Genomic DNA, 72,089 nt, shown 5'->3' on the forward strand with positions numbered 1-72,089 from the left:
TATTAAGTTTTGAGGGCTGATTATTATGTTTATTGCTCATTTCTAGTCCTATCAAAATAATTTATACAGAACTCTTTCACTTAATGTAACTATTGATATGGTTATATTTAGGTTTGCTCTTTGCTATTTATTATTTATTTCTCTCATTTTTGACTCCTCTTTTCCTCCTTCCTTGCATTCTTTTATGCTAAACAAATTTTTTTAGTGTACTATTTTAATTACACTTTTGGCTGTGTTGCTATATGTTTGCGTTATTTGTTGTTGGTTTCTCCAACTCATGGCAATCTTCCAAAATTTGAAACAGTAGGCTGTGGTCTATGTAAAATGGAATAAACACATGACAATCTTCCTCTCACTCTGAATGCAACTATAAAAACTTGAGAGAAAACATGGGCAGCTTTCCCTAAAAGGAACTTTGAAAAATAAATACTAGCATGTAGATTGGGAAGAAATACCAGATTCTAAAGTACCGCCAAACAGGCAGAGAGTTTCGTAATTTTTGTCCCCTTCCGTATTCTCCAGCCTGAACTTAATAGACACCTGAAACCCTGAGGTGAGCACTGTGGGACATAGAGTGGGATCCAGGAAAAATCCTCTAGTTCTGGCTTAAGGAGTAGAAAAAAGAAATTTTGAAGGTAAGAGAAAGTGGGGAAAATACCTTAGTGTCTTAATCCATTTGTCTGCTATAACAAAAATACCATGGGCTGAATAGCTTATAAACAACAGAAATCTACTTTTCATAGTTCTGATCCTGAGAACTCCAAGATCAAGCTGCCAGCATAGTCAGGTTCTGGTGAAGGCCCTCTTCCAGGTTGCAGACTGCTGACTTCTTAGTGTGTCCTCACCTGGTGAACTGGGTAAGGGGTCTCTCTGGGGTCTCTTGTAAAAGGGCACCAGTCACATTTGTGATGGCTTCTCTGCCCTCATGGCCAGATTACTTCTCCAAGCCTTCACATCCTAATGATATCACCTTGAGAGTTAAGATTTCAACACACAAAATTGGGGGAAACACAAACATTTACACTATAACATCTAGTTTTTTTCTTCTCCTCTTACTGTTCTCTCATCCCCAGGGCCAGGCTCTAGTGCAGGGGGGACAGTGGCCTGCTGAGGAAGAGCAACTTCTCTCTTCTTTTGGGTGAACAGGTGCTCCATGAGGGTCCTGCCAAAGCCTGACCGTGCATTTTTCTCTCTTTGTGGCTTCCCTCCACATGGGTCAGGATGTCGTGTAATTATAGTAGGGGACAATTTCTGACCAGAGATTAGAAAAAAGAAACTACAGGGAATCAAAAACTACTAGAAAAATAGAAGAAAGGGGAAAGTTTGAGAAAGTGTACTCCTGGGTTCATCCTTGATTTGCACTTATGAGAGTCTGACTTTTATTAAGAAACCAGTGGATGTGAGAACTAAATGAAGGTATAGACCACTAGTAAGTAGCTAATGTGTATGACAAATTTCAATAATATTGCAAATAGGGTTGCCAGATTTAACAAGTAAAAATGAACAATGTGAATTTAATTTGAATTTCAGATTAACGGTGAGTGCATATATTTTAGTATATGTATATCTCATGCAGTATTTGGAATCCTGCATTTTAATTGAACTAACTTTGGAACGAGAGGCCACAGAAGATGGATTAGAAGCTGTGGGATGAAACTGAACAAGCTAAGTGCCTGCTAAAACAAAAGTATCAATGTCATTCATAGGGTTTAAATATGATACAGGTTGTCATAAGGTAATATTTAAAATATGAAGAATACACTAAATAATTATTCTGCAAAAAAAAATAGAAGAAAGTCTCAACTCTCATGGGAAAAGATGATTAATAGATACCAATGGCAAGATAGGAATTATCTGACAAAGACTTTAAAGCAACTAGCATAAAATTTTAAAGAGTAATTGCAAATACTCTTAAAATAAAAGTTAAAATTGAAAGGATAGAAAAGAAATAATGTTTAAAAAACCAAATGGAAATTTTGAACTGAAAAAAAATAACTTGGAACATCAGGAATGAAGAAAAAGAAACTGCATCAGTAACTATAGTAAAAGACACTTTTCTTGAATTTTAAAAACTGTATGTGGCAGCTGAAAGCAAATGGATAACGTTATCTGATGGAATTTTCAATGTACATATATGCAATATATATGACAACTATACCCTAAAGAATTAAGAATAATGGCACTATATAATGACAAGATTTCAGCAATATAATTGAAATGGAAAATATTATTTTAATTAAAGTATTAAAATTTAAATATGTATTTTATAATTACTAGAACAACCACTAAAATACACAAACAGATATAGTCAAAATCACAATAGACAAATTATGACAGAATATTAAAAGTTAGTATTGAATTACTTGGACTAAAATATAAAAAAAATTCTAACAGAATAGTTTTAGCTACCTCACATCATTTTAGCTGTTGTAAATATGTATACATATGTGTATATAACATTGATATAGTTTTATAACAATAATACAGAATTATAATTTTTGCTTCAAACTATAATGACTTTTAAAGAGGAAAAGAACATATATACATACACACATGTGTGTATACACATACACACACACATACACATAGTCTTTTTTATTTAATTATGGAAGAAGATAAAATTGCATGGTGTGCACCAAGCCAGTAGAGAGAAATTAAGGAACTTCCCAGAGGAGGTGACAATATCACAGAAACATGTTCACATGTTTGGTGAAACTTCAATTAGTTTAGTACCATTAGGACAAATATGGTGCGTCAGAAGCGATGGGAGTTTAGAGAAAAGGGGTGAACAAGAGCCATCTAGTTTCCCTGAAGAATAATGACTGTGTCAGTTCTGTTCAGTGTTATAACCCTATCAGCACTTAACATAGTGCCTAGCAAATGAACATATACTGACTGAAAGAATAAATTAACTCAGTGTTCTGAGTGAGGATACCTCTTCTGACCTTATATCTACTTCCTCACTGTGAGTTCACACCACTTTTTCCTTTCCTCACACTCCCTTCTTCCCCATATCCTTGGCCAACAACTAAATGCATCTGGAGGTCTACAGTCTTATTGCTCCTACTGGGGGTAAGGGGTGGAAGGTCTCTCTATATGAAGCAGCCTGATCTTAGGAAAAATGTGTGTGGCTTCCATTTTTAGAGATTCTGTTAGGATTTGATAACTTCTCTTTTGGATAGAGTTAATGATGATTGATACTCCCATTTTCCTGTAAAGTGACTAAGCTTAAATGCTTCCCCCCAACCACACACACACACACACACACACACACACACACACACACACTTTATTAATGACCAACTTTAAAAACGAAAAACTTTAGAACAGCTGATCCAGAAGAAAAAGTCAGGAAAAAAAGAGAGTCAGAGAAAAAAGAATCAGAGATAATGATTTTTAAACACAGTTATAAAACAATGCTTTTCAAAAGCTGTCTCCTAGCATGATTGAAAGTGACATAAAGTTCTGGAAAGTTTAAAACCTGTGCTGTGCTTGCTCAGGCCGCAGCAGTTTTAGGCACGCTAACTGGGTGGAACAGAAGGCCTTATACTCTGCCAGCGCCTACCTAACCAATTATTAGTGCTGACATTAAAAATATTAGATTAGATTTGAGAGATTTTAGGTTAGTTTGGGATATGATTACCTCCAAACTTGAGAATATCTTGTTTAAATAGTTCTTGAATTTTTAAAATAATTGATTGATTTATTACTTTATTTATTTTTACTAAGACCAGTTTATTTCCTAAGGTGAGATCTTAAGTTTAGGTATTCCACTTGTCTTTAGTCTCATGGACCCTGTATAAGTAAGTTCTGTACAACGAGGAATCCTGATTTGAAGAACGTTATAAAGAGTGGTTATATAGTAATGTGGTCCTACCTAGGTCATTTAGAAATCACATATCCTCAGTTGGGAATTCACAGCTCATGTTACTATTTTACTTCCATCACCTCACATACAGTAGGGAAACCAAAGAAAGAGGGAAAAATTAAGGCAATTTCCTTTGAACTGTAGGGTTAAAAAATGAGGAAATGTAGGAACGACAAAAAATCAGTTCCTTTTAATGCATTTTATTGCAATTTTAATATTTTATGGTTACATTTTAACCTTTACCTCATAAATTAAAGATAAACAGTCAAGCCTAAACTGGAATATATTTTATCCACTTACAAAAACGCATTGACTAACACTAATTAAATTTGCTTAATCAAGCTTAACAATGCTGCATGCTGTTACTCATCAGAAAGCAAGTACTATACACATTTCCCAAAGTGTTCAAGCTAGAACACCACAAATTTTTTCTATTGGGGTATCCAAGGGTTCAACCATCTGTTATTTACTCTAATTTTTAATAAAAAGTATTATTCATCTTTATTGCTAATCATTTGCCTTGCAAACAAAACACATTTTGTGATTATTACTATCATTTTAACTCCACTACAGCCAAGGAGACACAAAAGAAAATGGTTTGCATTCAGTTGTATCACATTAATGTTTGAAAATGGTTTAGCTTCAGTGGCAGGAAGACATAGATATTACTCAGGTAATACTTACTATCAAATTATATAAGTAGCATTTAATCACATTGCTCTAATGCTTTCAGCACAATGAGCTCTTCCCTAATGAAACAGGAAAATGTGATCACTCAACACCCTGAAGGACAAGACAGTGGCTGTGTCATTTTTTATCGTGTATTGCTTTTGTTCATAGCTAATCACATTTAGATTATTTTAACTCCTACCCCTGCAGATATACAATAAGTCATACCTGATAGAACAAGAATAAAACCTATTTATAGAATTGCCTTCAAGCTGCACTGAGCATAGAAAAAATATGGATTGAGACAGGTGGGGTCAACTTCAGAATGGAGAGAGGTGAATGAACAAAGTTCTGCATAAAAAGAAATTGTACGTTAAAGACACTTAGTAGGAAATTGCAGGGCAGTGTCTCCAATGATGATCTTCTATATCTTAGTGTGAAGCAAAGCAAAATACAAGACTTTTCAGGTGGTTTTCAGGAAGGTTCACAATACTGGCAAAGAAGGCTCTGATAACTGAAACTCAAGTATTTAGGAGTTAGAAGAAAAAGATAATAAAAATGCCTAACACTTAATGACTGTAAACCATATACCAGACATTGTGTTAGATGTATGACACATGTTGTCTTATGTTCACTTTGACTCTCAAAGGTAGTCAGTTTCATAAAGGTTTTTAGGTAAGGCCACAAGCTAAGACGAATTAAAAAACTTCTCCACAGTCACACAGTATTGAGATTTATAGCCTACAAGTCAGAGGCTGGGTTCTTATTCACTTTGATTATATTCAAGTGACCTAATAAAGGAAAGCACGTCATCATTCAACATTTTCTCAGCTTATTGGAGGGAAACAGCACATTTTGTAGAGGACACTTCATAACTGTACTTCTACAAAGTGTAAAAGTTAAGATTAAGCTTAGTAATAAGAATTGTCTAACAAGTGTAACACAGAGACCATGGCAAAGATGGTATAACATGGACTTCTAAAAATAAATGTTGCAATACCTTTATCTCGCTGAGGATATGGAGCCAATGATTCCCTAGTTTTAGGAGCAGTATTTATTCTGAATGGAATGGGTGTCCCAAATTCTCATGGGAAGGAGCTAGCTTTGAACAGTAAATATCTGGTCTTGGTAACGCTAGAAGAATTCTCTAAATGTGCTGAATCATGAGACATAAAGCTATCCCCAAAAGCACACATGCCAGAGTGGTGAGCAGGAGACAAGCCAGCATGGGACTCAGTAGAGTAGTCCAAGCACCCCACAGTAAAAAATAGATAATATTAACCAGTAACATCACCTTAGTTTTTAAGTAAATCAGAACCTTCTGGATATTCCTCATAGTCATATTTGTAGAAAATTTGGAACACATGTCATAATGTGGGTTTAATCACACTCAACATCTCATCAGACTTGAATTAAAGATTTCTTTAAATCTTATTCCACATAGAAACTAAAACTGGAAACTTCTTAGACTGGTGGAATCATGTTGAATCTGGAAAGGTAAAAGCCATACAAGTTACTCTCATTTATAAATGCTTTCTTAATGAATCTTCCTTCTGTCAAATCTGTTGCAAACAAGTGAACACCATAATAGAAGGAAGAATGTGGAGAAGAAAGACTACTTCTGTGCTTTTTCTTGAATGTGTTGCCATTGTGTAAAAGATATGAAAATGCACAGTAGGTTCAGAAATCATAAAATAAAACAAGTGTATCATAAAGATGTCAATTGTCCCCAAACTTTACTCAGGTAACTTTCAGGTTTTGCTTTGCTTTTCAAAAAAAAATCACTATCTTGCTGTTTTTGCTGCTATTAGCAAGACTTAGAGCATTTTTCATTTCTTAAACGGTTCAATTTGAGCTCCTGATGCCAAGTAGTCCCTTTATTTTTATCTTTATTTTGGTCATTTTGGTCCAGGTTTCTCTCTCTCTCTCTCTCTCTCTTTTTTTTTTTCTTTCAGCTTTCTGGGAAACACAGAATGCAGAGTAGGCCATTTTTAGCACAGCAATGCCTATGTTTAGGACCATTAATTGGCATTGTTTCTCTTGTTCTGCACTGAATCCACAACTTAATCCTTAGGAAAGGAGAGTGTTCTGAAATCTGGGTTTCCCTTTCAAGTTGTTGAGCATTTATAGGGCTCTAGTGTGGGAGAGAGTTCAGCACTTTCTGCCTTTCTTTAGTGGGTCTGCTGGAAACCTCCTCTGCTATATCTAGTTGGAGTCCTGAGAAGGATTTTGGAAATCTCCCTTAGGATTAATACAGGATGATGGCAAAGAGTGGAGTTTTGAAGTCAGCTTGTCAGGATTTGAATTCAGTCTCTATCACTTCTTACTATATCATGCTGGGAAGTAATTTCTCTATGCTTCGATGTCTTAGACCACCAGAAAAAGACATTAATTTCTCCTCCTTGGTTTGCTGTAAACCTTAAATGACATATTGTATACAAACCAACTAACAAAAGCCACGTAAACATTTCATAAAGATAAAATGATCTGTATGTGTTTTTATTATTATTGTAAGATAATTGCTACATTGATATGAGGCCCAATAAGTCAAAATATATATAGGACTTAAGTTGCAATTCTAAGGATTTGATAGGATTCTTCTTGTTATCTACATAATACCCTATGGAACTAATTCCCCAATAAACTCAACATTAATTGATGTTACTTTGTAGGCAGGACAGATTAATTTTTTCTGTATTTATTTATAGTTCATAAGACATTAATAGTAAAGAAAAATCTTCTTGACTTTTCATGCATAGCAAATACAGACCAGATCCAGTTAAGATAGGGAAAAAAATCTTTGATAATTTCACTTTAAAAGAATGGCTGCTTGAATTAAAAAGGCTGGTTCTCATAAATGATGCACACTTAAAACCATAAGGACACATAAAAACACAAACTTTTTTTTCAAAATCCTCACTGTCAGTTAAAAAAAATGTTATTTGTGCTCAGAGAAGCAGTGTTAGCAGAAGGCAATATTTATAGAAGTGATAAGTCATCCTGCCCAGCTGTCATTAACACTTATCATATCTGCACATTATCTTTCCTTAGAGAACCTGGAAGTGAGGAGAATGATAATTACATAAATATAATTAACTATATTTTGAATTGTGGGTACTCGTATATGTATTTGAAACCTTTCATGTTGTTTAACACAAATTTTAATTCAAAACTCAGACTTCTGAGGCCCCATGTAACTGAAAGGAACTAAAATTTTGCCACCATAAAGCAGCTGTTGGGATATTGCTTTTAAGCTGTTTATTAAGAAACAAGACTCAGAAAGAATCTTTGATCTTCCCTGCTTCCTGCCTAAGAGATTCAGACAGAGAAACCTGCTTTAGGAAGGAAACCTTGACTTAATCACCTTAAGAATCTTCATGCTAGCTTTAAAGACTCTAGGACTATTAGCTAGATACACCTTGTGTCCCATTGTTTCTGTAAATTGCCTGTTCTCACTTCTGAAATTTAATAGCCCATCCCTTCCCATTTTCTTTTGCCTAAAAATGTCCTATATACTCAATGCTTCCTCACTCTCTTTGGCATTTTCATGCCTATGTGAGTTCCCCATGCACTTGTATTAAACAATTGACTTTGTCCTGTCACGGTGTTTCTGTTGATTTGATTAGTCCAGCCAGAAGAACTTAGAAAGTGGGAGGAAAAGTATTAATTGATTTCAGCCTCCACATAATTGAGGTTGATGTGGGTTGTGCCACTGAACGAGTGACAGTGCAAATAGCATTTAATCAGAATCCACTTTTTATCAGATGGTAGTTTTTGTACATGGTCACCATCCAGGTTACGGCAAATAGTAGGATGGAGGCCATTACAAACAGGGAGCTGTTGCCAAAATGAGGACTGCCCAGCTTTGCTTCTAGATTATTCTCGGGAGCCTTCCAATCCAGCTTTTTTTAATTTCTTTTTTAAAAAGTATATTTTATTGATTATGCTATTACAGTTGTCCCTTTTATTTCCTCTTTGCCCGCCTCTACCCGGTACCCCCATTCCCTCCAGCAATCCTCCCCCTTAGTTCCAATCCGGCTTTCTACCTGCTTCCTGGAGGCCACTGGGCCCATTCCCACACAATTTACATCCACATGGTAGCTTATTCCTTTGATCCTGCTTTTCCTGGACTGTGATTGGCACTATCTTTACCACTTTCACTGGTTTTGGAGGCCTTTCATGTTTGATTTATTGGCATTTGCTCTTTCTACAACCCTGGGCTTCTCCTAGCCACCTCACAGAAATGTGTAACATCTCTACTGACAGCAACTACCAATGCGGAAACTGAGGACTAGGACATTTTTTTTTTTGTTTCCTACTCATCCATTCCCATTCAGATTGGTTCTGGGCTATACATACTTTGTGGGGATATACATATCCTGTAGGGATATGAAACTGGAGCACCATAGAATAATTATTTGAATGAGATAAAATGAGATAATGCATATGAAACACAGAGCTAGACACATGGAAAGATTTCTGCAAAGAGGGTATAGTAGGTTTTAGAATAGTACATTTGGTTATTTTCTGCTGCAACAGCATGGTACTTTGTGAAATAATATGATAGTGAGTTAGGTTTGTCCTAACAGAAGAACTATTGCCTAATTCCTTTTGAAGGATAGTAAATCACACCACGAAGTTGGCTTTACACTCCATCTTCTTGTGAAGTCAGTTCTTATTTGTCCTTACAGACTTTCACATATTTGCTTTGGTCTCATTAAAGCCTGACCAAAAAAAGACAGTGATATTTACTTGTCTCTTAATATGGATTGAATGTGTCTCATTTCCTATTTCATATGTTGAAACCTTAATCCCCAATGTGATGGTATTAGGACATCGGCTTTTGGGAGGTAATGATGTCATGAGGGTAGAGCTCTTGTTAATGGGATTTAGTGACCTTGTAAACGAGGCCCTAGAGCTTGCCCTCTCTCTCTCTCTGCTCTCCTCCAGGTGCGATTACAACTGGAAGACATCTCTCTGCAAACCAGGAAGCACGCACTCTTCAGACACTGGATCTGCTGGCGCCTTCATCTTGGAATTCAAAGATTTCACAATTGTGAGAAATAAAGTTTGTTCTTTAAGCCATCCATTCTATAATATTCTTTTACAGCAGCCCTGAACTGATTAGGCACTTAATTTTTTTTTCCTAGGAAATGTTTCTCAAATATTACAGAATTCTTCCAAACTGTTGTGGCTTTCTAGACAATATTTTTATTTAATTGCTTGTGAATATACAAGTAAATTACATATCATGCCCCTTGAAAAAGAAAAACCCAGATTTTTATTAAACAGATCATTGGGGTTGGGGCCTGGGTTTCTGCATTTCTAACAAACTCCTCTCCCACATCCAGGAGATACTGCTGGTGTGTGGATTAGGCATTTAATAGCAAAGTTCTAGAAGATCCTAGATATAGTATCCAATCTAGCATATGGAAAATGGGGCAAAGGAGCTATAAAATATCTTTGCTATTTTGGGAAATTAAAATATAGTCAAATGTCCTTGAGCATCTAATATTTACTTCAGAAAGTAAAAGGAGTACTTAACTGTCATCACACCAAAAAAAAAAAAAAAAAAAAAAGAGTATTCCTTATCTTATTTCCTTAAAATACAGTTTAAATACTATTGATCAAGGGCTCTAAGGTATACTCTAAATTTAGATAAAGCCAGAAGTTGTTTCTTTAAGAATTATTTGAGGATGTAGATGATGACAAGGATTACTATTATTGTTCATATTGATTTCTGGAAGAAACAGAATGAGCCTATTGAAAGAGAGTCACTCCTAGTATCACAGGAATAAGTTACATATAAATTCCGGAAATTCTAATATTAACTGACATGGAGACTGATAAACAGTTTTTAACAGTTAGTTCTAAGAAAAAAAATAAACAGGTTGCTCATGGGCCTTGCAAAATAACTAAAGGTGATTTCTAGCATGCTTCACTATGATGCAATATGTTTTGCCTTGCATGTCCTCTGCTGACTCAAAACAAAGGAGTTTCCAAAAAATGCTTAATTCTGTGCTTCTGGTCCCTTTCTATTTATCTCATTGAGAACATCTGTTTAAAATAACAGTATCCTGGAATATTAAGGTTAGGACCAACATCCAGGTTTTGCCAAAATAAACAATTCAAACACACAATTGTTAGTGTTTTCCTCACATGAAAAAGTGAGGTGTTTGAAAGAGGTTAGACATTTCTCTAAGTATATTTGTTCTAGTCATCCTTGAAAATAGAAACTCTGTCAGACCCTCCAAGTGTTTGAAATTTTCTCTATACAATTGAAGGGATGGAGCAAAGAACCTACCCCTTCCTGAGCCCTGAGGTATTTATTCTTCTTTCCTCTTCTTCCCTCTTCTTTCACACTTCTGCCCCTCTTTATCCCTAGGTTTAGCAAATGGGCTGTCCAAAACTACAGATATTTGGAGATTTGGCAATACAGGAGGGGAAATCTTTGACAATCTCTTAGCATAAGGGCTGACTTTGTACTTCTGCTGACCACAGCAAATCTCTTTATGTGATTCTGATGCTAATGCACGTTCAGTACATATAGAAAGAGATGAGACAGGAGTGTGCAAGAAAATCTGCTGGTGATGCAGAAAAGTGGAGAGAGATTAAAAGACCAACCATATCATTTCTCTCCTTATCTCAAGGTGAAACAGGAATGCTTCTGTCAGATGGAGATCACAGGGAGGGGTGTATTTGTCTTTTGATCTCAAAAAACAAAACCAATGTTCCTGTTTTCTGCAGCTTCTGGCATGATAAGGAGAAGAATCTAACTGTGTGTTACGAGATAAGGTTAGGCCCTGAATAGCTGCTGTCCTTTTATTTTTTGCCTTCTAATTGGGAACAACAATTTCTTCTTGGTTTGTTCTTCTCTTAGTTTTGATTAAATTATCATGTCAGATAATGTTTGTAAAAAGTGGGCACTCAAAATAAGTTCATTGAAGTGGGATGCATTTTTTTCTTAATGATTAATTGAATTCCACATCTTATTTCCAAAGTGTGTCTTTACAATTGGGGAAAGTGAGTAAAAGGTTATGACTAGTACAGGTAGTCTTACTACTTTCCCCCAAAGATGACCATGATGGTCAGAGAAAATTATATAATATGATAATGCAAGAGGTTACCATATCTACTTTCTTGGCTATGTCTTCCCAGTCCCTGCACTGACAATGATTTTTGACTGCTTTTATACCTATGCGCTCAAAGGGTCCTCAGCTTTTAGATGAAAGGCTCTGTCACTCAGCAAGCTGGGAGAGCTGATGAATTGGGCCAATTTTAGGGAAGGAGAGGAAAATTATTGTCTTATCCTTTACAAAACAGGAGATAAGAACTTTCCATGTAGGGCGAGAATATAAGAGAGGTGGCATGAATGTGTGCACATTTGTTGGTCATGGCCTGGGTATTCTGTTTATTTATCCTAGTTTTCACTTCCAGCTCTATTTAATATCCTTTGGTTCCATATTTTTTTAATTTCTTTTTTAGCATTGTAATCCATATCATTTCGTATCCATTTCTCCAGGTGATTTGTTCCATTGGCTATTTCAGAGTGACAGAATCCACTTTCCCAAAACTCTGGATAACATTTGAAACACAGGACAAGGAGTCTTTCAACAAAATAATACTGAAAAGTTTAATTAACAGAATGCTTTAATATAATACTCTTTATTATATAAAGTACTTAATATTATATGTAATATATGTAAGTAATGTATATTATATGTATTACTTGGAATATACCAAATGCATACACACATTAGTAATACCTAGGGGTCTTCAGTATACAAAATCACTTCATATTCAATAACTCTTAATTTGCTTTCCTGAATAGCAAGGAGTTCTTTCCTTTACATCTTTCATCTCTTCAGGTTTCTCTGGACTCACAAGCATGGGCTGACTTTTAGAAGAATGATTTCTCAGCTTTGTTTGGGTCAAACCAGTCTCACTCTTTCCCACTGGATAACATGACATATGAGGCTGTGTTCTATGTGCCAGGGATTCAGCAGTGATGGCAGATGGCCATCACCCCTGCTTGAGGCTTATGGCTCCATCCTGCCTCCTTGAGCCAGATCTCTTGACATTTTGTCTTCTGGAAGCCATGGCAGTGAGTAGCCGTTCCACTGAACAGAGCATCATATGGCACATCCACTATCTCTAATGTCACTGTGTCAAGAAATCATCACATCTGACTTTTCTTGTCTCTCATTGTTCTTGCTAACTATTTTGATAGGGGGAAGAATTGGTTTCTGTATTCTCTTCAAACAACATTCTCTCTGTCTTTATGTTCATGTACTTAATGTGTTTGTATTAAGCTATTCCATTTTTCCTTATTGTGAGGCAGAATACAAATAATAAAAATTCTAATGAATATCAGGCACCATACAGGCATGCTTTTTTCTATTGACACATAAAACAGATCTATTAAATGCATGGAGCTCTGCCAGGCCCCTGGAAACTGATAATCTGATTAGCACAAACCTCTGAAGTTTAAATTTAACTCTTGTTGTTGCTTTCTTTTGTCTTCTTTCTGCGCTCCTTCCCTTTCCTTTCCTTCCCTTCCCTTCCCTTCCCTTCCCTCCCCTTCCCTTCCCTTCCTTTCCATTTCCTTTCCCACTTACTACTTTCTGACACTAAACAATGTTCACATCAATGGATTAGATTTACTTTCCTTATGATTAAGCCTGTAGCAGAGTATTCATTTTCAGTTTCCATCACTGCCTGATTTTCTCCTTATAGAGAAACTGTAGAACTTGTTGCCCCACATGATAATGACAATTTTTGCTTGAAAACTTATCATCGGAGCCAATTAATGCTGCTGATGGCTAGAGGCATCTCTCTTCTTATGGCAATTATGCTGAACTTGGTCAACGTGATGGCTGGTAGGATGACGCCAGGAGGCTGTTAAAAAGAAAGAACAACAAAAAAAAACTTGACTCATTAAAACATTTTCAATCATAAATTTAATAAAAAGGTGCCCTAACTTCTCATTAAGTTCTGATACGCTATTCCCTCAAGCTTGAGGATTCTATTTTAAATCTCTGCTGAAACAGCTTCTGAAGTATGTTTGATTCAGCTGGGGATTACTACATAAAAAGGGCATTTATGGTCTATACTACTTTTAGGAGCATTAGTCTCCTAAAAGATCACTTTTTTCCTTCCTGACTGAAATGTGTAAAAATAAAAAACACAAAACATTTAATTGCCTGTGAATTGCTGAGACCCCCCCGCCCCTAGCCAGTTCATGTTAATTCCACCTGCTACAGGGCCTAAAACTCTGCTAGATTCCAATAGAAACAGAAAGGGGGTCAATGAAGTAAATAGCAAACCTAAACTCTGAAAGTTAGCAACCTAAAAGGAAGTTCACAGCACCTATTTAAAAGACCACCAGGACACTCTCCAGATGGGCTCTTGTAAACTCTGCTGGGGTGGCCTAGGAATCTGCCCAGTTTGTTCTTACTTCATAAAATGAAGCCAGTTATCAGGGAGGTCAAATGTGCAGTGAGCTCTCTTGGTTAATAATTGTTCAAGACCAGGGCTGCAGTTTATTCACTCATCTTTCTGAAGTTTAAAGTTCCATTCTGTTTCCTGAGACACTTGAAGGAAGCCCCTGAGTTTTGCCTCTTCTTTTGTCTTCTTTGCTTTCAGAGCTGGGAACATCAGTGAAGTTTTCAGTTGAAGGTGGAAGTGTCTCTTGTTAAAGAAGCAAAGTAAGATTCAATGAAGTGTGAGTTGACTTTAATGTGCCTATTTGGCAGCTATCTGGTTTTGCTAATAGCCTTGGCTCAGTACACCCTAGATGGCCCTTTTCCATGACCATAATGGCCACAGAGATGGAAAAGACTCTGAAAGGGTACTTGGCTGCAGTTCATGTCTTCAACAAAGTCTTGACCTAACTCTGTCGGGCCCCCAAGAGCACACCCTCAAGAAGCAGCCTCTGCAGGGTGATTTTTAGTAGCAGCACAGTTAATGGCATAATAATAAAAAGGAAATAATATGTCTTTGTGGCTCTCTGCTTCCCTTCTGAGACCCCTTTCCATCATCTCATCTCCCTTTCCCCTGTCCCTCAGTAATGGGCTTCTCTGAATGATCAGAGCAGGTCATCTGGCTGTTTGTTCAGGCTTTCCCTCAGTACTTCCTGTCCTTGGGGCTCTAATGTTTTAAATGTTAGTGTGTATCAGAGTCATCTGAAATGATTATTAAAGAAATTCAGAATGAGGATTACTCCTGGGGAAGTACTGGGGAGCAGGGAAAGGATACAGAAAAAAGTTAATTGAAAATAGGAAAAGAAAAAAACACGCAGACACTTTGCCAAAGAGGACACATCAATGGTAGAGGAGCACATGAGATGTTCAACACTGTTAGCCATTAGAGAAGTACGAATTAAAATCACAATGACCTATTACTGCACACTTATCAGAATAGTTAAAGTGAAAAATAATAACACCAAATGTTGGCAAGGATAAGAAGAAACTGCATCATTCATCTGTTATTGGTGGGAAAGTGAAATGTTGTAGTCTCTAGAAGAGTTTGTTCATTTCTTTCAAAACTAAAAATGGACTTATTATAAGACCTAGCAATTGCATTTGTAGACCTTTATCACAGAGAAATGAAGACTTACTTTCACAAAAACATGTACACAAATGTTTCTAGCCACTTTATTCAAAATAACCAAAACAGAAAAGTATCCAAATGTCCCTCAATGAATCAGTGGTTAAACAAACTAGTACATCCATATCATAAAATATGATTCAATACTAAAAAGAAACAAATTATTTATATATACCATAACTTGGATGAGCCTCAATAAAATTCTGCTGAGTAAAAAAAGCTTATTTCAAAAGGATAAATATTTTATTACTCTACTTATATATTATTTGTGAAGTAAAATAATTAGAGATGGAGAGCAGACCTGTGGTTTACAGGAATTAGGGGTTGGAGGAAGGGGATGGGAAGTTCTGTAAAGGAGTAACATAAGGGAGTCTTGTGATTGTAAAGTGGAGTATCTTGATGGTGGTGGTTGTTATGTATGGCTACACATGCAATAAAATTGTATAGACCTGTACACAGACATACACACATATATACAGTGCATGGGAAGCTGGTGAGACTGAATACATTCTGTGTATTGTACCAATGCTAATTTATTGGTTTTGATATTGAACTATAGTACTCTAAGATATTAACATCAGGTTAGGCTGGAAAAGGGTACATAGGATTTCCCTGCGCATGTCTTTGCAACCTTTCATGAATCTATAAATTTTTTAAGTAAAAAAAAAAATTGATAGCCTCGGTCCATATGCAATGGAAGGCTTTTACAAAGGTGAGGCTATCAGGAGATAGAATTCATGGAAAGGCCATCTTTGAATACTAATTACCAGACATCCCAGGCCGATCATCTTAGGTAACCTAATGCCCATCTCACCTGCAGACTTACAAGTTAAATGTTTGCACTCAGTGCTCCCGAGACTTAGTGATTGTGTGTTATGCAGCATTAATATGGTCACAAAACAAGCAAAATCTACTTTTATTTTAAAGTTTATTTCTTTAATTTAATTAACTCAATTAAATGCTCAAAGAAGACAAGGGTAATAACTTACATTTATCTGCATTTGCCATGATTCTTAATAGTATGCCTAGAATATGGTGATACTCAAGAGAATATAGATTGCTTTCTGAATATTGATAATTATAAGTTCAAGATCATTTTAATAAAAATATTCTCAAATACTTTATCTCATATGACATCAATAATGTTGAAAAATTTTAATCATGAGAAGGCAGAGTGCTCTTAAAGCTTTGGAACACCCTCTGTTCAAGATATATAATAATATAATAAATTTGTTCTGGAATTAATACTACCATTCTTTCTAATGAATTGATATGCTTTGTGATCATTTTTCAAAAAATAAGAATATATAAACCATCATGTTTCTATTCTTTCCTGCCAGTCGTGACACTCATAGCCAAATTTAATGTTCAGTAATATTAAGTTTGGTCTTCCTTTTATCTGAAAACCTCTTTTACCACTTACGTATATATTTTTAATCAGTCAGCAGTTTCATTTGAAACTTAATAGTTTCCATGAGTCATTTATAAGAATGTTAGAACATACAATGCTTTGTTTCCTAAATGTGAAATGTTTGTTAAATAAGATTTTCTGCAAAGTCACTACTTTTAAGTAAATTTTATTGAACTATAACTTATATACATTAATGTGTACAAATCTTAAATACAAATTTCAGGGCATACAAAAAGAAGGTATCAATTAAACCACTTCTCTCATCAGGAAACATAGCACTGCTGTCACAGAAGAAACCCGCTTTGGTTCTCTGCCCAGTCATTACTCACTTCTCTCCAAATGAAACTTCTCAAAAGTTTCCCCTAATGCTAATCCCACATTTAGGTCTGGGTGTTTTTGAACTTTATATAAAGGGAATCATACAACATGTACTCCTTTTTCACTGTCTTACTTGATCAATATCATGCTTGTAAGATTCATTCATGCGATTGTGCATAGCTGCGGTTCATTTATTTTCATTATTGTATAACATTTCTTATGTGAATAGCCATTATTTTATGTATTTGTTTTACTTTGATAGTCATTTGTGATGTTGCATAATTTGGGATTGCTATGGATAGGTCTGATAGAAATGTTCATATGCATGCCTTTGGTAAATATATTTATGAATTTCTGTGGAACATATACCTGGGGGTGTGGTGAGAAGGTTGAAGAGTATGTCTAGGTTTAGCACTCATAGGTATGGCTAAACAGATTTTCCAATTTACACTCCCAGCTGCAGTATATGAGTTCACCACAGTTCTCCACATTGTAGCTGATCCTTGGTATTATTAATCTAATTAATTTTAGTCATTCTCATTGATGTAAATTGATATCCATTGCATTTTAATTTGCAATTACCAGATGAGGCTGAAAAAATAGTGTGGACTTAATGGCCATTTGGACATTTTCTTTGGTAGAGTACCTATATGGACACTTGTTGCTCTGCCCTGAACCCCTTGAATCCCAATTACTGTTTCTATCCATTTCTCCTCTTGCTTCTGGACACAGTTGCTTTTAATAGTCATGCCTGAGACTGATTCTCTTCAGAGGACTACTCTTAGACCCCTGGAGTTTGCTTATTCAGTTTTCTGAGTTAGATTAAAAAAAAAAAGGCTTTGGCAGATTTTAAAATACTAAGTTATGCTTGCCTAATAGTAAGAGTTATGGAGTATTTCTACTTTTTCCAATTCTATGGAAGAGTTTGTATAAGATTGTATAAGATTCATAAAAAGGCATATTGAAAAAGTGCTTTCTTTTCACCTTGAATTATAGTTTTTTGCCATTTCTGCACACAACCAATGATCATAATACTTATATCAGGGTCTCTATATCCTTAAGGAGATACCTAGGAGTTATGCAAAGATACAGTGTGAACACACTACATGCTTCAGCACATCAATTTATATAAATGCTCATACAACTATTTGTATAATAAAACGAATATAAATGTATTATGGAATAACAAGTAAAATTTATGTAAATTTTAAGATAAAATTTGATAATCACTTTTAGCTACATCTCTTGGTCTCTGTGACATGTATCTACTCTCTGTTATACAAAGGGCACTTTGGGATAGCAATTTGGAGGAGCTATGAAATAATATGTTTTCCATGTCAACAGGATGGCATCACAATAGAGTAGAAAGAATGTGTATTTTGTAATTAAAAGAGATGTGTGTTCAAATTTTAGGTCTGTCTCTTTCTAGCTGTATTACCATGACCAATTTATTTATTTATTAAGTTTCAACAACTATAAATTGGACACAGTACATGATAATTATAATACATGTACAATGACTAGACATAAATGTTACTCCTTGTTAGTTTTACTAAAGTTTGCAGCGAACAGCAAACGTTTAGGTCTAAAGCATGTGTCAAGGATAAAAATGGTAAAGGAAGAAGAGGAGACCAGGAAAAATAGGACCTAGAACCCCTGGTTGGGATGGAAGTCACCAGGGTAGAAGTAGGGATGTTGTAAAAGTGACTCCTGAATTGTCGGTTCAAGTCTTCTTTTAGTTGCTGAGCATTCTTTTATATATGTATACATGCCAGCTCTCAACTCTTGGTGGAGGTGAATATTCTAGGCCACCTAAGTTTATCTCTCCTTGAACCTCAGTAAAACCTAGCTATACTGAAATAAGTATCTGCTTACAGAATAATGTTTCCAAATACGGTCTTTTCCCCTCAAAGAAATGTTAAGTTCCCCCAGGAAATGGACCTCCCTTTAGCATCTAGAATAATACAGTCACATAAAGATTCAAACAGTCTTGTTGATTATGGAATATTTGAAAAATACCAAACAAATCAAAACACAATATAAAAACTTGATTCTTCTACTGTGAGTAAACATTTCCTCCATCAGTCAGTCAATAGACATTCAAATAAATGTGTGGTTTTTCTAACAAAATCTATCTGAGATATTTTTTTTTCTTTGTGAAAGAACTGTGCCTCCCAAGTTTGGATGCTCATCCACAGTTTCTCTCTCTCCCCAACCAAGTACATCAAAACTATTACAGGAAGCTCCCCCTGGGTGCAAATACATGAGAAGGTCTTGTCACCAAATATGAGGCAGAAATAGGTCATTTGGTAGCTATCATAGTAGCAGTAAAGTTTTTTTAAATGAAATTTTCTTTAGAAAGCTTCTGCTTGGTTCATAATGAATAAAGCATTTGACTTGTTTTCCCATCAATAGCAAAAAGTAATTATTGGGAAACATTCTTCTTACATTTCATGTAAGTAAGGATGGGCAAAGGGTTAGGCCTACTGCCTGTGGCAAAACATTTCCTCTTTTGGTTTGCCACAGTTTCTGAAATTATGAAAGCCCTTTGGGATAATCATGTATGTTTTTAAAGTTTCCCTGTTCTATTTCAATTAAGCTATATAAATGAGGAACACATCACTATATTAACATCTTATTTATTAATTTATCAATTTGAATAGATGTTGAGAACTAGAGATTTAGTTGGCTTAGGAATTAGAACAATGATTCAATAATTTTTACGTGAAATTTAAGAGTTAAGAAAGGCTTCCTATGCTATCAAAATCAAGGACACTGGGAATCTGGATATTTTCGTATGTAAAGAAGGGTGATGAAGGCAGGAAAACATACCTATTAACGGGAACATGAGCATAGGGACTTAAGGTTTTTTTCTCTTTAATCATTTTCCTCAAAGTTTAAAAATATCTTTAATAGCTTTACCTATCTAAAAGCTTTTAAGTCTAGAACTGGAAGAAGGAAGTCTGAACGTTGCTTTAACAGCAACAGCTGATTTAAATGTCTAATAGCACCAGGTAGGTATTATAAAAATGTAGATTGGATTTAGTGAGAGCAGTGGTGAACTGGAGACTCTAGACCCAATAACAATTTTTCCATGGATCAAATTCAACTGGTGAGCCAAACAGTTCACAGTGCCTGTTTTCAATAATTATTACTTCATTTGGGAGGATAGAGTTAGAAGAGAAATATTTGTTTTTTCTGAGCTGAAGGGAAAAGTTCATACAGCATACTGATATTTAAAAGTCAATATTCATAATATTGGAGTAAGAAGCAGTAAGTGGCCTTTTTTGTTGATTTACTGCCTAAGTCAATTTAAGACATTTTTATTAGGAGTCTTACATATAGTTGGATATCTCAAACATGGTTTTGATTAGAAAACAAGATAAGAGCATACAATGATATAATAAAGAAGAGAAACTATTTTAAGGACTGGTGTGTTTGGAAATATTAGGTGTACCTAGATTTTAGGTAGACTCCTTGGCACCATCTGATATTTTATGTCTCATAAAGCTGCATTTGAATCAAGTGTGGAAATACTTTTGCTTTGCTTTCTTGGAGGCATATCCAACCTTGTCGGTTTCTTTTTCTTTTTATTTCCTTCACGCAATCTGCAGCAGATAACATGGACTTCTGGGAGCTGTAAATGCTTAGCAGCATAATCCAAAGCCTAGCAGAGATTTTCAAAGGGAAATTGTTTTACTGCAAATACTTCACTCAGGTATTCTTTATGTACTTCCCTGTTTTTCCCCAAACCCCTCTCTCCATTTGTTAAGTTCCCAGAATAGAGAGACAATTGCACGAAATCTCTCATAATTCCACTTCAATTTCCATCTCTATTTTACTTTTTATCAAGGAGTTTTTCCAACATTTTATTTTAATGTCACTGTGAAATTAATTACAAACTTTCTTTTTACAAATCTTTCCTTACAGTTGAAAATTTGCACTGCAATGGCTAACATTGCAAATAAAGAGCACTTGGAGAATGTATTTTGAAAGAGTAATTCATTGTGATTTCCCTGTGTTTAGTTGTTATTTTTGATGTTTCTGATTCTTATGTATAAATATGGATACCTTCACCACAAACTTTTTTATTTACTCGGTAACATCATGTTTTAACAAATAAAGCCACAAGTGTGAGCTGTGTTAATTAACCAATAGTTTAATAAGAATATTGTAAGCTAGGAGTCAATGAAAAACAGCCTGAATTGAATTTTTGACCTTGCGTTTTTATTTTCCTACACATGAATTTCCCCGTATACAAGAATTGACCATTAATAAATTCCAATAATTTTTTTTAAAACTGAAGCCATCTGAAAAACAAGTGATCTGATTTCTTTGAAGTGTTTTTACTAAACTAGAAAAATGACCATTTAGTGTAGTGATTTTTTCCCTGAAATCTCATGGCTTTGCCAAATATGAGAGTGTGCCAGTATTAAGTATCTTCAGATCCTAAGTTAACTGAGTATTAAGACTTACAATTTTGGCACTTCAAAAACCCAGATGGGCTGCAGAGTCTCAGAAAGTTTAACATTTCCTGACCTTCTGTGGTTGAAAGATAATTGGAATGGAAGCCAGAATTTGTGGGTTCTAGTCTTGGCTCTGTCACTAACCAGCTGTGTACTTTTGGACAAGTTAATTTTCTTCTACAATCCAGACTTTTCTATGTTATACAATGAAGTTAGGCTAAATGTTTTCCCAGGTCCTTTCCAGTCTAGTACTATGTTATCCAAGTGATTTCTGAATTCAAATTCTACATTTATCACTTGTAAGCCAAGCCTGCTAGGATAAATTGATTTCTCTGTCCCTCATTTTAACTACTGGTAAAATGGATATAAATAGTATAATGCGAGGGATAAATAAGTCTTATATAGAGCTCAACACATAATTAGCGTTTAATGAAATGTAGCTATTATTGTGATCCTCAGTCCAGCAATTTGAGCACTGAATTTGAGTCAAATCACTTGTATTTGAGGCCTGCATTCTGACTTACCATCAACCATGTGACCTTAAAACAAGTAACTTAATTTTAGAGGAATAACTACATTCTTTCTAACTTCCCCCATTTAAAATTAAGATAAATTAATAGCAGACTAAAAGAAGTCAGAACCATAAGGAATCTGAGTGCTATACAAGCAAAAAAAATGGTGAAATCATCTCTATCTTTATGTTCTTAAACACAAATCTTTGCCAGGGTTCTGGTATAGTAGAATCACATTTTATTGAAGAGAGGCTATGTGTGTTTGTGGTGAGGGTGTTGGAAGCACAAATTGATCTGTAGATTTTCAAATTTTTATACTAAATGTGGTGGCACTTAAAACTTCAGATTAAAATTAACTATCAAAAATCAGAAAGTTTATGAAGTGTTTGAATGGGAAAACCCAACCAGGCACTTAATGCAAATGTTATAGGCATTTCCTATGGCTCTAAAGAAGAGATTCTTAGGTTCTACTTTAGTTTTTACTTCACTGCTGGTTGTCTACCTGGATTTCTGTTGAATGCACAGAGCAAGTACTCAAGGATAGCACAGAAAACATCAAGTTACGTGGATATTGAAATACAAGTAATAAAGAAAATTTTATAATGAAAATGTAACAGCCCTCTACTCTGTCCTTCTGTAGTCCCAGCTCCAGATCCTAGCAGCAACTACTCTTAATCATTCCTCTTCTTAGTTCATCTGGTTGTTGCCTCTATAATTCTATTAACCATGTTACTAACTACTGCTCAATATACTGACCTTAGAAATTATTTTAAAATTTGCCTCCTGCTGTATGAGATGTGAATTTTCTCATTTACCCATCTCTCTCTCTCCAACTTATTGCTAATGTATGTGTTTTGCTGTTCTTCATTCCTTCACTTCAACTTCTAGCCACATCATTTAAATATGTATTTCTTATTACATCAATGGTATAAAATACTTTGTTCTCTACATGAAAGATGAAGACATAATTCCTTTGCCAACTCTCTTCACTTCTTCTTGGAAACTTATGATGACCTATGCAATCAAGTTTGAAAACTTCTGTAAATTGTTCATGAATTGATGCTAAAAGTTAAGAAAAGAAAAATATGCTTATGTCATGAGAAGTAGGCATTGTTCACTATATACCCAAGTAGTTTAAAAAGATTACATATTTGTTTCTACAGTTTCAATGTCACAACCCCTGTGACTCACAAAATATATGTGTCTTGGTTTCAAGTTCAAAATTATTTATTTATATTTTTGGTATATGTTTTACTAATCACTCAAACTCATGCTGCTCTGTTATAGTTTGTCTATAATTTGGGCCATGTCTTATATTTCTTTTTCTGCATTTGTGATTCTTTTATTCTCTTTTTAGTCTTTGTGCTTACAGGATTTTTCAAAATATCTTAGATAAATATTAAAAGCCTGATATTATGGCTTTTGGTCAGAGATATGGTAGTTTTCTCTCAAATAATTTAATTTATATGGCATTATAAAAACAAAAAACAAAAAACTAGTGTCTTATTGGCCTGGTAAGTGGAAGTTGAAGAAGGCTAAGGGCTCAGGGCCAAAAACAGGATACAAGAGCAATACCTGAGCTCTGCATCTCTAACCAAGAGGACTGAGTTCTCCCTTACTTACTCTGAGTACCATTGCCACCCTGCCTATCAAAAGCATTTTATAACTCCAAGCTACTCATTTCTGACAGGCCAGAGGTAAAAGTAAATTCCAGGACACATTATTATGAAATCTTTGATGCTAAAGCTATCATGATAATAACATGCTTAGGGGGCTTGCTGCTACTTCACAATGTAGCCATACCAGTATTTTCATCTCTTGGACCTTTGAACTCTAGTTACTTTGAACACAACCTTAGAGGTGTATTTACCTTGGATCTCTGAGATCACTGGTTCATCTTTTTTCTTTCTAAAATTCATAATCAAATGATCTCTGACAAGAATATGGTGGTTACTTAAATGAAGATCACAGCTGGCTGATTCATAATTGTCACTTGAATTTGAAGGAAATTAATACATATTAAAGCTGCCAGGTGGTACGTGGTTCAGACTGATATGTTGTGGGATCACTGGGGACAGAAATTCTGGTTGTTTCTGCCTAGAGTGGTAAAGGGTGGGTGGGGTTGTGGATGGGCTTGAATGCATTCTATAACTTTTTACAGTTTAAAGGCCAAGACAGGATCTAATTCTCTTAACTATTGGTTAAAAGATTTTACATTTTCTCTTGCTCAAATATGTTTAGTGAAGTTTGCTGGACATTTGAGCATAGGAGTATCTGAACTCTTATGCTCTTTCTGACAGAGAGTCCGCATATGACACTGTCCTCTTCACAAAATACCAAGCTTTGGAAGGAATATACATAGAATAGTGGGAGAAAAAGTCTAGCACACTTAATATTCAAATAAGATGCCTGAATGGTTTCAATGTAATTTGGTAAAACCAGGGAAGAAGAAGAGTAATAATTAGTCAAGTACTGAGTAACATGATGGCTCTCACTCCATGCAGGCTATTGTGGATGACAAGGAGGGAATGTAAAAATGGGTCCTGACTTTGCCTAGGTCAGGATACAATATTTTAAAATTGGACTTTGCTACCAACATAGCCTTGAGATTGTCAATTCCACCATTCACCCACAAATTACTCAATTCCATGAAAAAAAAAATGTGTTCTACTTTTAAAGAGTTAGTTGGAATGAGGTTAAGCAATCAAATGCCCTAGGGTCTTTTAGCATAGAAGCAATAGAACTAGAATTTTCTTACACGGTGAAGTAGATTAATAATGTTTTCTGGGCAATGGGTAAGATTATTCATTCTGATTTAGCCTAGAGGACTCAGAACCTTTTTTGCATCTCTGAGAGACTGTCTTCTGAAAAAGGACGTGATTTATTATCTGTAGCTTCAGGGAGCAAAAGTCAGACCAATGGATAGCTATTAGAATCTCAGAGGCAAATTGATGTCCCATTTTTAACAAATGCGTATTATCAAAAAAGTCTTATGCAATAATTTAGTTCCTGGTTTTATTTTATGTTTTCTTTGATTGTTTCTCATTTCTTCACTTGTTTAATTTAAATTTTATTTTACCCCATTTAGTTGTATATACAGGGTCCAGCAGAAGTAATGCCATTGAGTGTGTTTGGTAGGGTACATGAATATCTTGCACGAGATGGAGAGCATTTTCACCTAAAATGCCATATGGTGTGCTTGAGTGTGATATTGTTATGTTACAGAATTACCTACTTATGATTTTGTAAAAAAAGATTTTTACGTAATAAAAAAATGGCATCATTTGTGATGGATCCTGTATTTTCTTAAGTAATGAGGTCAAGCATTAAATAAGACAAACACATAAATAATCAGCAAATTAAATTTGAAAGGCAGCAGATTTTACTCAGTATTAGGAAAAGAATCAAACAAACTTACTGGTAGTGTGGCAGACATTTGCTTGTTAGTTGCCACACAATATACATATAGCCACAATGATACAGGTGTTGGGGTTAGGGTCTTTTGGTGTTTCAATGATTTAGCAATCTATTTCATGCTTATGTAAAGTTTTAAATTATATCCTATTTCCTCTAAATTTGTGATATAATAAGAATAAAGAAAAATCATTTGGATTGTTAAAAAAAAGAAAAGAAAAGAAAAGACATATTATCAAGATTACCCCTTGGCTATAACATTGCTAATTTATGTCACTTTTGCTAAAAATAGAATGAGAAAGCTGACTTTTCCAGTTGCTTCCAAACTGCCTGGATAACAATCACCAATGATTATGTTTAGAATTTTGAAGACAGCTGTTTTATAGGAAATGTGTTTTACATCAGTTTATTCATGTGACAGGCCAAAAATTGGAGGCAGAAAAAGTAGAAGGACTTGACTACAGTGGCAGCCAATCAGTAGCCAAGACAGAAAATAAATTTTAGCTTCCTGTCATTCAGGGTAATTGGCCATTCAGCAAAATATGCTCATGATGACACATACTAAGCTGTGATTAAGTTATAGCTGGGTGCATACTTAAAAGGACCATTTGGATAAGAATTTTGTAAAACAATTAAGCCAAATTCAACCACTCACTACAATTGTTGCTAATGGAAGACATTAATTCTCATTTCACACTGGCATTCAGTGGACTACACACATGGCCCACAAATAGCCATAAGAGTTTTGGTTTTAAAATAAATCCAATTTGACCCTTGCCTTAGATTTAATCTCAGTATGATCTTCACATAATTATAGCATTTTCCAATATTCCTTTTGCTGATATAAAACTATTTGTAATCCCATCATGTTTTCCTGTTTCTCCATTAGTTTTTGAGTTAATAATCAGGATATGAAGCTCATGGCCCCACTTTGTGACAGAGAATTCAGAGGAAGGCAGCTGCTTTAATATGAGGGGATGTAGTACATGTGGCAGAGACCAACCAAATGTGGTTACCTTATTCCATGTATTTTGGAGAAGAGTAAATAGGATGCTGTAGAGGAACATGGGACAAGATACAAAAGATTAAGCAATGAAGAAAAAGGAAAATGGAGAGAATGAAGTTTGAGAAATTTTAAACAATTGAATTTTAAGAAAAAATTTACAATTTTCAAAATTTTATGAATTTCCCTAATAAAATTACAATTCAAAATGAATTTGCACTATAATTTTGAAGAGAGTGTTTAAAGATAATCTGAGGCAAATTTTTAAAGCATCAGCTTTCCTCTAACTTCCTAATGCTGTGCAGAACAACCATCTAACACAAATCATGACTAATCAGTTTTTAGGTTTTTGTTTTGTTTTTTAAAAAAATTTTTAGAATTTTTTAAGTTTACAATAAAATTGAGAGGAAGGTACAGAAATTTTGTACATTCCCTACACATGCATAGCCTCCCCCACTATGAACATCATTCACCAGAATGGGACATTTTACCAAGCATGAACCTACATAGATACATCATAATTACTCAAAGTCCATTGTTTATCTTAGGTGTCACTCTAGATGTTGTTGATTCCTAGGTTTGGGCAATGTATGATGACATCTATTCATTATTATAATAACATACAGAGTGTTTTCATTGCCTTAAAAATCCTGTCTTCTACCCAGTCATCTTTCCTTCCATCCTCAGCCCTGGATACCACAATTTTTTTTTTTATTGTCTCCATAATTCTGTCTTTTCAGAATGTCTTATAGTTGGAATCATATTGTATGTAGGCTTTCCAGATTGGCTTTTTTACTTGACAATATCCACTTATGGGTACTCCATGTCTCTTTATGACAATAGCTCACTTCATTTTGATGCTAAATAACAATCTATTACTTAAATATTTACTTATTCGTTTCTTTATCCAGTCACCAACCTAAGGACATCTTAGTTGCTTTCAAGTTTTGGTAACTATGAATAAAACTTCTATAAACATTCATGTGCAGGTTTATTGTAGACATGAGTTTTCAACTCCTTTGGATAAATACCAAAGAATACAATTTTCTGGATCATGTGTGAAGAATATGTTTAATTGTATAAGAAACCACTGAACTGTCTTCCAAGTGGTTGTATTATTTTGCATTTCTACCAGCAATCCATGGAGGCTCCTATTGCTCCACATTCTCAATGGTATTGTTAATGTTCTGGATTTTGGCTATTCTAACTAAGTGTATAGTAGTATCTCATTGTTACTTCAGTTTTCATTTAATCCCTGGTGACATATAATGTGGAGTGTCTTTTCATGTGCTTATTTGTCATCTCTATATCTTTTTATTGGCTTATTTTTATTGCATTTTTTGGTTGTTGTTGAGTTTTAAAAGTTTTTTGTATACTTTGAATAACAATCTTCTATCAAATTTGTCTTGCTAATATTTTCTCCTAGAGCACAAGTTTTTAATTTTAATGAGTTTTAACTTATCAATGATTTGTTTCAAAACTTTTTGGTGTTTTATCTAAAAATTAATCACCATACCTGAGGTCATCTAGATTTTCTCTTATTATTTTCTAGAAGCTTATTGTTGTACAATTTAAATTTAGGTTCATTGTACATTTTGGGTTCATTTTTGAAAAGGGGTGTAAGGTCTGTATCTAAATTCATATTCTGTGAATATTAAATTATTTTACTATTATTGTTGAAGAGATAATTTTTTCTCCATTGTATTATCTTTGTTCCTTTGTTAAAGATCAGTTGACTGTATTTATATGGTTTATTTCTAAGTTTCCTCTTCTTTTCCTCTGATTAACTCATGTACTCCTTTTTCCAGTGCCACACTGTCTTGATTACTGTAGCTTTGTAGTAACCTTTGAAGTTGAATAGGGTCAGTTATCTACCTTTGTTTTTCTATTTCTATATTGTGTTAGCTATTCTGGGTCTTTTGCTTCTCTATATAAACTTTAGAGTTAGCTTGTCTGTATCCATAAAGTAACCTGCTTTGTGGGACTACATTGAATCTATAGATCAATTTTGGAACAACTTGACATTTTGACAAAACTGACTCTTCTTATTGATGAACTTGGAATATCTCTCCATTTATTTAGTTCTTCAATTTATTTCATCAGCATGTTATAGTTTTCCTTATATATACCCTGTACATATTGTGTTATATTTATACCTAAGTATCTCTCTTTTGATGGTGCTAATATAAATGGTACTATGTTTTTAATTTCAAATTCAACTTGTTCATTGTTGATATATAGGAAAGCAACTGACTTTTTATATTAACTTTGTATCCTGAGAGAGAAAGAGATATATTTTGGATTTCTTACATATTTACTCTTGTTACCTGTGAACAAAGGCAGTTTTATTCTCTATTCCAATCTGTATACCTTTTATTTCTTTTTCTTGCCTATTGAATTAGCAAGGACTTCCAGCATAATGTTGAAAGGAAGTAGTGAGAGAGGACATCCTTGCCTTATACCTGATCTCAGTGAGAAACATTTGAGTTTCTCACCAATGAGTGTGATGTTAGCTGTAGAGTTTTTTTTTAATAGTTTATATCAAGTTGAAAAGCTTTCTTCTATTAGTAGTTTACTGAGAATTTTTATCACGAGTAGGTATTGAATTTTGCTAAATGTTTTGTCTGAGTCTATTGTTATTATCATGTAATTTTTTCTTTTGTCATCTATTAATGTGAAGGATTACATGAACTGATTTTCAGAAGTTGAACTAGCCTTATATACCTAAGATAAACCTCACTTGGTGTTGCATTCCTTTTACACATTGTTGGATTTGATTTGCTAATATTTTGCTGAGGACTTTTAAATGTATGCTTGTAGTAGATATTGATGGTAGTTTTCTTCCTTTTAATGTCTTTGTCTAATTTTGGTATTAGGGTAAGGTTAGCTTCATGGATTAAGTAAAGACGTATTTTCTTTGCTTCTAGCCTCTGAAGAGATTGTAGGAATTGATATATGGAGTTACCTTCACTCCAATATGGAGATATTGTGGGTTCAGTTCCATACCACCTCAATAAAGTGAATCATAGTATTTTGCTGATTGAGAATCTTGCCTTTAATTTGTAAAAAAAAAAAAAAAACAGAACATCTGTGAAATGCAATAAAGCAGAACACAGTAAAACAAGGTATGCCTGTAATTCCTTCCTTAAATCATTCAATTTTTTAAATGTATTAACCCTTTCCTTATTTGATCATGAGAATCATCAGGAGCATGTGTTAAAAATTCAGGTTTCCATAGTGTAATCTAAGTGAATGAGATTCTCCAGGGTGAGTGTCCTGGTAATTTGTAATGTTAACAAGTATCCCAAGGTGATTTTAAAAATCTGACAAATTTGGAAAACAGTGCTTCGGAGCCAAACTCATGGACACAAGCCCCACATGTGGAGAGAAGTTATTTTGGGTAGATGCCTTAGGCCAAGATGACCCTCCCACTCTCACTGATCATCTAACATAAAGCACTGATCATAATAGGTTTATCCCCAAATTAGTAGAATGTAATGAAAAACAAATCAGTTTCAAAATGCACTTCCTATTGGACCTTATCTTTGTTTCAAAAAACTGCATTAAAATTATTACCATTGTCACTATAGTCACCCTCCGTAGCTAGAAAGAGAACATTAAATTAACTTTACAAGCTTAATGAAAGACCTTATTTTAAGTCAGCATACATGGCTAATTAACATCATATGCTGCATGGAGTCCAGACACAATAGATAATTTATATAACAATGGAAAGGCCAATTACACTTTTTTTCCTAGGGTGAAGAACAGAGGAGTGATTGATGCTATTGACTGTGACTGAGTACCTACATTTCTGTTTGTATCTTTATTCAAGCGAAAGAGCTATACTACCTGTGAAATCTCAACTTTTCTTTTTACACTAGAAATATTAGTGCACTAAAAGAGATTACAGAAGATTAAATGTGGTCTATGAAGTCAAAACCACACCTTATTCAAAGTTTTACTTTTGCTCCCATTTTCTATATGACTTTAAGCTTTTTCCTTAATTTCTCAGACCTTCCATTTTTTTTTGTGTTTATAAAGGGTTATTAACACTTCTTTATATGCAATATAAATCAGTAAAAGATAATAAATGAATTGGATTGTTCCCCAGTCTTTATTCTCTTCTGTCATGTGCTCTTGAAATGCAAAAGATTTTGTTATGTATATTTTCTCCCCATTAATCTGGGATTTATTATGCAGATAATTTCAGTGGATAGCATGAGGGCATGTAACTGAACATAAGTCTGGCTGCTGCTGCTTCAAGAGCCAATACTCAAGAGGCAGTTGCTGATGTAAAGGTAAGTGGCTTATTTGCAGATGTCCATCATCTGGAAGATGAGAGACTCATGTCTCAAAACCCATCTCTATATCTCAGTGGAGGCACAGATTTTTGTAAGAAGGGAGAGGGGAACAGAACAAAGGATCAAGAGAGAGGACTGTGCAGAGACTGAGCACAGTGTATTCCGGTAACACATTTGATGGTCCAGTATAGATCATCTTGATTTAAGCATCCTGGCTTCACATCATCCTGGTTTCGAGTAACCCTGGATCCATGGATGAAGGTCAGCAAACCTAGAGCTGGGATGCCTGAAGGTTGGAGTCTGTATCTTTTTAAGTTAGTTCTTATGATTCTTATACAAACATACTATTTATCTACAAGCTACACATTAGAGTCAGCACATGCAAAAATAATGTCAAAGAATGGTAGAGTGGGTTAAAATTCCCCACTGCTATAATTTTCCACTGTTATAAACAGATACGGCAGAGTATTTGTTTCAACCTAAGGGCCTAAAATATCTTGAAGCTCACTCTTTTATTCCTCTGGCTTGTCATTAAAAAAAAAAATGCTCTTGCTCCAGGAAGCCATTATTCCGTTAGTCTAGAATGGTATAGAATAAATGTATGTGGGGAAACCTTGATAACCCAAACTTCAATCCAAAGTGGAGATGAACCAATAAATGTACAGACCAATTGGCAAGAAAAGTAAATATGTGTAAGTCATTGAGTAAGGGGGAGTTTGGTATGCAGGATTACTGTAGTCGCAAAAGCTGATCATGTAATACTTTTGGTGTAATACAAACACATAAGGCATTAAATCTCCCTTTAAATGTTTTGTAATTTTTTATTGTTTAAAATAGAAAAAATATTTAGAGGAAGAATAAGTATGCATAATCAGTAATGTGTCTACTTTTATAGGATTGAAGACGGATAAAACATGAAAATGTATATGAATACACACAGATTAGAAGCACATATGAAGTGGGTGGAATACTAGGGACTTTAAAAGAATAATTTGGCATAGAATTAATAAAGACACTGTTGATAAAGACAAATAAAAATCTACAGGAGGTAAAAGAAGCCATTCTTTAAACACTAGAAAATATAATTTAGTTTGGAAAATGTTTTACCCAGATTTTACTTATTTTGCTAAGGTGCCAAGGCAGCATGAATAATTAAAAGATGGGAGTTTATAAGCCCACTGGGAAGATAAGACCCACAGGCATATAAGTGAACCCAGTGTGTAGTACACAGTAAGCACAGTAGCAAATGAGAGAATATGAGCAAAGCACCCAGCCAGTTTCTCGCACAGAGTAAATGTTCAGTGCATTTTGGCTGCTTTTTTTCCTGTCTTGACACAGAAATGCTGTTTTTTTCTTTGTGTCCTCAATGCTTTATATGAGAGACAAACATGTATAGAAACCACTCTCTCTCTTTTTTTTAAAGAAGGTAAGGTGAAGAAGGAGATCAAAAGTCTTTAACCTACTTCTTAAACTCATCAATTGCAATTATTTTCCATATAAGATTTTTAAAACTTAATTTACTTAAATTAATTTACCACTAAAAGTAGTTTATGCTTCCTTATATCTTTGTTTTTGATACTTGCTAACTAACTGCTAGAAATATCGGGTTCCTGATAGTGTACTTCATCTTGTCAAATTAAAAAAAAAGCAAACTATTAATCATGGGAAAAAGTATGACTTATTTTCTTGATTGGTTTAATTGTTTTATGTAGACATAAAGGAAACTAATGAGTCTGGTTTTCTTTAGTTTTGTGAAACTCTAAAATAGAACACAAAGATGTCAGGACTATAAAATACCATATAGAACATAGATTATGAACTATCAGAGGACAGGAGAAAGAATACCTCACTGCCTCTTTTCTCAAAGAGATTACAGTCTAGGAAAGGGGATTGTTAAGACAGATGAAGACTGAAAACAGAAGATTGAAGGAAAGGCCATAAATGATTTTCAGGTACAGAAAGCATATTGCATTCAAAGGTCTCGGAGAAGCTATGTGCCTGAAACCAAATAAAGCCAAGGATAGAAGGGAATTTACTTAAAATCAGTTCTTAGTTCATCACTCAGAAACTTACACAGTGTCAAGTATAAAACTTCAGTCTTGAATATGAACTACCTTAATGGGGGTTCTGAGAGTCTGCATAGCAAATACAGGAGAGAGCATTCTTTGCATACTTTAGCAGCAAAATGGGATATTAACCTGATGTGTTAATGAGTTCTTTAAAAGTTCTCCTGAACATAGCTACAGTATTAGAATACAGGAGGTATTCATCTCAATAGCCTCTGTCCTGGAGCCTAGTGTTTGGAATTGTGCAAGTTATTAATTTTATCAGGTGGAGGGAAAGTACAAGGGTTTTTGGAATCATGGGAATGTCAGCCTGAAGACTGCTTGCCTGAGGAATGACCACTGCCTAGATGCATGATATGATTACATTAAAGGGAAGATGCTTTAATATTGAAAAAGATTACTTTAAACATTTTCCTTGATTCACCTCTAAATATCATTCTTCTTAAATCAAGTTGCTTATCTTTATCTCCTTATTTAGAATTTTTCACTTTGGATAATAAAAAATAAAACTATTGTAACAACTATTGCTATTATAGCCAAAAAGACTTTAAGCTTATGATAAAACAGATTTTTTATATGTCAAAACCCATTTATTTTTCATATAAACAAAGAACAACAAGAAAATAGGACTATAAGAGGTTAATGTAAAAATGAATTTCATAATGACATAAGAAACTGTATATATTCTTTCTCTAAATTTAATTTTCTTGCCCTGTTTCCTTCTGCTTAGGTCTAAGTGTACTATAGAAGTAGCCTTAATGAGAAATTGTTTCTTTAGAAACTAAAACAAAAATAACAACCTCAATTCAACTTTACTTAAACAGTGTATGCTGGATTCAGGTTATACAGGTTCACAGGATTTATAAATTGGCTGTTAATCAAAATTGTTATTTAAAATTAAATTATAAAGCCCTAACAGTTGTGGCTCAGTAGGTTGGGCATCATCCTGCAAACCAAGGTGTCACCAGTTCAATTCATAGTCAGGGCACATCCTGGGTTGCTGGCCACGTCCCCAGTTGTGGGTGCGCAGGAGGCAACAGATTGATATTTTTCTCTCCCTCTCTTCCTCCTTTCATTCTTCTCTATAAAATAAATGAAATCTTTTTAAAAATATATAAAAATAAATTAAATTATATGCAGTTAACATTATATACATCCTACTAAAAACAAAGGTAATAAATACTGAAACTTTATTATTTTCAAATTATTTTAATGATTTCTTGAGACTATTAACATCTTTGAAAGTAGAAATTCTATTGAATGGTGTGCTACTACACATGTCTTTTCAACTCTGAATTCAATGATATCATGGTGGTAGCTGGAAGCCAACACTGGCAAAGTACATACAACAGAAAATCAGCAAATACTATGATAAAATTTGATTTATTGTTTTGTTGATTTTTTCAGACTTAAGAAAGTGAGGAAGAAAATGATCATAAAAAAGATTAAACTTAAAAGTATGCCATGTCTAGTGATGAAGTTGGAAGAGGTTAGAATTTGCATAAAGTAACATAATCATATATCACATATCACACTTAATGAGAATAAAATTATAGGGAAAATAATTACTGGATTAGCATGCAATTTCATTTGTTAAATCAGTTAAGTTGCACTATAGGCTAGCTATGGATAAAAGACTTTGGCAAAAAATAATGAAAGCATCTCTGAGAATCAACTGGCTACACAGAATTTACAATAAGTAGTACTTCACACATTATTAATTTTTGTAAATTTGAAGTCAAAGAACCTTAAAAGCAACAAGAGAGAAACAGCTAGTAACATACAAGGGCACTCTGATAAGACTATCAGCTGATTTCTCAATAGACACACCACAAACCAAAAGGGAGTGGCTCAAAATGTTCTAAGTTATGGAGAATCAAGATGGTGGAAGAGTGAGTAGAAGTCACGCTGACCTCCTCCCAAGACAAATCTGGAATTACAACTAAGTTGTGGAGAAATCACCTGGAACAAAAAACTGAACAATAGTGAGAGAGGAGCCATATTACCTTGGACAGACAGAAGAATCAGCTTTAGCACAACCTAACCGGTAGTAAGCATAGTAGAGACTCAAGAAGGTGGGTGGGGCACCAATGGACAGAAGCACCAGAAGGATGTTGAAAAGGCCACTTGGATCCCCCTGAGGTGAGTCTAAACCATAAGTGGGGATCTCCAGCCTACAGCATTGGAGCCTAAAAAGTACACAGATAACAGCCACCTGTGAAAAGTGGCAGCGTACCTCTCTGCCAAAGATGGGAGGCTAAAGATGTAAAGAGCCATTTAAAGGGCCAATGCACAAATTTTTATTTGTAGTCACTTACCCTGGTATCTGGCAAAGGCGGGGGCAGAGTGTACTAGAGACGCCTGAAGAGTTACTGGGGCAGGAGGCTTTGGGGAGAGAATTGAGGGAAGAGCCAGTGGGATCCTGATACTTAGTCATCCCCAATAGGGCAGTAGCCATCTTGCTCAGGCAGACCACTAACCTGAGTGGCAGCAGCATGAGAGGACCCAACAACCCTGCCTCCAGGAAGGACTCAGCCCTGACTGGTGCTGCTTAAGCCTGACTGCTGAGTACAGACTGGCAGCCACAGATAGTAGATCCCTGGACAAAGGGATCACAGAGTGGTGTAGAGACACTTGAGGAGAGACTGGAGATGGATTCTTTGGAGAGAGAACAGAGAGAGTTGCCAGGAGGATCCTAATGCTGACTCCTCCTCCAAATGACAGCAACCATCTGGCTCAGGCAGACCACTCCCTTGAGTGGCAGCAGCATGAGAGGACTTAATAACTTTGCCTTGAGGAGGGACTCTGTCCAGCCCTGTGGTGTCTAAGCCGGCCAGCTGAGTGCAGAGTGGCTAGATTAACAGCTGAAAGAGAGAGCCACAGACAGTAGATTCCTGGAAACATTGAACAGACTTCCTAAGGTCAGATAGAGTTAACATCTGACATCATCAGAGGCAGGCCCAGAAAGAAAAAAAAAGACAGCTGTCTCCTACCATAGAAGTTCATACCACAAAGTCAAGAAATCAAGACAGATCAATTTAAGAAGCAGAAGCAAAAAAGAAGAGCCTCACAAATAATGGAAAGACAAAGAAACAACCCTCCCCCTCAGTCAAAGGGAAAGGAGGAATCCTCACAAAGAGAACTAAATGAAATAGAGGCAAGTCAACTATCAGATATTGAGTTAAAAACAATGGTTCAATGCAGGGAGTACCGCTCAGGACACTCCTGGATCTGAGGGTTATTGTACAGGGCCGGCTGAGGAGGGATCAGGGCTCTGAATCCCTCAGAACCCATCCCGAGGTTATCACAGATGGGGGGGAATAAACATGAGTCATTGCAAACACTTTTCCGTTTACCAGGAGAAGGGACATGGCTCTTCCCTCTACTGGAGAAGGCCCCGAGCCCCTATATCGAAAGGCTTTTATTGAACCATATACACAGGCGGATGGATGCAAAGCTCATCAAATAATGTCAAAAAGTTATGTTTACAGAAAACAAATAAAGATCATAGATAACCATTGGAGGAACACAAGAGATCTGCCTCAGTTCAGAGTCTATGAATAATGAAAATCTCCTTCCTAGTATGAGATGGGAAGGAGATTTACCATAACTTTTGAGGGAAGGACAAAGCATGCTTCAAGAAACTTACTTCTAGACCTGATTTCCCCCTGGGAACCACCCAAGCCAGTTTAAGGTTGTACTTGCCTTTAGTATTGTTTCAAGCCTGACCCAGGTGGGTGGGGCAAAGTCACAAAGAGATAAGGAGACTTCTTTCAGATAGAATGAGGACTCCATCCGCGTACAAGCTGAGTCAAGGGGTGCAGACCTTTTTGCCCTTTCTCTTGTCTCCCAAATCCTTGTCTGCTGGCAATACCAGCTGTGTCAGTCTTGGGTCACCCCTCCTTGTGAGGAAACTTACCAGTCTTTGACTGACTGACCATCCCAGGGCCAAGCAGGGTGATGTGAGGGAGGAAGGGGCTGCACCCTTGCCAGGGGGAAAGGTTTCATTTCCTCAGTGGCCTGTTTTCCCAAGGTCTCCTTGGTTAGCTCCAGCCTTGGGGTCCTCTTGCCTGTCGGTGAGGCTACAGTCCCTGGAACCGGGCGAGGCATTTCCCAACAGTTCTAAGGAAGCTCAATGAGCTCAGTGAATTCACAGTGAATTACCAAAAACTACAGGAAAATTACAAGGAACTTACTGCAAACTATATCTGCATGAAAAAGAACATAGAAACTATCAATAAGAGACAAGTGGAAATGAAGAAGACAATTTCTGAAGTGAAGAACACAGTAGAAGGAATCAAAAGCAGGCTAGATAAAGCAGAGCATCAAATCCAGTGAGCTGGAGGATAAAGTAGAAAAAATCTTATCCTCCAGAAAGAGCAAGAAAATGAAAAAAAGACTCAAAAAGAATGAAGAGGTGTTGAGGGAAATGCAGGACAAGCTGAAACACATTAATATCCATATAATAGGGACACCAGAAGGAGAAGAGGAGGACAAAGGGATAGAGAACCTGTTTGAAAAAATAATGATGGAAAACTTCCCTAGTTGGAGGAGAGAAAAAGTCACACAAGTCCAGGAAGCACAGAGGGACCCATTCAAGAGGAACCCAATGTGGCCCACTCCAAGACACATCATCATTAAAGTGGCAAATATCAAAGACAAACAGAAAATCTCAAAGGCAGCAAGGGAGAAACAAGTAGTAACATATAAGGGAGCCCCATATGGCTAGCAGCTGATTTCTCAACAGAAACACTACAAGGCAGAAGGGAATGGCAAGAAATATTCCAAGTCATGAAAAACAAAGCCATGCAACAAAGACTGCTCTACCCAGCAAGGCTCTCAATTAAAATGGAAGGAGGAATAAGGAGTTTCCCAGACAAAAGAAGGCTAAAAGAATACACCTCCACCAAACCAGCATTGCAAGGTATGCTAAAGGGACTGCTTTAAGATGAAGAAAAAGAGTCTATGAATACCCAGTTCCTTTCACAGTCACCAATACTTGATATTACCAATATTTTTAATACTTATTAATCTGATTGTGACGATTATGTTATTTTAATTATTACCTTACTATTTTTTAAAACTAAACCTGGTTTTGTATATTTCTTGCTTATTTCTTTTATTTTTAAAAAGCTTTAAATGACTTTTTGGTATTCTTTATCCATTTTTTTATTAAATGTTGGTAGAATTTTTTTCCTAAAGAATATAACAAATTATTAACTTTTTTTAGATGTATTGCAAATACTTTCCTATTCCATTACTGGACCTTTAACTTTTTTATATGTATATTACTACATAGTCTTAAATGTTTAATATAGTCATATTGTCAATATTTTACTTTATAGCTTCTGGGTTTGAATATTTTACGTCAGGGTAAGAAAAATATTATTTTGTATTTTCTCTTAAAACTCCTTAGACTTTACATATTGAATTTTAACTCACCTGAATTTTTTTGTATTATTTGTGAAATAGGTCTCTGTATTTGTTTTATTTCAAGTAATAGTAGTTAATGCACCTTATTTGTTGAATAAGCTTTATTTTCCCCATTGATTTGAAATATCAATTTAATCATATATTACATTACTAGACAGATATATACGTTCATTTGTAGAATGCTCATTTTATTTCATTGATATACTTGATTATTTCCATGCTGGTGTCATGTTGTTTTAATTGTTGAGACTTTATAATGGATTTAAATTTTTTAATATTTTATAATAGATTTTGACCTTTAAAATAAATGAATAAATATATCAATCTGCATTTAAAAAAAAAGAAGGAACCCCTACATTTTGCCACAATGTGGATGAAGATTATTATGCTAAGTGAAATAAGCTAGTTGGTGAAAGACAAATACCATATGATCTCATCTATAAGTCGAATCTATTCAACAAAATAAATTAACTTACAAAACAAACCACAGGCATGGAAATATGGAGCAGACTGAAAGTGACCAGAGGGGATGGGGAAGGAGAACAGTGGTGGAAAGAAGGAGAAGGGACTAGACAGAGAACATGTGTGAATGACCCATAGACATAGAAAACAGAGTGGGAATTAACTGTGAGAGTGGTGGGGAGGAAAGGGTGGAATGGGTGGAGGAGAATAAAAGGGGAATAATTGAAACAACTGTAATAGAATAAACATGATTTAAAAATTAAGAATTAAAAAAATTCCAAGTTATGAAAAGTGAAGACCTGCAACCAAGACTACTCTACCTAGCAAGGCTCTCATTTAAAATAGAAGGTGAAATAAGGAGCTTCACAGAAAAAAAAAAAAGGCTAAAAGAGTACATCTCCACCAAACCAGCATTGAAAGAAGTGCTAAAGAGACTATTTTAATAATATGAGGAAAAAAAGAGAGAGAGAACACAGACACAAAGAGAAAAAATGGCAATGAATAAACACCTATCAATCACCTTAAATATAAATGGATTAAAAGCTCCAAGCAAGAGAGTAGCTGAATGAATAAGAAAACATGACCCACATATATGCTGCTTACAAGAGGCCCTACCTCAGAACAAAAGGTCTACACTGGCTGAAACTGAAGGTATAGAAAATATATTCCAAGCAAATGGACATGAGAAAAAGCAGGGGTAACAATACTTATATCAGATAAAATAGACTTCAAAAAAAAGGCCATAACAACAGACAAAGAAGGTCGCTACATAATACTTATGGGAGTTGTCGAGCAAGAGAATGTAACCCTTGTAAAAATATATGCACCCAACATAAGAACACCTAAATATATAAGGAAATCGTGGAGGACTTTAAGGAGATTGACAGTGATACAGTCATCATAGGGGATTTTAACACCACACTGTCAATAATGGACAGATAATCCAAACAAAAAATCAACAAGGATATTGTGGCATTGAACGAACCCTAGATCAAATGGACTTAATTGATATTTACAGAGCATTTCACCCCAAAAAAGGAAAACATACATTCTTTTCAAATGAATATGGAACATTTTCAAAGACAGACCCCATGATAAGACACAAAACAAGCCTCAACAAATTCAAGAAAATTGAAATCATATCAAGCATCTCATCAGATCTCAATGGCTTGAAACTAGAAACCAACCTCAAGAAAAAAAATCTCAAAAATAGTCAAATTCAAGGAGACTGAATAACATATTATTAAATAATGAATTGGTTATCAATGAAATCAAGGAAGAGATCAAAAATTACCTAGAAACAAATGAAAATGAACACACAACAACCCAAAACCTATGGGGCACAACAAAAGCAGTCCTGGAGGGAAGTCCATAGCAATACAGGCCTACCTAAAGAAGATGGAAAAATCTCAAATAAAGATCTGAACCCTTTATCTACAAGAACTAAAGGAACAACAACAAACAAAGCCCAGAGTGAGTAGAAGGAAGTAAGTAATCAAGATCAGAGCAGAATTAAATGACATAGAAACTAAAAGAACAATTCAAAGGATCAGTGAATCCAGGAGCTGGTTCTTTGAAAAGGTAAACAAAATTAAAAAACTTTTAACCAGGCTCATCAAGAAAAATAGAGAGAGGGCTCAAATAAATAAAATCAGAAATGAAACAGAAGTAGAAACTGATACCACAGAAATACAAAGGATTGTAAGAAATTACTATGAACAACTATATTACTATGAACAGCCAAGAAATTGGATAGCCTGGGAAAAATAGATAAATTGTAAAAAAGTACGATTCCAAAACTGAATCAAGAAGAAGCAAAAAGCCTGAATAGATGATTGCAACTAGCTAACTCAAAACAGTCATAAAAAAACTCCCAGTACACAGAGGCCCCACACTGGATGGCTTCACAGGTGAATTTTACCAAACATTCGAAGAAGAGCTAACTCCTATTCTTCTCAAACTATTCCATAATATTCAAGAAGAAGGAAGACTCCCAAATTGTGTGCTATACATCTTTTATATCATTAAAACTCAAAGAAAAATTATGGATGGATGTATATCCTGAATACTGTTTATTAAACATTTACTATCACACCATTCCAAAAGATTACGTGAAAGAAAAATAAAATTATACTTCCACTGAAAATCCCGAATATTTGAATAGTATACTTTTCTACCAAGTTATTATTAAGCTGGGGAAATTTTTTAACTTTTTTGATATTGGGAAAAATAAGTCATAAGAGAAGAAAAGAAAACATCTGTGGGTTTAAAATAGCTTTTAAAAATCACTGAACCAGTGACCCTTCCAAACTAAGTTTAGTCCTTCCCTAAGTGACACACAGTCAACTCAAGTGTGAATGGATTATAAATTAGATTCAGTACAAGTTTTTGTTTTTTGAATCTCTAGTATTTGCAGTATTGTCTTTCTTATGAAGCGTGGCTTTATTTTAAAGGTTTTCAATTTTAAACCCCCTAGAGTTTAAATAAAAGCTTTTAGGCTTAGGATGGGATTTAGAAGGATAACAAGTCTCCCTTTTATCCATTGGAGGGATGTGGGAAAATCTGACATTCTGCTTTCAGAGAAAAAAATAATTTTATTAAAGCCAAAATATGTTGTACAATAGACTGATTCTTTTAGGCAAGGTAATTAATATGGAACTAAGGTATCTATGTTATTCTTTATTAGCATTGATAAGAATAAGGTCTAATATCTTGTCTACATCTGACACTGAACAAGAATGTTTATTGACCTGTCACTTTTAAGTGTGTATTAATTTAGGGAACTGACTATTCTTGACGTGATTAAACTTTGAGAAGAACTTTTTTTTAGTTAATTTAATCTATTGTATTGATTATCCATTACTGAATAAAAAAATCTCAAAATTTAGTGGCTTAAAACATGTTTAATTATGTCTCACAATTCTGTGTTCTGGCTGTGGAATGCTTATGGTGCATTCCCACCATTGTCTGGCATTGCTCATAGAGGTCAGTGAGTCTGGAGTTGGAGGGCCTAAGGTGTCCTCATCCATTCTATGTCTGAGATGGATGACAGCTGGGATGTTTCTTTCCAGAGGATCTCATTATTTTGTAGTTCAGCCTGAGTTATTTTTTATGATGGTAGGATCTCACCTCAATATTTAAAGTGGAAGCTGTCAGACCTTTTGTTGCATAGGTTTAGAATTGGCATAGCATTATTTTTCCCACATTTTATTGGTCAGTGAAGTCATAAGTACAGTATCGATACAAAGGTAGAGAATATAGATGTCTCCTCTTGATGGGAAGAGCTGCAAGATTGCATTGCAAGGGTTTATGGGAAAGATTATTATCACTCTCAGCAAATAATCAACCTTATATGTCCTGGAAAGTCTATAAATGTTATTTGATAATATTATTTTATTTGTGAGTTTCAAACAATTAAATCAGCCACCCTATAGATGTTGCCTAAGAGCAAATTAAATAATATAATTTTCAATTATCAAACTATCTGGCATACCAAAGATGAATGAATAGTTCTTGCTAATAGACATGGTTAAGATTCAATGGCCATTCTGATAGAGTGTACAAGACATATTTCAATTGCTTTCAAGTGTCTGGCTCTGCTGATTATGTAAGGCCAGGAGCTGAGTACCTAACAGACTGGAATGTCCTTTCTGCCCAAACCAGTTAGGTATGTCTGTATTTGGAATTCACCTACCATTACTTCTTTAAAAGCCAATTCCCTGACCTTTAATAAGAGGAAAGTAAAATACAGTTTCATTGCATTGGCTTAAACATATTTTGAATATTTTCTTAAGAAAATAAAACAGTGAAAGAGAAGGTTGGAGGTTGGCAGAGTTTTCAGGCTTGTGGTTGTGGTGAAAATTGGCATGGGAGTCATATTCTGTTTTTTTTTTTTAGAACTAAATTCTTCTTCCTGGTACCCCTTACATACCACTCCCTGGGTCCTACTCCTGTGGTATACAGGAAAATCAAGGCCACTGAGGCAGAACCCTGTGGTGTTTGTGACAGGAGAGAGAGAAGAGAATTGACTCTTTTTTTCTAGGATAGAGGCAATGAAAGAATAGGAAAAATCATAATTGGATTCAGCTGTAGTGTCTTCGCAACCCTCAGCTAAGGTGCAGAGGACATTTTTACACACAGAAGTTTGATGTTGCAGTTCACATGTGTGCAGGAAGATTTTATTTCAGGAGCCCAAACTAGGTTTTAAGGTTAGACACCTTCTTTGGATGACTAGTTCTACCTGCTATGGGATATAGAGCAGATTATTTGAGTTCTTCTGGTTTAAAGATAATAAATAATAATATTTACCTCAAGAGTTATCAGAATGAAGTAAGATACTTTTAGCAATTAGTACAGCAATTGGCTCCATTGACTTCTAAATAGCTGGAAACTACACTTATTATTAGTTGTAATTAGATACTAAAATAAAAAAAATTTAGAACTGATAAAAACAAAAATAGTCTAAAATGAAAAGATTAAAGTGGACTTATCTGGTAGTATGTATACCAGTATGTTTATGTATGTTTTTTAAATTTGTGTTTATTTTGAATATAAATTTTCATCTACCTAATTAGTATTGTTAACCTATGCATTGGGTTAACAAAAAGGAAAACATGAAAGTATTGTAATCTTCAAATTTTGAATATCACAGTTAACCTCCTTGTAAGGTGATTTCTGTGTAGGCAAGTCATCTGCTATAAAGGGTGGTGTGTGGGTTATTTACAGTTTTTCACTAGATTTTAATCCCATTCATTTCTTAGTAAGAGATTTGCTCTCTTCTTTTTCTCATTTCAAACACTCTTTCAGCTCTTCTCTAACTGTCCAGGGTAGGATCCTCTCGCTCCTGCTTTTTCTTGGTTTTATAAAGCATAAAGAGTTTTTTCTATAACCCTCTCACATCACCTCATTGTTAGTTTGTTAGGAGTCCTAAGGGCTACTAAAATTCCTGGTTTTCTCTTATATTGTAGCTTTATAATTCTCACAAAGTACATTCCTGACAAGAAAGTTTCTCTCTTCAAGATCTCTTTTATTCCTATTTGTATTTCCTGGTTACTTTACCCCACATAAAATGACATTAACTAAGAGAATGAAATCACAGCCTCTTAGAAGGTTTCTCTTTCAGAGGTGGTTTTATAAAAAATAGTGGGAATTGGTTTGGGCTTGAAGTGAGGTTTTGAGTCAATTGATTTTTCCATATGAAATTATGGACCAGTTTCTCACCTCTGCCCTCAATCTTTAGTATCTAAGTACATGAGTCAAAATGCATGCAAGAGGGGAATCTGCTAGAAGGAAATTTAGGGATGTTCCTCAGGGAGAAACATGGAGATGATGTCAGCATGGTGCCTGGCCAAGGACCATCAGCTGCTTCTTATTAAAAAGGGTCTAAAGCAAAAGCTGAGAGGCTTGTTATCATGAAGGAATGCTTAGTATTTTGGCAGGCATATGCTTGGAGCTTATGTCCAAAGGTCCACATAGAATTGGGGATGCTGATACTCTCCTCCGTTCTGTGTTGAAGTATGTGTGACAAAGAAGGGTTGTTTTAGCTATATAGTACTGCAAAGCAAATGACCCCAAAATAATGGCTTAAGCCAATGACAGCATTTCTTTTGCTCAAATGTCTGCAATTTGGGAAGGGTTTGGCAGGAATAATTCATTGCTGCTCAACTAAGTGTCAGCTGGGACATCTCCAAAGCTGGGGCTTGGAATGATCTGAAGGCCTCTCTCTTCCCACATCTAGCATTTGATGCTGGTGTAGGCTGTAAGCTTAGCTAGGGTTGTTGGTGGAAGCACATGGCTATTCTTAGTGCCTTGGGCTTCCTTGCAAGATGGTGGCTGGGCTCCAAATATCAGGGTCCTAAAGGGGAGATCCATGTGAAAACTATATCCTTTCAATGTTCTAGTCTTAGGAGTTACGTAGCATCACTTTCTGCCTTACTCTATTGTTTGCAACAGTCATAAGCTGCCCAGTTTCAAGGGGAGAGAATAGAGAATTTACTGCTCAATAAGGGAATGGCAAATCCTGCAAGAACATGTGGGACCAAAAGTCATGCAATGGCCAATTTTGGAAATTCAATCTTCCATAAAGACTTGTGGCGTTGCAGAAGTGCATTAGGCTTAAGCACTTTCAGAAATGTTAAAGGGACATTAGGGATGCTGGTTTCCCATGCAGCATCCAGGCACTAGTCCTAGGGGTGAAGAGTGCTTTTCTCCTGGCTCTTTGAGAAAAGATATCACAGGGGAGCCTGATTAAACAAACAAACAAACAAACAATGCTGGTCTTATATTCAGCACCCCAGGAAACCCTGAAGTTTTTGAGTCAGTTATGCAAGTAACAGCTATTAGCCATAGAAGTGTGTATATCCATGCTAATGTGAATTCATTTGTGCCACAGGCTGGTTAGGCCTAAAACAATGCAGGCTAATGAGAACATCCAACAATCACCACCAATAACTTGAATCTGGTATGGTTTTACATCAATGATTTTGTTTCTCAATAGGAAATATTTTCTTCTCTCTGAATCCATCTTCAAACTGAGCCTTTCTTCAAATTGAAAATAAAGAGTATCAAATCCTTTTAGAATGGTCTTTGGTACCATGATTTTATAGAAATTTGTATATAAACTGTTACATTTCTTTTCTGAACAACTGGTTTATGTGATAACTGCATTCTCTTCTTGTCTCTTGTCTATATAGACATTAGATCTCCCTTCAACAAGTTCACTTCTCAAGAGATGTCAGAGAAATTTGACTTGGTTTGTGCTGGTATGACTATTGGTATAACTAGAATTTCAAGTGCTTTTATTTTTGCTAAAATCCAAAAAAAAAAACCTGAACCCAAGTGAAAACTTTCACTGTTCTTGACTGATTTCCTCTTCTTGCCTAAAGCAGAGTCATTGGCAGATTTTGGCAGTCAGACTGTATCTCCAGTAAATCATCTCCTAGTTTCTCCTCCTTCTCATTTAATGTGCTGTATTGAACAATAGCAGAGCCAATGCCAGACCCTGTGGGTGCCAAATTATTAACTCTTCTCTCAGCCACGGCTTTTCACTAAACCTGCTTCTATGGCTTTTCACAAGCAACGCTTGGCAGAATTCTACCCTTTGCTCTTAAGTGACTTCTTTCCCTTAATACTCTATTACAAGGAAACTTACCAAAAAGCTCTTTGAAAAATCTGATAAGATTATACCTCCTGGGTCACTTGCATAGTGAGCTATTATTCAATCTTATTTAAAATAGGAAGAATTTAATACATTAGAGACCCACCCTTCTTCTTCTTCTTCTTTTTTTTCTTGGAAATTGTTTTCTTGATAGTGTAAATTTTGTACCATAGGCATACTGGTTTGCCTTTAATTAAATTCTCAGTCAATTTACCCAATAATAAAAATTAGTTTTGTTAGGATGTAGTTTCTTTAATTTCCTTTGGAAGCTCTCATATTTTATTATATGTGCCATATTAATGGCAGTTTTCAGAAACAATGATTGTAAATTTGAATTAGAAAACATATAATATGATCTACATGACATAAAAATTTATCATAAAGCCTAGAAATACATATGTGCATTTATTTCCATGTTCCTGCCGGGCTAAGTTGGCTCAGTTTTGGCATATTTAAATGCATTAGGAGTGAAGGTTAATTTTATGTGTCAGGTTTACTGGGCCACAGGGTGCCCTGATATTTGGAAAAAAATAATTCTGGGTGTTTCTGTAATGGTGTTTTTGAATGAGATTAAAATGTAAAGGGTAGACTGAGTCAAGTAGACTAACCTCAGTGATATATATACGTGGGTCCCAACCAATCAGGTGAAAGCTTGGATAGAATAAAAAATGCTGATCCTCCTTAGAGTAAGAGAAAATCCTTTCTGCCTAACTGCGTTTGAACAGGGGCATTGACTTTCTTCCTGTCTTCTCACTTGAATTGAAACATCGTCTCTTCCTGGGTCTTGAGAATGCTGGCCTTTGGACTAGAACTACACCATTGGTTCTCCTGGTTCTCAAGCCTTTGGACTCAGGCTGGAACTAAACGATGAGCTCCCTTGAGTGTTCAGCCTGCTGACCCATTCTGCAGGTCTCGGGAATTGCTTGTCTCCATGATCATGTTTGCCAATATCTTCTAATAAACTAATAAATAGGATTATATATACATCCTATTGGTTCTGTTTCTCCAAGGAACCCTGACTAACATGCTAGAGCAGCAGTCCCCGATCTTTTTGCCACCAGGGACCAGTTTTATGGAAGATGATTTTTCCATGAATCAGGGAACTAGGAATGGTTTTGGGATGATTTAAACACATTACATTCAAGCTCACCTCCTGCCGTGTGGTCCAATTCCTAAGAGGCCCAGGCTGGTACAGGTCCGTGGCCCAGTAGTTGGCGATCTCTGCACTAGGGAACCTTACAGTTGAATCTACAGTTGTAAAAAAAACTCATTTATCCTTCACAACAAACTTTTGATGTATATACAGTTTAAGAGATAACAAAACTGAAGCTGAAAGAGGGTCTTTCAAGATAATACTGATATCACCACCCCACCCCCCGAAAAAAAAACTCCCCCCAAAAAAGATAATATTGATAGCAAAAGGTGGGCTTAGGATACAAAGGAGGGAAATTCAGAAACTATAATTCTCCCCACCAAGATGGCACTCATTTGGGAAGAGAGTAGCAGGGTTGGTCCTATCACTGCTGACCATCAGCAACACGTCTCACCTGCAGACAGGTGAGGGAGTCACAGAGGCTCTTCTGGGGGACTGAGATGGCATGGTGAGGGATCCATCGTGGATTAGATCAGATTGAATTCAAACTGAATCAGGAAACTATACCTGATATGCTACCTACTGTCCCAGTACTTGGGAGAGGTTTATCCACAGAACCACAGGGAAATAAAAGCCTTTATGTAGCTAAGTGCGTTAACCATTCATGGCCACTTTTTAAGGGTGCCTCTCATTAATAAAAAGGAAAGAGGGGTGGATGGCCATATCTGGCACAAGGATACCAGGTTGACCAGGAAAAGGGCCCAGGGACCATGGCAACTCATAACTCTGCATGCCTTGTTCAGTATCATCAAAAGTGAGAAGGGTACCTGGAAGCAAAGAGATTAACCTTACCCATAACAAAGACTAACTCAATTATAGGGACAACTGTGACTGATAAGGCATATGCCACCCAGATCCTGTTTCAGAGAAGGGGAGACAGGCCAATGTGTCAGACCCTGCCACAGGTATGTCTCTGCTTCTACCTTCCCCACCTCCTCCCTGGTGGGGCCACAGATGGTCCCTGCTGCCACTAGCTCTGACTGAGTCCTGAAGCTGTTCTCCTCGATCAGGACTTTCTGCCTCACCCTGGAATGGGCTTTAGGATTATTTTCTATTACTGAGCGTAGGACCTGGTGGCACACTTGATAGCTGAGTCATAGGGTTGCCAGATTTGTCCCAAATCCCTCCCTTCTCTCCAACTCTCTCACTCAGATCATGGTCTTTTTCTAGTTTCTTCAGTTACTCTGGCTGAAGAACTAGCCTTGGACCTTTTATCCTAGTTCTTACATTACTGGAGCTCTTACCAGCCTCTGATTGTGGCTTAGGCCTCCACCTCACTTTCCACTGCACCTTGGATGTGGCAATCAATCCGCCTCTTAGTTGATTTTGGGCCAGGAACATGGGCCTGAGCCGGGGTCTCAGGAGCTGTGCATGCAGGAGGAAAGGGTGGGGGTCATTGCAGGCAGGGGCCAAAGCCGAAGGGAATGGGATCTACTATCTGGCCTTTGGGCTGAATTGGAAACTAGGGTAACTTCAGGATATCATCAGAGAGGTCAGGATTATAGTATCAGTGACTCAAAACAGAGCAGGTGATAGCACAGGGCTGGTAGGCAGAGCCTGGCTAGCTCTGCTGCAAACCAGTGTGCTGGAGGCTGAAGGCTTTGTGGGAGCAGCAGAGAGCTCTGCCTTTTGTTGGAGTGAACTGTCAAGGCACATCCTGGGATCACACAGCTTAAATTTGTGCTTCTCCTTTCTCTAGCTGGGTGACCTTTGGTAAATTATGTAATTCCTCTGAGTTTCCGTTTGCTTGTAAACTGGCAATGATAATGTTTGATCACAGTCTATTACGGGGATTACAGACAGAGAAAATAAAGTTGCTAACGGACATGGCCTGCATGAGTGCTCATCACAGGGGCTTTCTCAGTGCAGTTCTGCCGCTCACCAGTTACATAACTAGGGGAGCACATTTCACATTTTGGGGCTTTAGTGTCATGTCCAGTGAATGAAGAGTTCTGATTGGATCATCTCTGAATCCTCAACCAACTCAAATGTCCTCGAATCTATTCTAAGTTCCTACTTGGCAAAGGAGTCTTACTTTTTAAAGATTATCCTGCGGCCACCCTGTGGCTCAAATCCAAACCCACAAATTAGATTAAAGCTCATTGTAAAAAAAAAAAAAAAAAAAAAAAAAAAAGCCCTCTTTTGCAATACTAAAGCCCATATATATATTTAAGTAACCTTGTCAAATTTGCTCCCCTGCAGAGGGCTTTTCATTATTCTTTTTCATTAAAATAAAAATCCCTCTGGTTGACTTTCTAAATGTGTTTTTTCTTGTTAGTCTTTCAGCCTGTTGTTAACCATTTTCAACCTCAAATTAAACTCTGTCCTTCTAAAGCTGAATGCTCTGCTACCCCATGATGATGATAGAATGGGCACTTAATATGCTAAATAATAATAATATAAAATCTAAATGTGTAGTGATCACTGGCTGCTCAACGGGGTTTGTCATTCTCTTTCTTTATCAGTTATTTTTACTATAAAATTCTGCATTGAAAGGGGAGGCGTAAAGCCCTACCCAGAAAATGTCTCCAACTACTGACTGTGGTAAATGGGGTATCTAATATCCGGAAAATGAATATGCAGCCTCCAGAGAAACATATGCGATGAAGGGAAATGGATTCTCAGATTAGAAAGCTAGCAGCAAGGACAAAAGAGAGCTAATTTCCAAAAGAAAAGAATAGATATAGTTGATTTCCTCCTTACTGACAAACTGCACTTGGATATAGTTTTTCCTGTTCTTTATTTCAAAAGCTAAATCAAGACTTTCCCGTTCCTTTATGTTTCATAAACCAAGTCATTCAGATAAGCAGACCTTTGCTCTATCAACTAATTACTTTCCTATTTGCTTTGATCTATTATTCAGGCATTAAATTCCAGCATCATTGCACCCATGATGTAAAACCCAAATGTAATCACTGTTGCAAAAGGAGATAATATAACGTTGCTGATTTGAAAGAGGCATTTCCTTTTGCTCAAGAGGTGTAGTATGTGATACATACACTTTCCACGTCATTCACGCAATTGACCGTATTGCCATGGCTTTTTTTTTTTTTTTTTTTTTTGCCAGAAAAAGCAACCATTTAAGAATCATGTTTTTGGAATTGTAAGTCATATGCGATCCTATTTTATGTTTTATTCCTAAAAATTATTATACTCTTTTGTTCATGAAATAAAGTGTTTTTTTTAGTCTGGCTTATGGAATCAGCACTTCATAGTCAAATCTTCACTTACATTATCAACTTGCCTGCAAAGTTACTTCCTTTTTGGTTCAATTTCATTGAAAAATATTTCTGCACAGGTTATTATTTTTTCCTGAACAAATAGAGTTTATCAGTCAGAATTCCCTTATAATCTTTTAAATCCCAATCAATCCATATGTTTAAAGACAAAAGAGCCATCTGTGAGAATGTTAAAAGCTGACATGGTTACTTTTACTTTAATCTTTGTGAAAACACTTCATTATTCATTTGGCTTTAAAAACAGAAATTGTTCTTCCAAAATCCAATGCAAACAAGAGCTTGAACACTTCAAATGATTTTATAAACTAAAAATATCCTGACTACTGTTTTTTAAAATTTATGTTTTTATTATCATTTCTCCTCTCCTTTGTTTCCTCCTTTCTATCTCTTCATATGTAGCCATGCGAACTATGCCTTTATTCTATGCTCTTGACTGATTTTGAGCACGGAAGGGATGCTGCAAGACACCAATTCCAAAGCATCCCGATTTTTTTAATGAGCATTTTTCCTTCATACCTAGATAGATTTTAAGAATCTAGGCACCGTAAGAGAGCAGTCAGTCTTATTAGATTAGCTCTTCATTAAGCAATGCTTTAACATATATTACCCAAGCTCTATCCTTTGGTCTTAGAAATTGTTGATCATCTGAGCTATCCTTTCTTGTGGTTCTTAAATAATTTACTCTCTTCTGTCTCCCTCCCTGCTACTCCCTGCTCCATGTAACAACTTTTTTTCTAAACTTAATCTAGTTTCCCAAGTTTTCATAATAAAACTGCCATTTTTCTACTACATTATTTTACGCGGCAAGGGCTTTGGAACAAGGTGGCTTTTGGCCTCATTTTTGAGAGGTAGGGATTTGGTAATTATTAACTTTCTTGATAACCAGAGGCAGTAAAGAATTTGAAGGCCATGGTACCTGTTGTATAAACTGGCCAGAAGCTTTGTTGCTTGTTCTTTTGTGAAAGAAAAAGAATGATAAATTGGATTTTGATCTTTTCTATGTTGAAATAGTTCCTGGATTATAAATTGATTAGAAGGACCTGGTGCAATAAAAATGAAAGTGGATGTTGATAGTAGCACGGGGACTTTCCTAGTTGTTGGCTCCAAAGAACAGAATTATATGACTGCAAGTAAGGAGGTAGTTGATATTAAAAGTCAACATGGCTATGACAAAAAAAAAAAAATGAGTGTTCGGATTTTTGTATTATGGCTATCCTTGTCATTGAGGAAACATGACCTAATTCAGTTGCTTTTAGAGTTCAAATCAAAGTGCTTGTGGAGTTGTCTTGTCTGTTTTCTTAATAGCAAGAATCACCTTTCTAGCTGCTTGATTTTAAACTCTTTGAACCAACTCCCTCATTAGTAAAATGCAATTAAATATAGTTTCTGCCCATTAGGTTGTAATAGGATTAAATAAGACTATATAAGTGAATTAGGTGAGTTAATATACGTAAAATACTTTGAACAGTGCCTAATATACAGCAAGCACTAAATGCATTCCAGCCATCACTGTGCTCCACCTTTATCACCATCATCATCATCAAGGCATTTGACATCGGATGAGTTTAATTTTAGAAAGAAATTGCTTCTCTAAACTTTAGTAACTGGACAGTGGGAAACTTACCAAGAACTGTACTTTTACTTTTCTGCCATCAGTTTAGTCAATCTAGGTATGTGTTCACATTTAAAAGCACTCTTGAACCCTCCTTCTAAGTTGAAGAGAAATACTATAAACTATGGTAGGGATGTGCATTGAGAGAAAAGCTATCTCTACTAATCTATTTTCCCAAATTTTATTTTCTATTGACTTGTAGAAAGTAGAATAGTGGCAGAGCTTTTTCAAATCCTCTTATTCCCACTTCCACATTCTAAAATTTTTGAATATTCTTGAGTATTTTTATTTGTATTAAATCAAAATCTCCTGATTGCATAGGAGAGTTTTATAAAAGCTCTTTGTAAGAGCTTATAAAGTACAGGCTACTGCAAAAATGCTTTTGATAGTGGCACTTGCTTTGGTCCTATTTTTGACCACTCATTTAATGTTTTCTGTGCTCTATTAAGAAAAGATTCGGTGCATATTGCTGAGATATATCAGATCACAGAATGTATTACTTCTACTGATGGTAAGCACAGTGCCTTTGGGCTTTGGAGCAGGGCTGAAATCTATATAGTTCTGACAAGGAAATGACATTTTCTGGCTGACAGTGGCAGAAGAGTTATTCTCCTGGGTATCTTACCCTCTATGAACTTGTACAAATAAACAGGAAAAAGAGCTTACATTTATAGAGAATCCACTATGTGTAAGTTACCTTCCACAATAAAAGTTCTAACTTACAGAGTATTTTGTATATGTATCACATAACTGAACTTATTTAATTCTGAGATATGAAGTGCCTGACACAGATACTGTTTTCCTTCCTGTTTTACAGATGAGGAACTGAAATCACAGAAATGTTACACTACTTGTTTTGCTTACCCAGCTAGGATGAGGCAGAGTTGGAATTCGAAGCCAGGAAATCTGGTTTTTTAGCACCTGCTGGTTAACTCCTTCTACAACTGGCTGTGTGGATATCATTTTTTTTCCTAAAAAAAAATGAAAACAAACAAACAAAAAAACTGAAGTGAATCTCAGATAAGTGAAGAGTAACTTGTCTTTGCTTTCTTTGTTCCACCGCACTCAGATAAAGTGTCATGTCACACAATCAGTGTCTAATTATTTCTTTGTCAAAGAGAAAGAAAAAACAGGTTTGGACACAGTTGTGCCCACCTACTGTTGTTTGCCAGTGCCCTGCACGTTGTCCCAGGTCAAGTGAGCCCATGAAGATGCTCAGGAGAGCTTAGGAAAAGTGTGAGCACCCAGTGAGGTCTCTGTTGAGAAGCACATTTGAAAAACACATTTGTTTTCCTCCCAGAATGCTTGCTGGCTGATGGAAAGATGGCTAGAGATTCAAAAGATGAGTTGAGCTGGTTCTCAGACCAAAATCCCTCCTGGGTTCATCTTCCCCATGCTGGTAGCAGAGGCAGGGTTGGCAACTTCCTCTCTCTGCCAGGCTGTCCTCTGAGGAAACTTTCTCTGTAGATGCCTCTGGTCAGACGGAAACAAAAGTAGAAGAGGGGAAAGAAGAGGACCAAAACAGGGGAGACAGGAAGAGGGAATGAAAAGGAAGTAACAAAGAAATGAAAGAAACTGAAAAAAGGAAAGAAGCGCAGCGCTGGAGTTTGTCTACCCTGCCAGAGAGGGAGAGTGGGCCGGCCATGGACCCACGAGACCCCTGCTTCCCTGCTCCTGGCGACAAAGTAGCTTTCCTCCCCTCAGGACTCTAAATCCTGCACCAGCCAAAAATTCATTTGAAAAATTAAATTACGTCTGAGGAGAAAGCACCCTCCAAAAGGCCCTGGAGGTCAGAACAATCAGGATTTAAATTAATTGGTTAATGAAAAAAACATTTCTGAGAACAATGCTGATAATTTGCTAAAACTAGGGTATGTTTGTAACTATTTGAAATGAATTGAATTGCTGGTTGCAAGAATTAATGCTTATAGAGAAATTGCAAAAAAAATTGAAGTTAAGTATTAATCCCTTAAAGCAATAATTAGTGAAATATTGTGCACGTACAGTCAGTATTACATTAAGCACTTAATTATATATTGTCTCAAATTGTTTCTCAGTTGTTGCATATATGTTCGTCTTGTTTTCCTAAACTTGATCATAAACTTGGTGAGAGCAAGTGCTGGTTTTTGTTCTTTCATTATTGTCTCCCACCAGGCTTGGAACAGCCCTAAACACGCACCAATACTCAAGAGTTGATGGATGATGCCTGGAATAAGTCCACGAGCCTAGAAAAATTTGGCTCTTTGAAGGAAAATGTATTTAGTTATTTCAGCATGCCACGATCAGGGCACGCTCCTCAGGGGAGCCAAAAATGTGAACACATTATGTTGTTTGAGATTGCGTGTGTTAAATAGAGAATTTTAAAGGAGACATCCTATTTGAGTGAAAAGAAATTGCAGATGACTCCAGGTCAGACGCTTCTTGCAGAGCAGCTGGATTTGGGTGTCATTGATTTACCTACATTTTACAAAGACTGAAAATAGTCATTAGGCCAGGAAGGGGATGGCGAGCATGGCTGCCCCATATTTTCTGGGGTGTCTTTACTTCTCTGAAGCTTTGTCTGTGATCTATTTATTAAAAAGCAACTGAATAAAACAAAGCTTTACTACAGTCCATTCATGAGTGACAATATTTACCACCACTTTTACTAAGTTAAAATTCATTTCTCCATTTAAGAGGCATAGAAATAATAACCTCTGCTCTAGGAACATTCTCTCATACTTTCATAATTTCTGAGTAAGTCTTCCATTTATAAACATTCAATGAGTTTATCTTAACAACAGTTCTCTTTGAAAGACTACTGAAGATTAGTCCATGTATCATATATGTTCATTTTGATTTCCTATGAAAGTGACCGTGGTGGCAGCTGAGCCTCGGGCTTCTGGGGGTCTTTGGCCTCCAGTGCTATGGAATGGTCATGGGAATGCGCAGTGCAGCATAGGGAATACAGTCACTGGTATTTTGGTAGCTATGTATGGTTTTAGATGGGTGTGGGGTTTATCAGGACGATCACTTGATGGGTTATATGGTGTCTGGTCACTGGGAGGTACATCTGAAACTAGTGTGGTATTGTATGTCAACTGTAATTGAAAAGTAAAAATTATTAAAAATATGAATAAAATATTAAAAACTTTTTAAATGAAAGAACACCTGGAGCACCTTCAGAAAGACAGAGGCTCTGTAACCTTGGACACAAGAACTGCTACAGGCAGCTTATCTCCTTTGTGGGATGCTTCTGAGTTGATCCAGACTCAGGAAACCTTAAACGAAGAGGATGAGGAAGCAGTGACACCGATGATATTGAGCACAGAGAGGAAAGCCATGAAGAGCGAGCATTTCAGAATTTTATGCAAGAACCCATGACAAAGTACAGGAAGAGGAACGATGAATAGTTTCTAAAAGTCCAAAAGTTTGGAACTCTATGAAGGAACCATCCTCATCTCTGACGGGGGTTACTATGAAGAACAGTTTTGTTCAGAAGAGCAGTTTCTCTTTTGAGGGAAATCTGACTCCAATGAAGCCAGGGGGACATTTGGACCTAGCAGGTAGATGCCGATTCCCCTTGCCCTTTCTTTGGATTTTTGCAAGAAAAGATATTCTTAATGTTCTTGGATACTGATATTCATTCAAGTGTAAAACTTCATATTTTATCATTTGAACTCAAGTACTTTTGCTGCTGATGGATGGAATAGAGAGAGAACGTATTGTTCACTTCAGATCTCTATTATTAGGCTGGGTCTATAGCCTCTATTTCCCTAGCCTCTTGCCCTTGACCCACGAGTTCCCCCTCCTTTTAGCAGAAAGAGAGAGGGGAAACATTAGCTTGTGCAGAGCAGAAGTGGAGTCTCCTTGGCAACCAGTCAATGTTAGTATAAAATGTGGCTCGTGCTTAGTAGCTCATTATAGGACAACAGGTTTACTGAAATAAGTCGGGAAAACATATAATTAATGAATAAGAATCCTGCTTTTAATGGTGATTGGTATAAGGAGTTTTTAATTTTAACTTTGTTGAAAGTTTGCCTGTCATAATTAAGAAAATTATATAATTGCAAATAGATTCACTTCTCTTCATCAGAGAGGTTTAAAGCCACATGTCCAAGCCTGATTCAGCAAGGATATTTCCCCTGTACACATACTAGTAACCAGGTACACTGCTAAGCCTTATTTGTATTGTACTTTGAACTTAGTACAAATTATCTTTGGGGATTTACTCAAAGGCCATAGACTTGGTCAGATATACATTCCTTATATAACAGTCAGGGTAAGGCTTTACCCTGCCTCCATTCTTCACAGTATCTTAAAATACAGTACATTTACCTTGAGGAATTTTATCCCCACCTAATCTGTACTCTATGGTCTATGGACTACTCTGGAAGCATAAAAATCACCTGGGAAATTGTTAGAAATGGACCACTGAAGACCTGAATCAGAAACTGGGGATGGGGCCTAGCAATCTATTTGAACCACTGCTCTAACTCAGTGATTTTCAACCAGTGTGTTGCAAGAAATTTTAAAACATGCAGTACCTGACTGTTTAATCAGGGGCATTGACCTCTTTTCCCCTAGATTGACAACAGCCAACACAACAATAGCTGTCCAGTGTGAATGAATCAGAATTGCCTTTTTTTGTCAGATCAGCAAAAAAAATTTTTTTCTCGATGTGCCGCAGAATTTTAGTAATTAGTTTATGCATTCCATGAGATGAAAAAGGTTGAAAATTGATGCTCTAATGCAAAAAGCCTGTGACAATTCCAGCCCAGGTGAATCTCAGGTATCAATCCTCATATGACCTGCTTTATCAAAGTACCCTAACTTTGACCACCTTGTTCCTATTCTCCAATTTAAATATTCTAAAAATAAAAAATATTTTATTTTAAAACAAAAAGGTGACTCACCGGTCAGAATGGCCATCATAAACATATCAACAAACAACAGGTGCTGGCGAGGCTGTGGAGAAAAGGGAACCCTAGTACACTGTTGGTGGGAATGCAGACTGGTGCAGCCACTGCAGAAACAGTTTGGAATTTCCTCAAAAAGCTAAAAATGGAACTTCCTTTTGCCCCAGTGATTCCACTGCTGGGATTATACCCTAAGAATACCAAAACACCAAATCAAAAGAACCTATGCACCCCAGTGTTCATGGCAGCACAATTTACAATAGTCAAGTGTTGGAAGCAACCTAAATGCCCATCAGTAGATGAGTGGATCAAAAAACTATGGTACATTTACACAATGGAATACTACACAGAAGAAAGGAAGAAGGAGTTGCTACCCTTCGCGACAGCATGGATGGAACTGGAGAGCATTATGCTAAGTGAAATAAGCCAGGGGTTGAAAGACAAATACCATATGATCTCACCTATAAGTGGAACCTAACCAACAAAACAAACAAGCAAGGAAAATATAACCAGCAACGCTGAAAGGAAAAAGAAACCAACAGAATCAAGAGAAAGGAGGGGGCAGGGGAAGGGAAGGGAAGGATCAAGTCAAGGAAGATGTATCAAGGACTCATGGACAAAGCCAAAGTGGGGAAGGATTGAGGGAGGGAGGTCAGGGAGCAGGGCAGGGGAAAGTAGTGGCAGGAGGGTGGAGACACAGGTATTTGAACAAAATATAAAAATTAAAAGAGAAAAAAGACTTCATTACCAACAAAAAAAAATAATAAAATAAAATAAAAATAAAATAAAATAAAAAGGTGACAGTTGTAATGGAAGGCTGAGGAAATAGAAACAAGTTTATAGTAATTATAAGGTAAATAAGACATAATTACAGATCAAATTACTAGACATCAATTCCAAGTAATACTCTTACATTAAGAAAAGACCCACTATGAAATTGCCTGTATCTGTTTCTCAAACCTTTTTTCCACTGTTCTTCATATTACATTTTATATTCCAGTACTTTAAACTGCTTAGGGCTCCCTGCATTCAATACATTTTTCTAGTTTGGTGTAAGTTGGAAATATTTGGCCTAAAATGCCCTTCCTACTTTTCTTGCTACCTCTTTGTCTTGCAACCATTCAAGACAGGAGAGGTTCACACAGGATTCAGGCATAAGGAAGAATATATGCAGAACCATTGGGGTCTCTGACATGCCTTTATTCTGGGGTAGGGCAATCCACGCACGCTACAGGCTGCAAGTCACACCACGGGAAGTCCCAACTCCCTTATATACTAAATGCACATAAAACCGGCAGGGTGCCAAGATATTATATAATAAAATATGATTCTGCATATGGGGGCCCTTTCTCAAGGTTACGGGAATATTGCTTATCTTAGTTGCCCACACATCTGGGTGACGGAGTCTGGCTGACTCCATTTTCCCTACAATCTACCTCTTTAGGGTTCCTTACCTTACAATTTATGAGAAGGTATCTTCCACAAAGGTCCTTTGGCAAGGAGGGTGACAGAGCCTTGTACCCATCTGCTGCAGCAGCAGCACAAGTTGCAGCAGCAAGCAAAAAGTAAAGCCACCACTAGATACAGTGGCCGATCTAATTCCTGGACAAGTAGGGCCACCCATGTGAGCCACACATCCAGAGAGTCCCCGTGGGTATCTCAGCCCACGCACCATTCCGCACCTCCCAGCAATGCCCAAGAGCATGTCTCTGACATAGACCTATAGGAGTTCAGCCCACCTGGGCTTGTCCTTTGAGGTTCTTAATACAGAAAGGGCCTGGCCCAGACAACCCCACAGTCCTAGCTGTGAGCCAACCCTGAGTAACCTCATGTGGAGCAAGCTGTTCAATGGCTGCAGCCGGTCACACCTCTACTTTGCCCCAGCGCAAATGTCAATCTGGGTCACAGCCCACAAAAGATGTGCACTGTTCCACTGGTGCTGAAACCAAGTCCAGTTTGAGATAGAAGCTGAAGAGACATACCATGGGAGGCCGGCAGCCATGCTTAGGGGGATTTCAGTGCAGACCCAGCATGCTGATTTATTAGCCACTGAGGCACAGGTATGAACCCAGTCCACTAAGGTGTTAATTTGCACCCTAAGGGTGGGAAGACAAAGCAGTTATTGGCACTAACAATGGCAAATCACAACCTTTAGGTAAAATACAAGCAAGTTTCTGGTCAGCTAGTAAAACAGTAGCTGGCATAGGGGGCTTTCCTGGGCGTGAATGCCATACCTTCTGCACCTCAACTAGGTGTTGAACATGCACTTGCAGCAGCAGTGGAGAACTCATAATGGACCATAAGGAAATCACAAAGGTGCCACAAAGGAGCATTTCGTGGTCTTCTGGACCTGGGTATGTCACCTTTAAGATTGGAGGTCAGGTCCCAATCACCCAGGGCACTATTTGCAAGATTCTCTGCACCTCTTGTCCCCAAGGGGCAACAAGAGCCACCCAATGCATGTGGAGGGTTTATTTCCCAAGGCCAGCTCGGAGCGGCTGTTTGCACTTCACTCCATGCCCTCAGAGGGGGGCAATAGAATACTTTCTTGTTTTCCCAAGCCTGGTTTCAGCAAAACATTCTTGGTCTGTACCTGCAGCTGAATCGGAGCAGCAGGCTGGCAGAGTAACGCTTCCACTGGGGCTGCCCCCTCCCCTCCGACTCCTCTCATTTAGAACCCAGAGTACAGTCCACAGATGTTTCAGACAACCCCCAGTGTGGGGTGGCAGCAGCAGCTCACAGGCCCTGTTTAAGAGACCATTGCATGGTCCAATCATCTTGGCAGCTTGGGGGTGATAGGCCACATGGAACTTCCAGTCAATCTGCAGGTCTCGGGCCCATTGTTGCACCAAGGCCTCTGTAAGATTCATCCCCTGATCACTTTCAATGATCAAGGATCGCTCATAAGCAGCGCATAAAAGCTCCAGTGCATAAAATCTCCAGTACAGCGATCACCACTCTCTGATCCAGGTGGCATGTGGAGTATACAGCCAACAGTCTGGTGGTGATGTCCACACAAGTGATGGCATACTTATACCCCTCAGAACTAGGTAGGGGTCCGATTACATCAAGCTGCCACCAGGTCAGTGGTAGCTGTCCCCGTACCAGCTGCCCTGTAGCTCCCACAGGCCTCTGGGGATGTTCTTGTGAACAGATAGCACACATCTCACAAGCCTTCTGTACCTCTGCTAAGGTCCCAGGTAACCCCCAAGGTTTTATAGTAGACCACATGGTTTTCTGTCCCTCATGTAAGAGGTGACCGTGCAGCCACTGAGCAACTTCTGCTCCTGATGGGCCAGCAGGTACCATTTCCAGCCATCACACCTTGGCTAGAGTATCAGCCTCATCATTCCCAGGGGGAAGCAAGGGGTGCATGCCTGGTCAAATGATATACTGTGGTTTGTTTCTGGTGGCCTAATTCCCAGAGGTCTTGCCACAAAGCCTGCCCCTATAATGGCTTATGCATAACTACTTATTTATTTGTATGCCAGGTAGAAATCCATAATGTTAGCCCTGGTGCTTCATTGGCATCCACGAGCCACACAGCTCGCGGTTCTGCCCACTGGCTACTCTGACCTACTTTCGTGTTAAACCAGAGTGTGTCTGCAACTGCCATCACCCTTTGTGCAGACGGCAATTGAACAGGGGGATGCTCAGCATACCCCTGCAAAGAACCTCAGCAGGTCCCCACAAGGGGTCCAGGATATACTCAGGAATGGGAAACACCTTAACAGTACATTCACAAGGAAGAGGGCAAACACTCAATACTCAGGGCAAGCTGCAGGGCCTTCACCTTCTCTGGTTCCTGCCTGTCCCCTGTAGACTGGTTCTTTGGCCTTCTCCCTATTCCATTTTCCAAAGGATATTTTCTCCCTCTTCTCAGGAGGTTGGCACAGCCATATGGTCCTTCAGATGCACAGGATGGGCCTCTCAGGGCACACAGCCAGGTTTCCCCTGCACTTTTTTCTTCTTTTGGGTCCGCAGGAAATGTTTAGCTCCCAACGGGGTTGCTCTTTACCTGCAAGAGAGAGGGAGCTTAAGACACTGTCCTTCCCAATTGCTGCTACATCACCTTGGGCCGCCTGCCACCCGTCACCTCTCTCATCAGAGCACCCAGAGCAGAGCTTTCCGGGTGCCAACGTGGCCCGACCAAGGCCACAGTCCTCCGGCCCAGTTGCTCTCGGCAACTTTGTTTCAAGTCTGTGTGGGGTGGGGGTGGGGAAAAGGGGTCACGGGCTGCCCAGCTCCCAACTCCCCAGGCTCCATAGGCTGCTGTGACTTCATCTTCTATATCACTACTGGGTCGGTCCACAGGGAACCCAGTTCCTTTCCTCTCCACTCTTCCTCCGAATTGTTTACTATAATCGGGGAGGGGGATTGCTGCTGCTCCATTGTTTGGAGGTCTTCCTCCAGGGAACAAACCTGTGCCTCCAGGGCTTCCTCCCTCTTGGGGCTCCTGTAACTTCACTGCTTCCCAAAGTGCAGTCTCTTCTCCCTTAGCCTCCAAGGCTTCCACTCCCTCTCAGATCTCTGGGAACTTCGCCACATCGCAAAGTGTGGTTTCCGTCTCAGCTCACCGAGCTAAAAGAAACACCCAGCCCATAGCCCCTGTGGATGCCTGGGCACTGAAAATCTCCGGAGTCTGTGCTATTACCCGCAGGGCCATCTCTACCATGTCAGGTGCACCACTAACATCAGGCTAGTCATGGAGGGGGAGGCCAAGCCACCAGGAGCTCTGCCACCCGTTACTACATGCCAGTGGCCGGCCATCCTGCCAAGTCCCCTCTGGGGGTGCTAGCTCCATGACATTCTGCTATGAATCCTGCCAACTATGCCAATTGTCTTGCACCTATTCAAGGCCAGACAGGTTCACATGGGATTTGGGCAGACAGAAGAATATATGTGGAGCCATCAGGATGTCTGACATGCCTTTATTCTGGGGTTTGATGATCCATGCACAGATCCATGCACATAGCAAACCATAAGTCACACTGTGGGAACTCCCAACTCCCTTATATACTAAATGCACACAAACCCAGCAGGGTGCTAAGATAGTATATAACGAAGCGTGATTCTGAGCATGCGAAACCATTCACAAGATTATGGGAATACTGTTTATCTTAGTTACCCAGCCATCTGGGTGAGGTAGCCTGACTAACTCCATTTTCCCTACATTCTTTTCTTGAACAACCACTTCAGAAAGCCCTTCTTTCTAAATTCCCAGATTAGATTTATCTTTCTTCTTTTTTCTCTCTCTCTTTCATTCTTTTATTTACTTTCTCTGCTCTGACTAGCATAGTGGCTAGCAACAAAAAGGACTATAAATTTTGATAGTTTTTGCTATTGTTATTATTAAAGGGCTGATAATTGAGTTTTATGGGCATTCAAGGTAAGAAATATTTTAGTTTAGGATTTTTCCAGATTGAGGAGGGTATATATCAAAAATGTCTTCCCCTGTTAGAATTTTAGAAAAAATAGTGTTATTTGAATTTTTGGCTTTGTGTATGTTAGGATTTTCAAAAATTTGAAAATATTTTTACACTTGAAACATGGAATTTTACATTAGATATGAAATTTTATACCTAATGGAGTGTGAGGTCTTTTAAATGTAAGAAGCTTTGTAAATGACTAAAAGTGTTATTTTCAAGACTTCAAAATATAGCACCTTTTCCTTTTTCAGAAAAAATAAATGAATCAAGCAATGTGACATAGTAAAAAGAGCCTGGAATGAAATTGAGGTGGTTTAAATTTGCCTTTAATTGTTTGTGACTTTTGACAAGCTTCCTCACTCTCTAGTCCTAACTCTGTCTTGATTAGAGGAAGATTACCCGAAGAGAATTTAAATTCCACTCTAAATGCCCCTTGGTGTTATGATTTTAAATCAAAACATTTTAAATTATCTAGTAAGAATGAAATGCAGGAATGGAAGGGAGGAAGTGAGGAAGGAAGGATTAGAACACTCTGTGACTCATTATGGAAAACTTTTGGAAAAAGGTTAGTTCTTATTCAGTCTTGAAAGAGGTGATGAAACGCTTTACAAACTAGAATATAAAGGGGGGCTGAACTGTCTCAATTATTATTTTATTCTTTTATGTACCTCTTATTTGTGGGAGCTGGAGAAAGCAGAAGAGTCCACCTGAAGTCCAGCTCAGATTTTCAGACTCTACTCACCGATAGTGAATGGCAAATAGGAAGCTCTGCCAACAAAAATGGATTTCTGGGGTTGCCAGGGGTTTAGGATGCTTTGGGGCTCTATATGCTTTCTTTACACCTTTCTTGAAAAAAAAATCATAATCCTCAGTATGTAAAATATGATTTTCCCAGGTCTGTTCCCCATCTTTACTCTCCCTGACCTTATCTGACCTGATGCCATTCCCCCTTTTCTTCCTTTTTACCTTACCTTCATGGTAGCCATGAAAAATGTAGCAGAATGGGCTTAAAAATAAATGTCAGTTTTAAATTTGCCAAAAATGGCTTCATCTTTTCTGTTTCTACATCTGTTGCATTTCCTTTTATACTGCAAGCTACTTAAGTATACACATTCAAACATTTGAGGTGCTTTAATTTTAATTTACTTGTCTAGTAACTGTAAAATATAAGATATTGCTTTAGGTTATAAATAGGGATAGAAAATTATTTTTTAATCATTGACCCGATTTACAGAGGAGAAAAAAAAATTGTAGGGACTTGCTTTACTCTCTTTCTTAAAAGATAAATTCAACATTTCCTCCATGCCCCAATTTCTTTTAAAACTAATAATCAGAGGATATAAATATTATTCAATATTCACAACAAATGAACAAATGCATGATGCTATAGTTATTTTAAGGGAGAATGAGACAAAGGAGATAGGGGAAATAATTTAAAATAAAGAGATTGATAGAGAGAGCTATATGTACATATGTAGAGAGACCAGTGGGAAGTGAGTATAATGTCAAGAACAGGTGCTTTGCATCCAAATCGATGTTCATTTTCATTTCAATTTGCTACTTTTTTGCTGTGTGACATGTACCCAATCTATTTCAACATCAGTTTTCTTATTTATTAATAGGGAATAATAATAATAATAATAATAATAATAACATATTTTCTTGGGTTAGAAGTGGAATCAAATGACGTATTCATTCTGTAAATATATAATGAGTCTCTGTAATGTGTACTAGTTTCTGCTGTAAATACTTGTTTCTGGTCCTTATCTCACTTCTTAATCAATATTTTATCTTATAGTCCCTGCCTTTTTCTACCTGTCATGTTCTTGATTCTCATCTCATGAAACTGGTATGAGACCAGATATGCCACCCCAAAATATGACTGTAGGAAACTAGAGTATGCCACCCCCAAATATACTTCTTTGGCATAAGGATTATTTTGAGCTGTTTATTTTGAGAAACAGTAGACACAGGAGAAACTCTGCAAACAGAGTAGAAGTCACCCATTTGTAAGGATATTTCACTTTCTCTACCAGGAAGAGAAGAATTACTCTAAATCACAAGAGAATCTTATCAATGCAGAAGGCACCGATTTAAATCTGCATTAAAATAAACCTTAGTCTTGTCTGCAATACTTCTACCTAGCCACCTTTCCATAATTCACTTCCTCTACACTCTTCTTTGATTTAGCTGAAGATGATATTTAAGCCTGAATACCTCTAAGCCACAGCATTGAGAGTTTCTCATTTGCCTGGGTATCCTTCATGTATATATGAGGTATATATGTTAATATAATTCTGTTTGTTTTTCTCTTGTTAGTCTATCTTGTGTTACAGGGGCCCTGATCAAGAACCTAGGAGAGTAGAAGGAAAACTATCTGGCAACCCTGCCCTCCTATTCACACACACAGACAATAATTTGAATAAAGAGACAGGGATATAGAGAGAGATGCTAACGATGGTAAACACACTCAAGGGCCTGCACAGAGAGGTAGAGATCCTGCACATAAAATATAAGAAGAGGAAACAGACATCAGAGACATGCTTCATATGTGGTCACTGCATCTCGTTAACACACAGTTTTGAAAGTCATGTTGCATTTTCACAAATATTATAACATATTTTCCCTTTGACTATTAGTCAATGTGGTACAAATATTTAGCAAAGTACTCATGATTTTCTATGAAGAGAGACAAGGACAGTGCAGAAATGGAGACAATATCACTTGGTCCTTCAGTTGGTAATTTTGTTGGTGGAGGTGAAAATGTCAACTGCTGTTAGACTGGTTCAGACGAGATGTCAGGTCAGCAACCACTGTATTTGACTTCTGGCTCACAAAGAATTCAGAGCCAAGACCTCAACGATAAGAGAAAGTCTATTTAGAAAGTCACAGAAGTAGAAGTTACCCGTGCAAGAAATGGGCTCAGAAAACAAGTTACAGAGGCAAAAGAAGGGGCTTTTGGAGCTTAGGAGAGAGAAGGGTAAAACACACCTGGGGGGAAGAGGCGAGGGACTAGAAAGGCTTGGGTGTGCTCCTGAGAGGCAGAACACACTGGGTCCTCCATCCTAAGGGCTTCTAAGGGTGGGGGTTTTAGGGCAGGTCCCAAGAGAGGATCTCAATAAAATTCTTATGAGCGTTCCAGGTGTGTCCTTTCAGGGCTGTGGTCTCCATGCACTGGGCAGTGTCAGCACAAGGGGCCTTTAGTCATTGCAGCTGGTCCTGAGATCAGCCATGGCCTCACTTTGTGTTTGCTACTTCGCTGGCCCTGGAGCCGAAACACAAGTGAGGCCTAGATGTTATCTCTAGGGATTGATGCTCGAGGGAGTGGTCGCGCAAGGGTCTGCATGGGATCACATGAGGCCATTCTCTGGCCTCTTGTTCCTCCTGTAATGACTGGTGACACGCCAGGGGAGAAAAGGTCAGGGCAGGGACCAGACCACATGACCAGTGCTATAAAGGGTCGGGGGGTCTAAATCACATATACTAGGGGAGGAAAGGTTACCATGGGGGTGAGGTTCTTTTTTCTCAGTTTTGCCTTTTGCTAGGCACCTGGGACTTTCAGGCCTGGTGACTTTCTGTACCTGCTTATCCTTACTCTGTTCCTGTCTGCCTAACTGCTTACCACCCTTTATCTGATCTACTGTTTCACACGCATTCTCAAAACTAAATGTTGACATCTGAATGGGATTATTAATATAGCCATAGTAGATATGAACCAATAAAAGATTCAGGAATCATACTAAACTCCATTTATTTCCATCTTTCAATTTCTAGTGATATTTTTACAATCATTGAAAGCATTTTTATGGTAGAATGTGTAGATATCAAAATAAGAGGAATAAATGGAAGAACATCTGGCTGATTCAGTCATGTTAAAATTTGGAGTCACACTTGGCTTATTAATTTTATAACTTGAAAATATGTTCTTGGATTTTGACAAACAGTATCCAATGTGATATTTAATAATTAAATAATTTAATTTCTTTAAAAATATTTAAATATTGTGGCTTGGATCTTTTATTTGAAAATAAGCCCTTGAAAATTCTATTTATCACTTTTCATTTTTTCCCTTATAGGATAATAATATTTTATTTGGATATTTGCTTATCTCAAGTATGTGATTATATTAAAGTTGTAGAAATCAATGTTGTTTCATTGTTAATACCTTTAAAAGTTAAAGCTCTAGTAAGTAAATGTACTGTACTATCATAGGTATACAAGTACATACTGAGTTCCATGATCATTGAAACTGGTCCTGAGATAGATATGTGAAAGTTAGTGTTTCTATTGTGATCTGTACTAGCTTCAGATATGATCTAGAAATAATGCTTAAAAAATTATATATTTTAAGAGATATATAGATATAATAATTATGGTTAGCTCTATTGAATACTTATTTTGGACAGAGTACAAAGTATTTAAAAGCATTATCTTATTTCATGCTCTCGACAAATTTTCAAGCTAGCTATTTATTATCTCTGATTAAGGTGAGGAAACTGAAGCTCATTGACTTTACAGAGATTGCAAAAGTCTCATATTTACTAAGTGGAAAAACTGGGATTAAAATATGTTTTTGATTCTAAAACTTGAGACTTCTGTTTGGTTAATTGATGTTCTAAACATTTTAACCCAATAAAAGGGATTGAATAACTGTTTGACAAATAACTTTTTGAATAACGGCATGACAAATTTATTTTATTAAAATATTTATTAAGAAAAAGTGATACTAATTCTACAAGATTTTGTACCCCTTCTATACAAAGATAAATTGTTGACACTTTCCAGTTTGGAGTGTGCTGAGAGTAACTGAAATTTTAGTTCAGAGACAATCAAGAACAAAATGTCTGGAATATCTCTATCCTTCAAGAGACAATCTCGAACCATATCTAGGGTAAAATGATGAGGTGGACATTAAAGGTCTATCTCCAGTTTGCAGAGCAATCTACAAAATTGTCTTTCTTGACCTGATTTTAGCTTGACCCCATTGTTTGTCCTTCCATCTCTTCACACTACTCAACCTATTAATGTTGGGATCCTAGACTACAGACTGGATAAAGAAAAAAATGCAAGCATATGCTTTGTATTTTTGTTGTTGTTGTTTTCATGAATCAGATATTTACGCATCGCTACTTTCAGCCTAATGTAGAGGTGGGACAGCTCATTCCTTTTGACTATAGTCTCAAACTTTATAGGTGGCTGGTGGTTTAGCTCCTTCTGTAACTGAAAGTACCCTTCATCAGGCATAGCAGTTTACCTGTCTTTAAACCTCTTATCATTACTTATTCTTTTTGGCCTCTACCCTAAAAAGAAGGGAAGTTTTGGGACTAAGTCCCACCCCCACTCCCCAATAATCCTTGAAGTCCTTTTCATAAAAGCAACCTCCTGATCCCCTGATCTCAATTGTGCTCAGTCTCCATTCATGGATGTTTCCATGAACAATTTCTGTCATTTGGGAATACCCTGACCCCAGCCAGAAACTCAAACTTGTTGCCCCTTTCTTTCTTCTCATTCGTATTCTCACAAAACCACTTTCACTACCCTGGCTTCATGCCTGACTTTTCTTACTTATCTGTTTTAAGTTTCTCTAAGGAGCTTCCTACTACTTTTATATCTACCTCTTTCTGATCTGTCAGTCTTTTTAAAGGAGCCTTTTTCCCCTTTTTCTATCTATATGATTTTGACAACTATGTGAGTATTCTCTGAAAGCTTCTGATTAAACACTTTTCATTCTTTCTAAACTTCACTTTACCTAAAACTGATATTTTAATTGTGATTACTTCTACTCCAACTAGGACCCTCCAGACTTATGAGACACTTCATCCTCTGTGATTACAAAGAGTCAGTGCTGGGCTGTGGTTCTACCTCCAGTTTTCTAGTGTCCAGAAAGCTTATTCCTCACGTAAACAAGCATAGAGGCTGGTTTGGTAGAGATTAAGTATTGCTGTCTGTGCATAAAGTTAAAACTACAAAGGGTCAAAATTAAACTTGACTAGATCTCTGAAATATCCATAAGGTACAGAATAGATGCTTTTACAAATATGCTATCCTGTATAGTATTATGCACCTATAAATATATAATGTATACAGTGTTATTCCTTTTTAGTGGGAACAAGTCGTTGTATTTAAAAGGTGTGGTGAGTTGAGTATAGATATGCATGCATACATATATAGGTATATGTGTGAATGTATAATATACATAGATATTAATCTTTAAATATTTAAATCATATTCTATGCAGTTAAAGCAAACACAGCTAGACATGAGGGATGAAAAAGACTAAAATAGCTAGAGATGTACATCTTCCATCTCATACTCATTCAAAAGTAAGACATGCTCTTACTGAATATAGTGGTAAATATAATTGTCTGTACTATTTGATTTTTTTTCACACTTCTGTATCTTTTAACTTTTATTCTTTGGTTACTTACTTAGAAGCAAAATAAGTAAATAAATAAGGTTGAATTCTCCCAAATGATGTGATTATATGATATAACAATACCAGGTTCATATTTAAAAATTGATCTCACCTGTTAAGGGGAACCTAATCAACAAAACAAGCAAGTGAGCAAAGTAGAACCAGAGACAGGGAATAAAGAACAAACTGACAGTAATGGGGGGGGGGGGAGAATGAGGGAAAGAAGGGGAAGGGTCATCAAAGAATAAGTATAAAGGACCCATGAACAAAGCAAAAAGCGGGTAGGATTGAGGGTGGGAGATGGGGGTGAGTGGGGCAGGGGAAAGTCATGGTGGGAAAATGGAAACAACTGTACTTGAACAACAATATAAAAATTTAATCTCATCTAAACATGTCTAGTAATACAGGTTCATGTATCATTCCAGCAGTTTCAATTAAGGGTTTTAATTTCACTTAACAAGAATAATGAGAAGAAAATCCATGTTTTAAATCTGTACCTTTTCAGATCATTGCTCAACTGGTAAGAATCACTCATGTTGTGGCAAATTATCTTGCAAATTTAACAAAATGTTGCAAAGAAAAACCTCTAAAATGACGAATACCAGTTTGTTATTCAATTCTGCTTCACTGAGCTTAAAATAATGATCAGACTTGAACTGTCAACTCTCACTGCATTTTCAATTTCTCCTTTCATAGGTATCTTTATACACACAAATCTACGGCCAACTCTCTCTGCTCCGTGACTGCTGCCCAGGCTCTATAGACCTGCTCACGTGCTGTAATGGTGCCAGAATTTCTAGATAGAGAGGTGTCTCAGGTGTGTCAATGTGTTTAGAGGGTAAACTAGGTTACTTCTTTTGAAGCTATGTTTGCTGAGCAAGCACTTTCTCTTTACTTAGTTTCTGCATTTCTTTGGGGGTTTCAGGGAATTAAATCATGAGGGCTATTAGTACTGGCTTGCTGTTTGCCTAATCTGAAATACTAGTAGCCTCTCAACTCATAGAGAGGCCTATTCTCATTCTTAGTTTCTTTTTTTCGACATTAAATAATCATTGAACACCAAACTTGTTTTACACATTTTCTAGTTAATGTTTCTAATTATTTAATTGACTTTTTCAGGTTAATTAAACTCCAAAATATGAATCAACTTATGCAGTTTTTTTTTTCCCTCTCTCTTTTCAGTTCTTTTTAACAGAAGTTTCTTTGGGCTATCTTTAAGCTCCTGAATTTATATATTAATTCTATTGACATAGATTGCTCAGTTTGATAATTTTGTACTCTATTGAACAGTCACTTCTAATAGATTTAGATCTTTCACATTAAATCACTTGGCCTATAGAAAAGGAGCAATAATATAATCTATAAAAGACAATCAATAATAATAATAATAGTACTACTTATTGAAGATAGGCTGTATATCGATATATCATTAACACTTTATATTTTATCTCATTTCATCCTCATTTTGGGCACGTTGTTATCCACATCTTATTGAAGAAGATAGTGGAACCTAGATAAGTTAAAAATTATAAAATGTGTATTGTTAACATTTATTCACAAATGTGCATTAACCTCCTCATTGAGGCTAATTATACACAATCTTGTATTATTCTTTAGAAGTTTATATGTTCATATTTATTCTATCTACCAATTGTATTATTTTGAGGGGAGAGATCATGTTTCATACTTTTTCCTTCCTCACATCACTCAGTTAATAATTTTCCTGCAAGAGATAATTATTAATTTAAATTATTTTATTTAGACATTTTTTTTCTTCACTTTGATCAGCATTTTTGACACTTAAATAGAGCAAATCTCTTCTGGATGCTATTGCTAATAGATTCCTTTGGATCAGTAACTGAGGTTAATCTGACATTCTTTCAGGTGGACCCTGCACAAGGATTGGAAGAGAATATCACTGTTCACACCCTTACTTTACTCACAGTAGGTGATATATATTTCTTAGTTTCTATACATCTTTCCAAGTATACATAAAAAAAAACACAACCATGAATTTCCTTTTCAAATTTAATGCAATGGGTAGGAGGCAGAGATGGGAGAAATATATTATTGAAGTATATTAATTGCATCACTGCAGTGGAAATCAAAGGTTAGAAACTGTTCTAAAATAAGAGGCAGGACCTCTTCTATTTTTCTTGACTCTTACGTAAAGAACACTTCTGTTTCAATAGGTCCTGGGACTTTACAGAACCCTACTGACACCACCACACACTGAAGATCACAACCCTATTATGACCAATGAGGATTTTGAGCTAAGATTATAGATGAGTATATCCTGCAGGTGAGCTAGCAAAAATTACAAGTATCAAACTCTAGAGAATATCCCAGAATCTTCAAGTACAGTTTATATTAAGGACTTGCACATAGTCCTGAAATTATTTCATGAGTGTGTGTATATGTGTATGTGTGTATACACACACTAGGATTTTTCTAAATTGAGTAGTATGTTGGTCATCTTTTGTCTGTATTGACCTCTGTTCCCAGAAGGCAGCCTGGTAAGTCTAGTATTTTCATTCTGGAACAAAATGATGAATCAATTTGAGAATTTTTGTATTCTTAACTTGGTAGGAAATAGAAAAGAAAGGAGGTTTTAGTGAACACATATCTCTGTCTCAATTTTGTCTTTCATTTTAATAACTGACTGTCATTTCTACTCTCCATGTAGTTAAAAAGATAAAAAATTAAGTGCTATAGCTTTTGGTATAGAAAAAAAAGAGCAAAGATTTGCCTTTTCTAGGTTAAGTTTCTGTAGCAAGAGGAAAAAAATGGTGGATGTTTTGTTAGATATTTAAGGGTGAGAAAATGAGCATTCTTCATTACAAAAATCCAACAATACCAATGTTTGGAAGTGTAATGGGGATAGAATGAGATGGGGACAAGGGCAGCTCTGTGGATTAGAACTGGGGACTCTATTGCTACCAGAGATCTCTCTTCCAATTGTTTCTCTTTGCTTTTCTCAGGCTTTTGGTTTTATATGGATAGACATGGGCCTCCTTCTGGAGTCAGGGAAAGACTAATAACCTCTAAGAGATGCACATGGTTGGAGTTTGGGATGATAAGTTTGATAAAGGAAATGAGATATATTTCTAGAACAAAGAGGAAAATGATAAATAGGTAGCTAGAGCAAAAATAATAGTTATCTAATATAAATCTATTGTATTAGGTTCCCCCCACCCCAAATAACAAATTACCACACGCTTAGCCGCTTAAAATAAACCCATTTGTTATCTCACAGAGCCTGTGGGTCAGAAGTGTTGACCATGCATAACTATGTTCTCTGCTTAAGCCTTTACAAGTTTGAAATCAAGGTGTCAGCCAGGGCTGCACACTAATCTAAAACTCAGAGTCCTCTTCCAAAGTGTTTGTAGAACTAAGGTCCTTACTTTCTTGCTGGCTGTCAGATAGAAGGTATTTTCAGATACTAGAGACTTTCTACTATTTCTGCCACATGGCCCTATTCAAAGCACAGCAGTTTGTTTCTTCAAAGCCAGCAGGATATTTTCTCTAACTCTGAAGTTCCCTTTTAGAAATGGCCTTGGACTGTCTTGTAAAGAGCTCACCTGGTTAAGTCAGGCCTACTGAAAATAATCATCTTTCGATGAACTCAACTGATTTAAGACCTTGATTATATA

This window comes from Pteronotus mesoamericanus, unplaced genomic scaffold (assembly GCF_021234165.1).
Source record: "Pteronotus mesoamericanus isolate MK-2021 breed Mesoamerican mustached bat unplaced genomic scaffold, CSHL_Meso_final contig_42, whole genome shotgun sequence".
Classification (NCBI taxonomy): Eukaryota; Metazoa; Chordata; class Mammalia; order Chiroptera; family Mormoopidae; genus Pteronotus; species Pteronotus mesoamericanus.